The sequence below is a fragment of the Ictidomys tridecemlineatus genome, unplaced genomic scaffold (genome assembly GCF_052094955.1).
Source record: "Ictidomys tridecemlineatus isolate mIctTri1 unplaced genomic scaffold, mIctTri1.hap1 Scaffold_64, whole genome shotgun sequence".
Lineage (NCBI taxonomy): Eukaryota > Metazoa > Chordata > Mammalia > Rodentia > Sciuridae > Ictidomys > Ictidomys tridecemlineatus.
In genome coordinates this window covers 10,254-82,342 of record NW_027524440.1, presented here as the reverse complement: position 1 = coordinate 82,342, position 72,089 = coordinate 10,254, and the positions used below count along the sequence as shown (strand labels likewise).

The window sequence follows — 72,089 nt, the reverse complement described above, 5'->3', positions numbered from 1 at the left end:
ATATAGGTTAATATACCAGTGGATTAAAAGGCCCTATTCTTATAGCTTTCTGACTCTAATTAGCTTGAATGCTTAAAATGAATTTAAGTTATACACCATGCTGTTTGTTGCAGTAAATGGTATTGTGTATGTGCATCAAATAACTGTATCAGTGTGAAGTAAATGTATGGATACTTAGATCAAGACAGCAGAAGCATGGGTGAGAAATTCTAGACATCAAGAAAGAGCTGAAAGTCCTGTGTTTGTGCCTGGAGCTGGGATTGTTACTCAATGGTAGAACACTTGCTTAGCATGTTTGAGGCACAGGGTTTCTTTTTTTTTTAAGAGAGAGAGAGAGAGAGAGAATTTTAATATTTATTTATTTTTTTAGTTTTCAGCGGACACAACATCTTTGTATGTGGCTGAGGATCGAACCCGGGCCTCACGCATGCCACGCGAGCGTGCTACCACTTGAGCCACATCCCCAGCCCGAGGCACAGGGTTTCATCTAAGCACTGCATATAAACAAAATAAAGACCCATTAATATAAAAAAATGTATATAAATAAAGAAAGTGCTTAAGTACTTTCTCAGAATTAGTCTATGCAGTTTTAAGAAAATAAGAACAAAATGAAATATTTCACCCCTTGTAGAAAAGCTATTACCTTCAATAAAGTGCTGCTTGTAAATTTATTTCTTCTTTGTTATCCTGTGAGAAAATTACAACATGTTAAAAATTCAGTTGTATGTTATCAGCCAAAAGAATGATTGAATATCAGAGTTTTTCTTCCTATGCAAAAATCACCACCCTTACTGTTATTGTAGAAGAAATTAATAAACACAGGAATCTTGGCTATTCTCACAAAGTTTATGTAAACATGTTACTCTAAATTAAATTTATATAATCAATTATGATTTGCTACCAATGCAGATGTCTTGTTACCATTTGGAACACATGAAGTGGTGATGAATTGATCGCCATTTCAGTTTCAAGAGAAACATTTCCCATAAGGGTGTCTGTATTTTGTCAAGAAGATAAAACAAGAACAATAAGGACTTATTGATTCCTGATCCATGCAAAAATAACTGAGAAAGAAGGGTGATATCACTTAGAAAATGTACACAAGTTTATAAACCACTTTTTAAAATCATATTAAAAATACACACAAAGAACTACAGATCCAGTTAAGACAAAATCAGCTACTCCAGGGAATAAAACCACAAGAGATATCACAATATCAATACTTGAGAAATAGTACCACTTGTTATCTGATCATATCACTCACAGACACATTACCCAGGAGAGTCAGAGCCAGTATAAACACTCCCAGAACCATTTAGAGCACACTATTCTTTAAGACCTCAGAAGTAAATGTTAGCTAGAACCTACTGACATACTAAAATTGTTTCTTATCACAAAGGTGAACCAATATATTCTGCTTTACAACTCGCATGGCAGGCCAGAGAACAGGGTAAATTTATTATCTACAGTGCCATAATGCTCACAAAGAGCTCTGTATTATTCATAAAACTGCATATAAATTATAAAAAAACATATTTTTCCAGTTTATAACATTGTTTTATACCTATCAATACATTATGTTGTGGCCAGCAAAGTACATATTATTAGTGACAGCTGTTGACATGATTCAATAAAGCCCCAAGGGGTTTCACTGATAATCCTAAATCACAACTACTTTTTATAATAAAAAGCCACTTGTATCTCTCACAATATTTAGAGGAGGTTTGCAGAAATGTCAGTGGTTCATAAGGAAGAAACTTGGGCAGAAGCCCCAAGAAACCAGTGTAATTTTCTAAGTTTAGTGGAGAGAAGAGGGGGGTCTTGTATATTAAAAAATGAGCCCTCTGTAGAAAATGGAGTCTCTCATTTGAATATTAATAAGTCTAATTTTGGAAAGAGAGTTTCTGTCAGATTTTGCTAATATTTTATTTGGTTTCTTATCTTTCTCTTCCTGTGTCAGATGGTGAAGTGCCTAATTTTAAAACCACATTTTGAGATGAATGTCCTTAAAAAAGTTTAGAGATTTTTCTATTGACTTAGAATTCCTCTGCAGTTTTCAATTTTGCAAGTCATATTTAAAAAGGCAGACTGCATAACCAAATGTTATTCAGATGTCTTCAAATAAATTTAATAATTTCTTTTTTTTATTCCATGTTCAAAGGAATAATTTAATTACAACATAAGTTGAGAGTAGTTGCTTCTTTTCATAAAGCAAAATTTTTTAGACATCAAGAACTTCATGAATACAATTTTGAGCTGAAATATGGGTGGACTCCTCCTGCCCCGGCTGGCCCCAGCGCACCTCTGGCACAACTATCCACCCAGAAAGTCATGGGGGAGCGAGCTGGGCGCCTCAGAGGCCCCGCTGCCATCCTCGCCCCTGGCTCCAGCTCCCGGCCCCTGGCTCCCCGCCCCAGGCTCCTGCACCCACCGCTGCCGACCAGGCTCCCATCCGCGGACTGGCTTGCTCTGCTGGAGCCTGCACCGCCCTGCCCGCTGCAGCTCCTTCCTGTCAGCCCGTGTTGTGAGGCGCCCCTTGTCCTGGCCCCTGGCGCTGAGGAGGGCGGCCACCTGCGGGGCTGGTCTCCCCTCCTCCTCCTCCTAGAGGCTCAGCTGGTGGTTGCCTCTGACACTCCGCTTCACCTTCACACACCCCCAGCACTTCCCGAGTCCTGCCTCCCCTCGCTGCCCTCCGGAGAGCTGGAGCCTAGGCCGTCTCCAACACCGCACCAGTCTGGACGGCAGGCACTTGCTTCTCCAGTGGGGGCCGCCACCCCCGCCCCCCGCCCCCGCCTCCGCCTCGGCGCTCACGTCTGGCCTGCACCAGGGGCTGCAGCCTCCCGCGCCTCGGTCGCCTGGACTACTCTCTCAGAGTTCTCCCGAGGCGCTAGAGCGCCTCCTTTCTCTCCAGGAACTCCGCTTCTCCCCCCGCCGCCCTCCCCACCCCAAACCCCTACTCCCCAGCTCCACGGCGCCTCCAGGATGCAACTCCCCTTTTCCGCACACTCGGGCAGTGGTGCTTGCACCCAGAAACAGCCCTCTTGGGGGCGCTCGGCTCCGCGTGGACACTCACAGCCCGGGGTGGGGACTCAGAGCACCCGCCTACCTCCCACCTACCCTCACAGCCCCTGGGGAAGGCGCAGGGACTGGCTCCTGGCATAGGTCCCTCAGGTGCCGGCTGCCCAGGGCGCTGACCTTCGACACCAAGGCTATAGCTGAGGCTGCAGCCGCCAAGCTCCCATGTTATAACTCCTCCTGTTAGCAACTCCTCCTGCTCCACCCCTCCCCCTCCTCCTCCTCATCTCAGCTTTTGCCTAGAGAGATGGACCTAACCAGCTCTGGAGCAGAGGAGGGGGCTCAGGAGCAAGGCCATCCCTCCCTCCCCCTCCCCAACAGTGACCTCTGCCAAGTCCTGTCACTGGGGAAAGGACAGGGCAGAGGAGGGGACAAAGGTGGACTGAAAAAAAGAAAAAAAAAGAAATATGGGTGGAGGGCATAGGAGGTGGAGAGGTGGGGCAATTCTCCCTGGGCCATGGAAGTTTTTCAGTATCTCTCCACCAAATTAAAAGTAATAAAAATTAAAAAAAAAACTTATAAGGAGAAAAAGAACTTCTGAAGCCATCAACATTTTTCTTTTTCTTTAGTCAGAACTGAACGACTCTAAGACAGAAATGCACTGGTATTTTGGTAGGGTGGTGAACAGATTAGTCTGGACAGAGGATAAAGATGTGCCAATGTGATTAGAAAAAGACAGATGGAAAATAAGATGGGTTTTGGCTGCTGTGCATCTCTGAAGGCTAGGCTAAGATGTCTGGACATAGGGAGTATAAGAAAATTGAGATAAATAGCTGATGGCAGTGATAAGGAATTAAAAATCCCAAGTGGGAAGCTTGAAGAATCTGTAGTTGTTGAAGGTGTGGGCTAGCTTTGGAAATGTCAAAAACAATATTAATGGAAGAATCAAAAAATCAATAACTGGATGTTACTATTTGCAGATTGCTAGTAGGCTCTGAGATGGCAAATTTAATACTGCTATAAGAGTGAGAAAATAGAATCAGCAAGTGTAGCCTGGTTGTTTTAAAATAGCCTTCCAGCCCCTTGTGTTCCAGAGATGTTCCTGGGACATACAGGCACCCAGGCACACACCATGAAAGATTTGTGTGAGTGTGTGGAGGGGTAAAATTAGGTTTGAGAAACACAAAGTTAAGCAAGTTTATTACAGGACTCCCCAACCTCCTAATGTCATAATAACAAACGTGATTTAGGAGGAGAGATGTGGTATGCAGTATTCTTTGAGCTCATGAGAAAATTATGTATTTTGTGGAAGACTTGTTAATATTTCCCTGGAATGCAAGTATTCATCAAAGGACAATATGGGGAAACTGTTCTGGGAAATAACATGAAAGGAAAAAAATAGTTAACACACTAATGGGGATGGCAGCGTGTTTACCTGATGGGGTGTCACTGAGGCTTGAAGGAAGAGATAACAAGTATTTACATAAGTGAACAGTCACAGCAAGTTAGGGTTAAAAGCATCATTCTTTCACCCTGAACCTATGTTCAGGACACCATGGCCAGGAAGAGCTTATTCCACAGGGATTCAAAGGTATCCTCTCCCCTCCCATGCCTAGTCATGTGATACGATGTCTGGTTGGAGGACACTTTGATGTGTTAAAATTTGTCTCCAGTTTGCTCTGATTTCTGGACTAAATTTAGAATGCTTGATAGCTATGGCCTAGGTATCAAAAGTTAGATGACTTAAAGACTAATTTTTTCTTCACAAGAAGTATTGAAAAGACATAGACTGTATGGGGTTCTCCAGCTTGACCTTGGTTGACCACTTGAAGATTATCTAAATGTAGTGATATAAATTCTGATTGATTGCTCAAAGCCAGGTCATGCTGTGACAATATAAACCTCTAGATTTAGAAAGATATTTGTCTTACCTATGCCACCTCCAAGATTTCTTTTAATCTGAAATTTTCCAGATAACTAAATGTGGACCCTCTTCCTTGTGAATCCATGGGAGCAAGTTTTAGTACCAGACTGCCTGGAAATTCAGAAAGTCCTAGACGTCTTAGACTCTCTGCCCTTGACTCACTATGTTGCTCTCATTTAGCAGAAGCCTGTGAACTCCTTGCCAGAAAAGTGATAAAATATATTATTCCAGAGCTGTGTACTCAGAAGGAAAGGGAGTGATTACCCCATGATATAATAGAGTGTTCTGTTGAGGGCACTTTACTTCAGAGGGATGAAGAGAAGTGAGAACATAAATAATGGTCAAAGAATGACTAAGGACATGTGGGGATTGATTGCCAGGAAATACTAGGTCTACTAAGAAGTGCTGCTGTTCTGACTGCCCACATGTTGCCTCACTGTTAAAAATGTTTACCAGAGGTTAGACATTAGGACGTTACCTAACTTTAGCAAGGAGGGAGCTAGAAACTGGAAGCTGGAAATACTGAATGATGAATAGACTGGAAAGTGCTGAGAGGCTTCTACACACAATCTTTGAAAACCTTATTTGAGTTGTATAAGTCATTAAACAAATGCTTTGCTAGGAGAAGCTTCTTCTCTTCATTCTCTTCTTGAGTTTCTCAACATAAAATTAACTATCTTAAAATCCACAGTTCCACAGCCTTTAGTGTATCCACAATGTCACCTTTATCTACTTACAAATAGTTCTCATCACCCTGAAATGGGGAATTCTAATATTAAAGCTTATATTATATCGAGACAATTGAAGATTCACATTTTTGACCAACATGGAGAAGCAGTTCAATGAAGGATGGATAGCCTTTTCAACAAATGGGGCTGGGATGGTCAGATGTTTGTAGGCCTTAAAATGATCCTCCAATGAAATGTTACACACTACACACAAAAAATTAACTCGAAATGCATGGTGGACTTAGATTTAAAATATAAAATTACAAAATGTTGAAGAAAAAAATAGAGAAGAAATTCTTAAAGATCTAGAGCTAGACAGATTTTTTGAGCCTTGACATAAAGAAAATAATGATCCATAAAAGGGAAAGTTGATAAATTGAACCTTATCAAAATTTAAAATATTTTCTATTTTAAAGCCTATCTGAAGACAACGAAAAGTAAGTTGCAGACTGGGAAAGAAGTGGAAAACCTTCCCATAAATCACTAGTTTCTGAAGAAAAGAATTCTGAAAAAAAGTTGCAAAAGATTTCATGCTGTATCATTCATTCATACAAAAATTTTCAACCAGCAAAATGATTGAAATAGATAACAGATTCGTGTGTAGACAGGAGGAAAATTGGTGTGATTAGGAAAGAGCAACAGAAATTGTTTTTACTTTCACAGTATTCATGTCAATATTCTAGTTTGAAACTACTACACTTTTCCAAATTGTAAACCTTTGGGGGAAATTAAGTAAACAATACATATGATCTTTACTTAGTCTTAAGAGCAAAATACCTGAAAATTAAATTACATTTGTCAAAGTTAATAAACAGTATGATTGCTTTCTTGTCCTGTCTGCCTTCTAGCATTGGTCATTTAGAAAGTCAGTTGCACAAATTGAGCATTTCCTATATAAAAGACTTGGTATTAGCATTTGGTACCCTGTCAAGGTCCTGAGGAATTTGTATTTCAGGAGTAGCAGCAACTTTGTTGCCTGATTAAGAATTCACTTAAGGACTTAATAGCTCTATGATCATAAGCAAGTTATTTCCTTTAGCCTCAGATTCCTCAAATGGTAAATTTATAATAATAATGCCATTTGCTCCATATGGCTATAAGATTAACTAAATAAGATCAACTGAATAAGATCCATAGATCAGAATTTAGCATTGAGCCTGACAGTTAGAAGCACCATCAATGGGAACTAAATGAAAGAGTATTAAGTATTATGGGATTGATCTAAGTCAGTGGTAGATGGAAAGATCTATTCTCCAGAGACATTTCCTTAAGATAGATGGCTTCTTTGAGGAATTGAGAAATAGAATTTGAGGAGTTGTCTGCAGTTTGAAAGCATGGTTTCCCATGTGAAGGAGTTGTAGTGTATCTTGTAGGCAGGGATGAATCTTTGAATATTTTCAAGCAGGGGAGCCAATTAACTGATCAGAAGAGTTGCTGTTGTGATGATTCATATAGTGTTTCTCAGGCCAAGCCCATCAGAACATCTTGAGGAATTGTACTTTGGGGTATCATTCTTAGTAAGCTTTCCAGGTTTTGGAGATTTTATTTTTTGATGCCAGGGATTAAACCCATGGCGCCAAACTACTGAGCCATTTCTCACATCACTTTTTTGTTTTGAGACAGGGTCTGGCTAAGTTGTTTAGGGCCTGATAAAACTGGCTTTGAACTTATGATCCTCCTGCCTTGACCTTCTGAGCAGCTGGCATTATAGTTGTGCTACACTGCACTGGGCCCAAGTGGTTCTTTTTTGTACATTTGTATTTTTAAATTGTTATTCTAAAAGTGGTAGAATTCTTTTTTGTTGTTTGGTACTGGGAATTGAACCTACGGCTGCTTTAATTGAACCTAGGGCTGCTACCCCTCCACTGCACCACCCCCCCCCCTTTTTGAGGAAGGGTCTCACTAAATTGCAGAGGGCCTTGCTAAATTGCTGAGATTAGCCTCAAACTTGTGATCTTTCTGCTTCAGCCTCTCAAGTCTATGAGATTATAGGTGTGCACCACTGCACTTGGCTTACAGTAGTGGAACTCTTTATTTTTGTTGTACACATAAATTTACTAAAAGGTCTAGAAGTTCCTGTTGGGTCAGGTAATGACACCAAATGGGCCTATCCTAGATAAAGTTGCTAGATAATCTCTTGACTGTGGAGAACAGCCTGATACACAGGTGAGCATGTTTCCAAATGTTGAGGCTGTTTAGGTTTTCAGAATCCAGATCAATGGCAGTTCCTGATCCCTGGAACTGACCATCCTCTGTGAGATATAGCCTGCCCTGGGCTGAGGTGATGCCACCAGGTCTATAGCCTGTATTTCAGCACTCCATTCTCAAAACCTCATGAAAACTCAATGTTCCAGGCTTTAGTACTCAGCTGCTGGTGATCCTTTTGCTAATATGTAACCTTATGATAGGCCACTCCCTTCAATAATCTATATTAAGTCCGCCATTCAGTTTTCTCATATTTGTGCACTTTTCATGGTGGGCCAGAGTTCTGGGGCCATACTTTTGCAGACCCCAGGCACCTTCTACAGTGATCCTCCATAAAGTCTAACTATAGACTGGAATTCTTAATGAAAGAGCAACTGAGAAATAAAGATGAGGAGATGTTTTGAGAAAGATTTAGAAGGTAAATTAACAAGAGTTGCCAATCGATAGGGTGAGGAACAGTGGATTGTAGAAACGAGATGGGATGTTGACAAAGTGTTTACTTTGGACAGTTGGTCTCCATAGTGAGAGAAGGCAGGATGAGTAGCAGACTAGGAAGTAATGAAATCACATGCCCTTTGGCACAAGTTGAATTTGAGGACTTCGAGATGGAGGAAAAACTCATCTGGATTTGAAGTGAAAGATGAGAACTGAAAAACCATCAAGTGTATATGAATAATTAAGGCATCAACAGAAGAATGTGGGGTGAGTAGATTGGAGATCTGAGGGTACCATCCTGAGGCACTAAAATTTAAGAAAAGAAAAGATTCTGTGAATGAAATCCAAAACACATATTTGAAGTGGTTGGGAGGAGAAGATCCAGTTAATTGGGTGGCCATAGAAGTCAGAAAATGGAGTTCAAAAGGGGAATCATCAAATGATTTACTGGATCATATGACTGAGAAGTAGAAAGGACCTTTAGTCCTTGAACTATTTTTATTTTTATATGTGTGTGCTTTCTTAAATTTGAGTTGCAAAATTTTAATGGGCTTTTCTAAAGATAAGGAATATTTTATTTTTCAAAAAATCTTACAGCAATAAACAGTCCTACGAGAATTCCTATTGCCCAGCACCTTTATCAACACTGAATAATATTTATATGAGTCCAATACTTTTAGTGTTAAGTACCAGAAACAAAGTATGAGTGGCTTTGACAGCTAAAACCAACATTGAGACTGTAACAAAACTCTAAAATGCTGCAGATGACTCTTCTGGGCATGACCACACTTCATGGTTAAAATGGTGTCATCAGGAATTTCTCTTTATCTCCTTTTGCCCTCTTATACTGGCTGGCTCTTAAGAACAACGAGTTGACAATAAAGAAATAAAATGGAGAAAATTCTAAAAACAATTCAAATTATCACTATTTGCAGATGATATGGTCCTATACCTAGAAAATGCAAAAAGCTGTACCAAAAGACTGCTAGAGCTAATATACAAATATGGCAAAGTAGCAGTTTACAAAAAAACATACAAAAATTAAGATTTTTCCTATATGCTAACAATGAATCTGCTGAGAAAGAAATCAGGAAAACAATCCCATTAACAATAGCCTCAAATAAAATAAAATACCCAGGAATAAAACTAACCGGGGAGGTAAAAGACCTCTACAAAGAAAACTAGAAGAAATTGAAGAAGACCTCAGAAGACAGAAGACCTCTCATGTTCATGGATAGGCAGAATTAATATAGTTATAATGAACATACTTACCAAAAGCAATACACAGATTCAATGCAATCCCCGTCAAAATACCAATGACATTCTTCACAGAATTAGAAAAAAAAAAAAAAACAGTCCTAAAGTTCATTCAGAAGAATAAAGAACCCAGAATAGCCAAAGCAATACTTAGTCAAAAAAACAATGCTAGAGGTATCATAATACCTGACTTCTATACTACAGAGCTATAGTAACAAAAAAACTGCATGGTACTGGCTTAAAAACAGACACATAGACCAATGGTACAGAATAGAAGACATGGAGACAAACCTACATATCTACAGTTATCTGATTCTTGACAAAGATCCCAAAAATATTCATTGGAGAAAAGACAGCCTTTTAATAAATGTTGATGGGAAAAACCCGTTAACTATTTGAAGAAAAATAAAACTAGACCCTTCCCTCTCACCCTGCACAAAAATAAATTCAAAATAGATTGAAGGCCTAGGAATTCCATGAGAAGCTATGCAACTACTAGAAGAAAATGTGGGGTCAACACTCCGGCATAGAGGCACTGGCAATGATTTTCTCTATAGGACACCATAGGCTCCTCAAATAATGTGAAAATTTAATAAATGGGACGGCATCAAGTTAAAAAGCTTCTGTACAGCAAGGAAACCATGAAGAATGTGAATAGAGAATCTACAGAGCAGGAGAAAATCTTTGCTAGCTAAACTTCTGACATATAAAGAACTCAATAAACTTTGTAACCTCACCTCAACCCCCAATAAACCAATTAATAAAAGGGCAAATGAAACAGTATGTATCAAAAGAAGAAATACAAATGCCCAACAAATATATTTTTAAAAATGTTCAACGTCATTAGAAATTAGAGAAATGCAAATCAAAACTACATTGAAATTTTATCTCATACCAGTCATAATGGCAGTCATCAAGAATACAAACAATATTAAATGCTAGAAAGGATGTGCAGAAAAATACTTCTACACTGTTGGTGAGATTATATACTAGTAGAACCACTGGGTATATCAGTATGGAGGTTCCTCAAAAGACTAGGTATGTAACCACCATATGATTCACTATATATCCTAAAGAATTAAAGTCATTTTATTGTAGTGATACATGCATAACTATGTTTATAACCAGATTATGGAACCAGCCTAGATGTCCATCAGTGGATGAATGGATAAAGAAAATGTACACATACACAATGGAGTTTCACTCAGCCATAAAGAAAAATAAAATTATGTCATTTGCATAAAACAGGTAGTACTTGAGACTACTATGTTAAGAAAATAATCCAAATACGGAACATCAAGGGTTGTATATTTTCTTTCATTCACAGAAAGAACAATCACAGAAAGAACAGCAACTGTGATAATAAGGACAGTCAACATGTGAGACTGCTGGATCCATTTTTAATTCTTTATGAAGTATACTAACATTCTTCTAAGGAAAGACATGCTCCTTTTTTCCTCTTCTTTTTCTTTTTTCAAGAGGCAGGGAAGGTACTAGGCATGCAAGCCTGGTAGTTCAGCTTCTCTGGAGGCTGAGGCAGGAGGGTTACTGGAGCCCAGGGGTGTTCGGCCACTCAGGGCAACCCCGACGCCTCTCTAAAAAAACAGCGGTGTGTTGGATGAGCAGCAGAGGCGAGGGACATTTCTCCCTTTCTCCTCCCACTCTCCCGCCCTTCACACCTAGGGTGGGAAAAGAGGGTGGGGGCGGGGCGCCCGGGCAGGGCTGTGGAGCAGCACTGTTGCCAAACATCCAACAGGGGCCTGCACGTGGCCGCGGGTGCAGGGGCGAGGGGGTGTGTGCGGGGCGGGAGGCCGGGGGCGGCATCTAGGGGACCAGCCCGGGCTGGACAGCCTGGACGCTTGCAGCCAGCGGCTGATTGTTCCTCCGCGAGGGCAGAGGGCTTTCCCGGTGCGGAGGAGCGGGGTGAGTTCCACCCTGCCGGCGCGCGCCCTGCCCATGGCTCTGCCGCAGCGAGGCGCGCGGGGCCCTGCGAGCCCCAAGAAGCCGTCCAGCCCCGGGTCTACAACTTTTGTGTCCCATCCCAGAGGAAGTTGCCTGCCGGCGCCTGTGGCCACCCGGGACCTCGCGGTACCTGTGCCCAGAGTTCTAGGCGCGCTCCAGACAAGATGGCGCGGCCGGTCTGGGGAGCGCTCGGGGCCCCACGACGCTCGCCTTGCCTCCTCCTCCTGTGGCTGCTGCTTCTGCTTCAGCTGAAGCCGGCGTTGGCTGAAGCCGGCCCGCGGGCGCCCTGTGCGACTTCCTGCACTTGCGTTGGGGGACTCGCTGGACTGCAGCGGGCGCGGACTGGCGACACCCTCTGGGGACCTACCCGCCAGGACACAGAGCCTGTGAGTGCCGCCCTTTCCGCTCTCCCTGAGTCCCGTGGCGCTGTCACTAGGGCATGGCACGGGGCCACCAGGGTTCTTACCTGGGAAGAGGTGCAGATTGGTTGTGTTTGGAGTTGTGTGGGCTGCAGGATTTTGCTTGGGGTGGCAGAGAAGAGGTCGTGCATGGGGGGCAGAGAGAGGGAGAGTGCGTGTCAGGGTCTGGAGGTGAGCGAGCATGCATTGCAAAGGTTTGGACTTAAGCAAGTGTGGGTCGTGGGGATCTGGAGGTGAGTGGGCCTGCCATGGGGTTTGGAGGAGGACGATTATGGGTCGTGAATTTCTCAAGGGGGGTGTGGGTATCTTTTGAGAGTCTGGAAGTGAGTGACTCCCTTTGGGGTTTGCGGGGAGGGGGGGAGATCAGGGTCGTGAAGGTTTGAAAGTGAGCATGTACCTCTTGTGGGTTTGGAGGCGAGCCAGCATGGGTCGTGGAGGTTTGGAGGTTAGCGAGTCGGACTGATGGGGTTTGGTGGAAAGCGGTCGTGGACAGTGAAGATTTGGAGGTGAGTGAGAAAGCATGGGTCTTGGAGGTCTGAAAGTGAGCAATAGGTGGTGTGAGTCTCTTAGGTTTGTGAAGGTGAGCAAGTGCGCCTCATGGGCCCATGGACATGAGCAGATTGTGGATCGTGAGGGTGAGCATGTGTACCTTACAGGGGTCTGCAGGCCCATGAGTGTGGGTCCTCTGGGTGTGGAAGTGAGAAGTTGTAGGGGGCTTGGAGGTGAGGCAGTTGTGGGGTTAGTGAGTGAAAAGTGGAGGTGAGCATATTTGTGTTATGGCTGAGGATGGAGGGCAGGAGAAGTCTGGAGCAGAGTGCAGAATTCTGTGGGGAGGTCTGTGGATGTTTTTTCCTCTCCCACCTCTTTGGTGTTGGTACTCCTTAGTATTGTAGTGGGGATGAATGAAGGGGACTCCAGTGTTCCGCGTGCATTATTTATTAATGAGTGTATGTGTGTAGCAGCCTCCTGATCTGAAGGACCATAGTGACTTGAGATGGTTGTGGTGGTGGTGGGGTGTCAAGGGATCCCTTCCAGAAGGTACTCAGGGGAAAGGGAGCTTTTTAAGAGTTCTTAGAAATCTGGGAGTACCCAGAATTTGACCTTTTCTGCTTGATTGGCATGTTAGGGAACTGTGTTCCAGATCCTTCCTGAGTGCTCCTTGGGGCCCCAGTTGTGCTTCATGATCCAGTGGGGTGGGGGTAGGGGTGGGGGTGGGGCCCACCCTCCAGTTTCTCCTCCATAAATGGTGAAAATTAGTTTTGGAGTCATGCTGCTTCAGGAGAATGTGCCAGGGACTTGACTGATTTTAGCAGTTTGTTTCTCCCAAAACAGCACATTTCTGTGCTGTCAGGATTTTAACTTGTCTGGAGTTGGTGGGACACTTCTTAGAGAAGATTTGGCAGGGGGAAAAAAAGACTTTCAATTTCTCTATATAGGGTGGAATAGAATAACCATTTTTTTTAACTTATAAAAACTTCATCCACAAGCCAAGTCCTGTCCATTTATCAGGAGTAGCATCTCTGTCGAACTCTGAGTACCTTCCAGAAAAGGCCTTGCTCGAATAGTCCACTTCTCATTTGAATAGATGTCATCTTTCCCAGAACATAGGGGAGGCGCAGCTGTAACCTCAGGCATGACATTCACTGTTTAAAAAGGAGAAAACTGGTGATACAAGTTTTAACCAACACACCTGTGGTTCCATCACAGAACACACAGACTGAGCCTGGCTACTGTGAGGGAAAGAAGAGAAGTTGTTTTTGTTGTTGTTTTTTTTTTTTGTTGTTGTTTTTAAGGTGTAGAACTTGCATCTGTCACGATGGGGGCACATCTTTAACTTGGCCTACAGGACACACTGCTCCACAAGCAAGTGCCATACAGTTCAGAAGCTGGTGAGGACCCCTTAGCTGTGGTTAGGTGCTATCTTTCTGGGAGGAGTTCACTGACCCAGGGAAAAATCAGTGCTCCTAGGATACTGGGAGGCAGAACCCAGTACTGCCCTGAAGTAGTATTTTAGTCAGTTGAGGCAGCCTGGAGAGTTGTGGTTTTTCCTTTAGTGAGTATGTTCACCTGTTGGAAGTGTGACTACATGCCATGTGTCAGAGGCACTGTGAGGAAGGCTCTTTAGCTCCCAAACAGTAACTTCCGGGAGAGAACAAAGTGTCCTCTTGTTTGCACTTTCCTGTAGTCACAAGATCCACTTTGCTTTATCCTTTTGGGGAGCAGAACACACTGTTTTTTGTTTGTTTGTTTTTTTAAAGGCTTTTCTGTTGCCTAGAGGTGACATTTCATACAGTTTAAATAAATACCTTGAAAATTGCACACTTTTATACTCACACGTTTGATGATCAATAAATACCAAACTGGGTATTTCGAGCTTCAGGAGACTTGATTACATTCCTTATGGTGTCAACTGAGTAGATCTCAAGATTTGAGCAGCGTGTTATTTTTAGTTAACATGGGGTGACACAGCATACAGTATCCTTTGAAAAATATCTGTGCAGTTTTATTTCTGATTAAAAAGGAGTCACCTAGATGTGTTTTCCCTCTAAGTTTTAGATGTCTCAAATGATTAGTCTTACTCTGAAGTTTCTGTGAGAATATTTATACAGTTTATATTCCTGGCAGTGATTCTGCAAGGCAGGAGTGTATCTGATACAATAACATTTCTTGTATTTTCATGGCATTTACACCCTCTAAGTCCATCATGTCTGGAAAATGCTTTGAACTAGTTTATAAGCCCATGAACCAGATTTTACTGCAGCGAGTTCAAACAATTTCAGGCTGTGGGTTTGAGATAGCAGGAGACCTGGGGCTTTATGGGACTTTCCTCCCCCCCAAACAGTGCATCTAATTTGGGAGTTGCTTCTAAACCTAGCATAAAGGAAGTCAGACTTTTTAATAGTGAATGTGAATGTACTGTGAATAGAAAGAATAGAGCTGGTTGAGGGGAACATAGTTTCCTTCATAGGGCCTGAAGAAAATTTATTCAGTGCAGTCACTTATAGTAGCGGAGCCACAACTGAGTCTCCCAATCCCATTACATAGGTGAGATTGGCATGGTTCAACCGGCACATTCATAAATAGCACCAGGCACTGCCAAGCCTTATTCCAGCTTCCCAGAACCTTAGAAGAAGCTGAACTTCTTAGGACTCAGATGTTTGATTTCTTTGAAATTATTTTGGGGAGCATGGCTTCAGGAGATCTTTAAATACATTCTACCTTAGACTCTTACATGTGGCGGAAATTTAAGCACCATATTTAGTCACAGAATGTTGTTGGCTTAAACGTTATGAAAACTGAATTATGGCCTATTGGAATTGTGAGTGGGGAGGCAGGGAGGTCCTGGAGGCAGAACAAACCTCCATTCTTGTTCTTTATTGAGGGAAGAGGACCTGAGTTCAGAAGCAAGAGCATCACTCTAGTATGCTGATTTCAATTTTTTTGGAGAAGCTAAAGAGAAAAAAGGAATTTTTTTCCACTTCCCATCCTGTTTATGCAAATTAGAACTTAAACTGAGATATATTTTCTTCTTGCATTCCTTCCTTCCTTCCTTCCTTCCTTCCTTTCTGTCCTTCCTTCCTTCCTTCCTTCCCCTCCCCCTTTCTTTCTCTAAGTACACAGCTTGTCTAGATGGTCCTTAGGTATTCACTTCTGTCTTTTTCTCTCCTTGCCTTCATATCACATAATCAAGCTCAACAGACCTTGAACATCTGATTTTGAGGGTTTTTTTTTAATAGGGAGTGATTTATGTGTTTGTTTTGTGGGGCTGGGGCTGGAACCCACAGCCTCTCACATGTGAATAAGCACAGGCTCATCCACGGAGCTGCACCCCCAGCTCTCAGGACTATTTTAAGCCCCAGACATGGCAGAGAAAATCCTGGAAGGTGCAAAAGCCCTCAAAGTTTAGGACAACTTGAGCTCAGAATCTATTTTTTTTTCTTTTCTCCAGCAAGTGTAGAAGGTGGGCCTTCCTCTCCTCTCAACAGTGGTGATCTCTGGCTAGTTTCCGTAGCACTATTTTTTTTGAGTCAGCAGAGGTCTCTGGTAAATAACACCTGGACTGGTGTGAGTGTCTGGCACACCAGCTCCCATTGCTTGCAAAACCGTATACACAGCCAGAAGAGCATGCTGCTTCCAGGAAGTGGATTGTTGATGGAACTGAGTGATGGATGCAGAGGCTTGCTGCCCCATGGGGCGGGTGCTACTCCTTGTTTGGAGGAGAGGAGACACAGAAAGCTAACCCAAATAAGTGTTCTGTAGCCATCAAGGGCTTCCTCATGCAAAATGCCTCTGACTGGCTTCTCAGATTGAGTGCCTGTGTATAGGACATGAGTAGTTTGGCTCCATTGAAGGGCTGTGCTTTGCCTAGGAGGAAAATTAGGCACTCTGATGTGGAGACATTTGGATTTCTTCACATCTCCATTGGAAACAGCACTTAGAAATGACTAAGTCATACTCTGTTCTGCACTGTCCTAAAGACTAGCCAACTTGATATCTTATTGAGTTGTGGGTCTCCGGTAGTACTTGGTTTAATATGAAATCTTTTTTATTGTTTTTGTTGTTTTTTTGATACTAAGGATTAAACTCAAGGGCACATAACCACTGAGCCCCATCCCCAGCTCTTTTTTATATTTTATTTAGAGACAGGGTCTCACTGAGTTGCTTAGGGCCTCACTTGGTTGCTGAGGCTGGCTTTGAACTTTTGATCCTTTTGCCTCAGCTTCCTGAGCTACTGGGATTATAGGCATGCGTCACTGCACCTAGTGAGTGTGAAATCTTGTAAGTTTCTTAACTGGGGGGAGGGCTGAAAGCTGTTGACCTAAAAGGAAAAAACTTAATTTTCTAAAGCTATGAGGGCAGGAACGTGGTAAAATGGAAAAATAGCATGTGGCTGAGTTTCAGAAGACCTTGGGGTTTCTCTGCTGCTGATTGCCAGTGGGATCTTGGGCTGGTCCCTTAACTTCCTATATGTTAAGGGCAGTTTGACTTTCATCTCTACCTGCAGTGCCCGGAAACTTGGGTTGTGTGATGGCAGTGTTTGCAGTGCTGCTGAGCTCTGTGTTTACTGCAGGGTACTTAAGTGTAAGGGAAGGACACCCATGGTTGTTGTGCTTTGTGTGGAAAAGCACACAAAAGCATGTTCAGGTTTATGATTCTGTCCTGATTGAAACAAAGAGGGAATAACATCACAGGATGGTAAGACTTGGTAAATTTGTTGGTGTTTAGTATACTTAATTAAAAAGTACTCTTTTGGGGGCAATAATGGAGATCAATACCAGGGTTACTTTACCACTGAGCTACATCTTCAATCTTTTCTTCTTCTTTTTTTTAATTTTAAGACAGGCTTTCACTAAATTGCCCAAACTGGCCTTGTATTTGTGAACCTCCTCAGGCTCTCAAGTTGCTGGGATTACAGGCCACTGCACCCACTTTTAAAAATGTTCTGCATCTCAGTGGCTTGGAGGCTGAGAGAGGAGGGCTGTGAGTTCAAAGCCAGCCTTAGCATCTTATCAAAGCCCTAAGCAACTCAGTGAAATCCTGTCTCTAAATAAAATATAAAAAGAACTCAGTAGTTAAGCACCCCTGGGTTAAATCTCTAGCACAAAATCAAATAAAATAAAATGATGTTCGCATGTTTGATGCCTCTGAGTGGAATCTTTAGATTGAAACCTCAGGCATCAAAGAGCAAGAGGGTGTGTGGTAGGAGCCTCAGTGAGGGACCCTTGCATAGACCTTTAGGTGTTGTTGAGGAAAAGCAAATATCCCACAAAGAAAGCACAGGTTGAACATTCTTAATCTGAAATCCAAAATAGTTCAGAATCTGAAATTTTTGAGTCCTGGCATGACACCATGAGTGGAAAATTCCATACTGTGAAACTTTGTTTTCCTTCACACAGATGTATTTTAAAATGGTATATAAAATTACCTCCAGGTCATGTGAATCATAGGTGAATTCATGTATAAACTTGGGTCTCATCGCCATGCATACATTCTAAAATTTGAAAAAATCTGTAATCTGAAACATTTTTGGCCCGAAGCATTTTGGATAAAGGGTGCTCAACCTTGCTTCCTTTTCCCTTTAGGCTCAAAGTAAATGTTGACTAATTCCAAGCAAGGGGCATGGCAGCTTTCAGAGGAGACCTCTCAATTGTACCTTTCAGGGTGGAAACTCAGCAGCCTAGTATGTAGAGCCCAGTGGTTTCCTTCTGCAATTTTGATTCCCATTCTCCTCCTTTTATTGATCCAGTTCAGACAGAATTTTCCAGTCTCTCTAGATGTGTCTGGGTTGCTTCTTTGTCCAGTGCCAATTTTGAAAAATTTGTTTCCTGTAGTAATTAGACTCCTACAAGATTTACTTACCATACAGGATTTAGAAGTTTTATTTTCTATGCCTTAAATATCTACATTTCCTCCACATGAAATTTGTTTCTGCGTTCAGTGGAAATTCTTGAGCTTTTCTCTTTTTTCATTTTTTTTTTGGATACTGGGGATTGAACCCAGCATTGCTCTTCCACCAGCCACATCCCCAGCCCCTTTATATTTGGAGACAGGGTCTCCCTAAGGGCCTTGCTGAATTGCTGAGGCTGGCTCTGAACTTCTGATCCTCCTACCTCAGCCCCAGGAGTGTTCACTCATTCGTTATCATGTAAATTTTCCTAAGTTGAAACTCACTTTTGACTTTTTCTGTTTTTTCCCCCCTTTAGAACATGTCCTTATAATTTGGAGCTTTGTTTGGGGGTACAGCTAAAAAGCAGTGAAATTGGAGCCACAGTTAGTGGTTTGGAACTTCTTGACAAAAAGTTGAACAGGACTTAGACTACTTAAGGATCAAAGGAAACAGTCCAAAAAAATTACGTTTTCAAAAAAGCTTTTTTTTATATGGTGCTGAGGCGAACCCAGTGCCTCACACATACTAGGCAAGAGCCCCAGCCCCAGGTCCCCTTTGCCCACGTTTTGATCAGGACATTTGTTCTCTGTTGCTGTCAGTTCTGGGGATTCTATATATAGTTATGCAGGTCCCCACCCCACCCCCCCAAAAAAATACCAATCCATGGAGCCTCAAGTTCCTTGTACAAAGGAATGCAATTACTTTGAGGGGAGGTTGAGGGAAGGGTCTTTTCATTAGAAGGAGGCCCCCCTGTCAGCAGAGTTGGGCCCTTGTAAATCTAGTTTTGAATTTAGGGCCTGGGAGACTTGTGAAAAGAAAAAAACACCACCACCAACAACAAAAGGAGCCGAGGGAGCCCCCAAACTTCAGGGAAAGAGGTCCTCGTTCCTGCCTTGTTGGAACCAATGTTCAAGGGTTGGTTTAAAGGAGATGCCACTTGGTAAGCGACGGCTGGCTTCCTGGCTCTGATTGGCTGGACAGGTGCCCCTCTTTTCTCAACCTGGCAGAAGTGTGTGCCTAGAACCCTCAGGACAGCACTGCTACCTTGCAGATTCTTTTTTAAGGTGGGGAGAGGAGGGTGGGTACCAGAGATTGAACTCAGGGGCACTCGACCACTGAGCCCCATCCCCAGCCCTATGTTGTATTTAATTAGAGACAGAGTCTCACTGAGTTCCTCAGGGCCTCACTAAGTTGCTGAGGCTGGCTTTGACCCTGCGATCCTCCTGCCTCAGCCTTCAGAGCCACTGGGATGAGAGGCAGCACTGCGCCTGGCAACCAAGGAGATTCTCATGCATCTCCTGACCCAGTTTGAATCTGTGAGGCAGAGCCATGTTCACAACAGGCCCATGGCCCTGCCCCGCTTAGCATTAGTTACCTTTGTCCTGATTAATGGCTGCTGGTCCCTTGGTTAGATTTGGGGTTTGTCAGAGGCCTTGAGGGTTAAAGATGAAAATACATCATAGTGGACAGTGCCTTCCTAGGTGGGCAGGACACCCTCGGAGCACTTTCCTTAGTGTCTGCTATCCCTTTAGCATGGTTTTGAGTTGGGTTGCCCATATTCCAGAAATGACAGGTTTCGGCTGCATCATTTAGATGAGAAAACTGAGGAACAACACAATTAGAGCTGCAGGGGATTTGACTCCAGTGAGACCCAGCAGTGAGCTCCTCTCTCCCTTTGCAGAGTGCCAGGATTTTATTTTTTAAAATTTGTTCTAATTAGTTATACATGACAGTACAATGCATTTTGAAACATCCAACATAAATGGAGTATAACTTCTTCTGGTTGTACATGATGTGGAATCACATCAGTCATGTAATTATGTATGCACACAGGGTAATAATGTCCCATTCTTGTACTATCCTTCCTACCCCCCAAACACCCTCCCTTCCCTTTGCTCCCCTCTGCCTAATCCAAAGTACCTCTATTCTTCCCTACTCACCTGCCATTTTGAATTAGTACCTGCATATCAGAAAGAACATTCAGCCTTTGGTTTTTTTTGGAATTGGTGTGTTGCATTCACTTAGGATGATAGTCTCCATTTCCCCCCATTTACTAGCAAATGCCATCATTCCATTCTTCTTTAAGGCTGAGTAATATTCCATTGTGTATATATAACACATTATCTTTATCCATTCATCTTTTGAAGGGCATCTAGGTTGGTCCCATAGCTGGGCTTTTGTGAATTGAGCTGCTATAAACATAGATGTGACTGTGTCATTGTAGTATGCTGATTTTAAGTCCTTTGGGTATTATGCTGAGGAGTGGGGTAACTGGGTCAAATGCAGTCCCACCAGCAAAGTATGAGGATTACCATGATTTTATCTGTGTGTGTGTGTGTGTGTGTGTGTATGTTGTGTGTGTGTTTAATCTCCTGTATGTCTCCATGCCTGGCACATGAGAGGTGTCAGTAGTGATTTGTGAAAGTGCGTAGTGATTTGTGAAGTTGGATTAAACTGACCAGAGAGGGCTGAGGATGTGGCTCAGTGGTGGAGCACTTTCCTAGCATCCATGAGACCCTGGGTTTAGTCCCCAATACTGGACACAGCCATATGACTAAACCTGGGCTCATGCCTACAAGCCTTTTATCTCATGGCAGTGGACTGGTTCTTGAAGATTGCAGAAGGTTATTGGTTTGGAGCTGCCCAATTTTACTGCTACATCCTTTATGGTGGGTATATAGGTAGATGCAGGTCATGCCATGATTGTGTACTTAGAGATCAACCCTGTGTTCTTGTCCCATACTTTTGAAAATAGCTTGTCCCATATGAGAAAATCCAGCATACTCTCTGAAGCCAGCAACTGATCATGGATGGGAAGAACAACAGGAAAACTCATTTTGAGTGTCACTAGAGGATCATGTTATGAAAGAGCAAACAACTAGTAAAATAGGAAAGAGAATTCTTACACTTTTTTTATATTTGATTTAGACACAGGGTCTCACTGAGTTGTTTAGGGCCTCAATAAGTTTCTGAGGCTGGCTTTGCACTCAAGGTCCTCCTGCCTCAGCCTCCTGAGCCACTGGGATTACAGGCCTCCGCCAGTATGCCTGGCTCTTGTAGTTACTCTGCAAAAAGAAATGCCCGAGTCACCTCCACTTGTGTGTTTCAGGCAACACAACAGGATCCTCCACAGCCAGCTAAAGGCCTACCTTTCCTTGGAAGTGTTGGATCTGATTTCGAATAATATCATGGAATTCTGGAGCGGCTGCTTTCCCCCTGGACTGTACATAAGAGAGCTGTAAGTACTTCTGTGGCTGGGGCTGTCCCTCTGCTTCTAGGTCAGCTGGAGGCCTCCATTTCCCAGGTCTGTACACAGTCTGCAAATTTCTCTTCTGCTTTGGTCAGGTTTTTCACTACTGTGTGACTAAAAAAAAAACCCAACCAGAAAATTGTAGAGGAGGAAAAGTTTATTTGGGGGCTGACAGTTTCAGACGTCTCCATCCATAGATAGCAGTCTCCATTCCTCAGGGCTCGAGGGGAGGCAGGACATCATGGAGGAAGAATGTGGTGAAGGGAAGCGGCTCACATGGTGATCAGGAAGCAGAGAGAGACTCCACTCTCCAGAGACAAATAGAGACCCCAAAGCCATGCCCCCATGCCCCCTCCTTCAGCCACACCCACTAGCCTCCAGCCACCACCCAGTTAATCCCATCAGGAATTCATTCACTGGTTGGGTTAAGGCTCTCACAACCCAGTCATTTCTCCTGGACCTTCTTGCACCATCTCACACGTGAGCTTTTGGGGGATACCTCACATCCAAACCATAACAATTTTTCAGCCCTGGGGATGGTGCAAGGCAGGAGGGATTGGCCTCTGATGCCCACTGATGGAACATTTCCAGTCCCATAGTATCCGTCTGTGTTACACCCAAGGTGGACACCTTGGGCAGGGAGAAGTGGACTCGCCTGTCCAGGAAGCTCACCCCTCAGACAGAAGAGTTCAAGACTCTGAGGTCTGCCCTGACCATAGAGCCTGCTTTTACTCCAATTTACTGGGCTGCTTCCCAGCAGAGCTCGGAGAGAAGGCTCAGGGGAGCTTAGAGGCCCACACTGCAGAGAGAGTGCTTTGCAGACTCTCCAGGCTCTTTCTTCCTAGCGTCACACAGTGATCAGACAGCTCACAGGATCTGTCTGGGAAGGTGGCTCCTGGTTCTGTGTGTTCTCAGGACTGTGCTGATGTGTCTCTTACCTGTGTTCAGGCCCCATCTTACCTGCAGTGTGGATGGTAGACAGGTGTAAAAATGATAAAACCTGCAGCACCCCTGGCCTGTGGGTAGGAAAGTGTTGCTCTGGGGAAGAATCTGAAGAGACATTTCCAAATCTGAGTGAGTTTGCATTCCCTTTGTCATCACTGTTTTGGAGTCATTTTGGAGCTCATTTGCAAGTCCTGTTTAGAGGTGGTCATGACCCATCTCTTCAGGGAAGATGAACCTTGGCCCCTAGATTTTCCAAGTCATTCTCCTGTTCCTAAATCGGGAACAGGAGGCCTTGGCCTTTGTTAAGCCTCAAGTGGAGCCTGTCCTGAGGTGTCCAGCTGCTGCCCGACATTCCCTTGCTCAGAACCAAGAAATCACATCACCACCGCTAAATGGAATTGCACTGACTTTCTGTCCCTGCAAGAAAGCAGGAGGGATTTTCTCTTTTGGCAGTTTGTGGCTGCTCTATCTTCATCCCAGAGGCTGTTCTCTAATCTGGAATGTCAAGAACAAACAGTCCAGCCCCATTTTTAGAGAATCCTCATGTGCCCTGTGCTGGGGCTCTACCTGGTAAAGAATCCAGAGGAGCCTTGTTCCTTCCCCCCAGGGTAGAAGAATCCCTGGGCTTTCTCCTTTTCACTTAGGTGCTGTTTTTTGTTTGTTTGTTTGTTTGTTTTGTTTTGTTTTGTTTAAAAAAAAAAACACCAAAATTTTGTCTAGGAAAAGCAGTAAGAAGGGTGTTGAGGGTTAACTTCTCATAGGAATACTGATTTATTTTATTCCCTTTATGTTTTTTCCTTTTCTTTTCCACTGCTTGCTATGTTTTGCACACAGTGTGACACACATATCTGTGTTGTACACTGCAGTCCATCCGCTCAGTACGGTCAAAGAAGATGGCCCTGAAAAAGTAGTGCTTGTCTTTTTTTGGCAGAGGCATGGGTACCAGGGATTGAACCAGGAGTACTTAACCACTGAGCCCCATCCCCAGCCCTATTTTTTATTTTATTTAGAGACAGGGTCTCACTGAGTTGCTTAGGACCTTGCTTTTGGTGAGGCTGGCTTTGAACTCTCGTTCTTCCTGCTTCAGCCTCCCAAGCTACTGTTATTACAGGCATGGTATGGCTTTCTTTTTAAAGAACTTGCCTTAGGTCTCTTTAACTAGAGGGGTTTCTTTCAGGTATTTAAAATCATTTTAAGGAATTGGCTTATACACACTTATTATGTAAGTCCAAAAATGAGACCTACTTCAGGATTAAAGACTGATTCCCCAAATTGTGGAATGGAATCTGACCTGGCCTCTGAGCTGACTTTGTGCTTTGTGTAGGGCTTTTCTCATCAGCCTAGGGTGGCGGGCCAGGTGTGGCCCGAGGTTGGCAGGTTTGCAGCAGGGCTGGGGGTGAAGGTGTCTTATGGTCATTCCCGCCTTCTTGGGCCACTAGCCACAGGTGCTGTGTGCTTGTTGGCTGAGTGGAGGTTGACCTTGGACAGTCTTGCCACCTGCAGTGGCAGGGCAGGCTCTGAAGCCTCGTGATAACAGACGTCTCCTCGGGAAACCTGTCCTCTGGGTGTGTCTTAGCGTGTTTTCCCAGCTCGGATCTAGCTGGGTCTGGTGTCTGTAACAGAACGAGGAAGGCCTCCTATGGCTGTGATATTTTCTCTCCTCACTCATTCCAGCAACCTGGCCAGCAATCACATTGGTACCCTGGAGTTGGGAGCATTTGATGACCTGTCATGGTCGCTGCTTTTTCTTCGCCTGAGCAAAAACAGGATCACCCAGCTTCCTATAAAAGCATTCAAGTTACCCAGGCTGACACAACTGTGAGTACAGAAACCAGCACTTTAATTAAGGTTGTAGCCCAATTTTATGGGGGCCAAACTTCCCCAAGGACCTAGCACCAAATGCAACCCCTACTCCCCCAGTAAAGTTCTGCATGAACCGTAATTAATGCCCCTATGGCAACATCTAGTAAAAGCAGATTGGAGCTGGGTCTGGTGCCAGTGGCCCACCTCATCTTGCAGGGGTGAGGTCCACTGAATATGGGTCCATGCTGGTGTCCTCGTCGATGACATGAGGAATCCTGCTGGTTAGCTAATGTGGCTAGTGCTTAGGCTGCATGCATTCTGTTTATTTATCTCAGAGATTTTAGTGTTGTTTTTTAAGGTACCTGTAAAATATGTACCTCAGGCTTGATGGTGTCCTTGACATTTCTTGAATTTAGCAGGAAGTTAGCATGGCTAGAGGCGGTAAGCAGAAGATGGCAATTTTTATCTCCTAAATCTTAGAAGGTGGATGATTTATGATTGTCTCTTGCTTTTTTTTTTCTTTTTGGTACTGGGGATTGAACTCAGGGGCACTCAACCACTGAGCCACCTCCCCAGCCGTATTTTGTATTTTATTTAGAGACAGAATCTCATTGAGTAGCTTAGGGCCTCTCTGAGTTGGTGAGGCTGGCTCTGAACTCACAATCCTCCCGCACCACTGGGATTATAGCCCTGTGCCAACACGCCTGGCTCTTGATTGATTGATTGATTGATTTTCGGCTTCCTTTTATTATTAGAAGAGTAAATATCAGGAAAATAAACCAGTAGTGGAAATTTGGTTTAAATTGATGAGAATAGTTGTTGAGGCTCAGCAGGTGTGGATCCTGGGCTGTCTGCGGAGAAGGTCTCCATAATGCTGAGGAGGTTGGTTCACGAGATGCTGCAGAAATACTTCAGGGAAACCAGGGCTTTCCCATTAGCTCTGTGTGTCCTTCCCTGCCCCTCCAGGCCACCCAGAGTCCTTTCGGTCCCCCAAGGCTCTCTAGTACTAGAGCCAGCAAATGAATGTGTGTGCTTCATGAGGTATCCCCCACTGCTCTTGCTCACTCTGCCCCATACATGGAGATCCCGACAGATGCCCTGACTGCAAATGTTCTTGCATTCAATACCTGCTGGCTCACTGGCTGGGAAACTCGGCATGGGTGTGTGTGTGTGTGTGTATGGAATGTGCACAGGGAGGCTCTGAGCCTGTGGGCTTCTTCTCTTCAGGGACCTCAATCGGAATCAGATTCAGTTGATCCAGGGCCTCACATTCTAGGGCCTGGACAGCTTGGAGGTGCTGAAGCTCCAGAGAAACAACATCAGCAAGCTGACTGATGGTGCTTTCTGGGGGTTGTCCAATATGCATGTGCTGTAAGTATGGGTGGGCCCTGGCAGGGCTCCAGCCCAAGGGTGAGGCCATGGCCTCTGCAACCTGCCTCTGTGGGGAGTGGAGAAGCCTGTGTGTGTCCATTCAGCTGAGCACTAGGTGGAGAGCAGGCCACCTTTACTTTTTCTTTTTTTTTTTTCTTTTGGTACCAGGGATTGTACTCGACCCCTGAGCCCCATCCCCAATAAATTTTGTATTTTATTTAGAGACAGGGTCTCACTGAGTAGCTGAGCGCCTCACTTTTGCTGAGGCTGGCTTTGAACTCATGATCCTCCTGCCTCAGCCTCCTGAGCTGCCTCGATGACAGTCCTGCTCCACCGCGCCCAGAAGGCCACCTGTCCTTTGAGCCTTGCTGTGGTTCCAACTCAGTGTTTCTGCAGACTCAACCAAATCTGTTGGTGTTTCCATAGCCGAGTAGGAACATCTCTTGGAGGAGGTTTTGTGAATCAGGTCAGGTGTTGCAGGAAGGAGCCCCATTCCTGGGCCTCCTCTCACCCCCCACTTTCTCGCTGTGGAACAGATCCTTCCCCACATCCTCTCCACTCCCACACTCCACAGGAAGCTCCTTCCCTCCCCATTTTGGGTTTGACAGTCTTCCTTGATGTGCAGGTGGACCCAAAATATATAGTTCATCACAGGAGATTTATTTTTGTCTTGTGAGCTCATCAAGGCACTTGGTGCAGATGTGCAGCTTTTTTTTTTAAGAGAGTGAGAGAGAGAGGGGGACAGAGAGAGAGAGAGAGAGAGAATTTTAATATTTATTTATTTTTTCTTAGTTCTCGGCGAACACAACATCTTTGTTTGTATGTGGTGCTGAGGATCGAACCCGGGCCGCACGCACACTAGGCGAGCGCGCTACTGCTTGAGCCACATCCCCAGCCCAAGATATGCAGCTTTTATCAAGAGAACATTATCTTTAGCCAGATGTGTCCAATATCAGAGTCAAGGCCTGCCAGAAACAAAGGCAACATTTTTAAAAAAAGCACAGGAATGCAATCTGCTGTCGTTCAACATTTAAATTTGTTTATTTTTCATCAGAGGTAATGCCTCTGCGTGAATGAATCAGATAGTAAAGGAAAGCAGCTACTACCCACCCATTGTCCATCCCCTCCCTCCGCCTCCCTCCCCATCCCTGTTCTTCTCTCAGGAGACAGTTGGGTCTCAGCAGTTCCTCTTGGTTTTCCTGTTTGCGGTTGGTTACTTCCAAGTTGACACACCTGCACCAATATCTTTACCCACTTCTTTCCTTCACTACTTGTCTTTATAACTGAAACCAAGCCCAGAAGCTTAGGTCCAGGCCCCACGGAGTACTGTGTAGAAGCATCTCTGCTTTGCATGACCAGGATGCCAGTGGCTTCTCCTCCTTTGCCACTTCAGCTGGGCTGGAGCTCCATGGTGCATATTCCAGAACACTCTTCCTTCCTCAAGCCTGTCATTTAGAATCTGAAGTTCTAAGTTGATGATGGTCTGAGGATGAAGAGAATTTTCAGAAGAAAACAGTGTGAGGCTCTACCATTTCATTTTTATGTGGAACAAATTTATACAAATTAGGGCCGGTCATGGTGGTGTGTGCCTGTACTCCCAGTGGCTCAGGAGGCTGAGGCAGGAGGATTGCAAGTTTGAGGCCAGCCTCAGCAACTTATCAAGGTCCTGTCCAGCGAGACCCTGTCTCTAAATCAAATATAAAAAAGGGTGGGGGTGTAGCTCAGTGGTTAAGCACCCCTGACTTTAATCCCTGGTACCAAAAAAAAAAGAGCGAAATGTGCATCGGTAACTTCCATGAGAGAAACCAGGTGTCTGGGCAGAGTTGTCATTGGTGAGGATTCTGAGAAATGAGGGAATGGCACACGGATACTCTTCATTCAATGGGGTCATATCCCCGAGAAGCCCACTGTGAGCTGAGGATGTCATAAGTTGAAAATACACTTAATTCCTAGTCCCCAGGGCATCCTAGCTTACAGCACAACACATGGTAGAGTGTCAGCTGTTGTCTCTGGTGAGCACAGGGCTGACGGGGAGCCGTCTCTCTGCCACTCCCAGCATTGACAAAGGATTGTACCAGGTAGGAAAGATCTAGATTCGGAATTCCATGTGGAGTTTCTGCAGAAAGTGTGCTAGTCTCACACCTTCATAGAGTGCGGACATCACAAGTTGGAATATTGTAAGTCAGGGACCTACTGTACATACTTAATGAGTTTGTTGGGAGCCAGATCCTCACACTGCCCATAACCCCGAGGTACATTCTCTATTTCCTCTCCATACAGCGCCGTGAGGTGGATTCTTCTGGATATTTCCATTTCACAGGTGTTCAGACTCATTAAGCCATCAAAATGGCAAAATCAAGATTTAAACCTTGTAGTCATGGAGCCAGGAGTAGTGGCACACACTACCTCAGCTGCTCAGGAGGCTGAGGCAGGAGGATCATGAGTTCAAAGCCAGCCTCAGCAACTTAGCAAGGCCCTAAGCAACTCAGTGAGACCCTGTCTCTAAATAAAAAATATAAATAGGGCTGGGGCTGGGGCTCAGTGGTTAAGCACTCCTGGGTTCAATTCCTGGTACCAGAAAAACAAAAATCATACAGTCATTGGACCCCAGAGCTAATGCCATGTCTCCTGGCACAGTAGATTTTATCAGTTGGATGAGGATAAGGGCTGCCTCCCTTTTCCCCTTCTCTCTCTGTTCCTCTCCTGGCTTTGCCCTTGCTGAGAGCTCCTCTGCCCTCTCATCTGTCTGGTTCACTTTGACTCAGCTAAAACTGACTTATAGCTAATGTCCCCTGCCCTTCCGAACTTTCTGAGTATGTCTTGGCCTTCAGACCCTCCACTGGGGTCTGCCCATCTTCTCTCCATCATGTGAGTGCACACTAGGGGGTCTCCATACTTCCCATTTGCTCTTACATCCTCAGTGTGACCACCCTGTCTGATCGGAGCGCTGACCAGGCACACTCCGGGTATTGGGTAAAGGTCGGACCCCTTGACCCTGGCGCTGTCATTGCAGACACCTCGAGCACAACAGCCTGGTGGAAGTGAATATCGGCTCCCTCTTCACCCTCGTGGCCCTGCACCAGCTGCACCTCAGCCACAATTCCATCTTGCACATCCACCGAGGCAGGTGGAACTTCTGTCAGAAGCTGTGTGAGTTGTAAGTGCCCTCGGCTTTGGTGTGTGGAGGTAGATCCTCCAGAGCCCAGAGAGCAGTGGACTAGAAAGGGGTGCAGGCCTCGAGGGCAAAGGCAGCTCAGAGGCAGGCCTGCCAGTGGCCTTGTTCTGGCAGAAAGAAGGATAGATATCCAGGCCAGCCAGGCCCAAAGCAGAACTGTCAGGGCTTTGAGCTCCAGGCCCTTCCTACATCCTAATTTTGGATTAATAGAGGTGTAGCCTGTCGGTCCTCATGAGGAGCCTCTGTCCCCAGGGATTTCTTGGGTATGGAAAAGCTCCTGAAGTCAAGGGCTCTGTCTGGGAAGGGCAACCTAAAGAACCCTTCTCACTGTAGCTTCTTGGAGAGTGATGGTACCTTAGGCCTCTGAGCCATGGTGTGGCACACCTGTAATGCCAGTGACCTGGGTGGCCAAGGCAGGAGTATCACAAGTTTAAGGCCAGCCTCGGTAAACTAGTGGGACCTATCTCAAAAAAAAAAAAAAGAAGCTGGACATGTAAGCTCAGTGGTAGAGCACCCCTGGGTTCAAGCCCCGACACCAGAGACAGACAGAAACAGTGTGTTTGAACCAAACTGGGAGCATGAACAGAGCAATGGAGACCCATTGACTGTGGAAAAATTTTTGTGTCTTCAGTGCTTGTATCTTGGTCAGCTTCCCCAGGGACCTGGCTCTTCTCTTTACCTGTCGTGCCTGGTGAAGGAGGTGAATGTGAATGGAGGCTCACAGCACCACACCCCCCACCCCCACCCCGCATCCCTTTGGAAGATCCCCAGGCGAGACACCCAGGCTGGGCCTGAGGGCATCTGAGCTCACTGTTGCCCAAGCTGAGAGCCACAGTGGTGACCTCTGGAGAGGAAACCTAGGTCCCCTCTCTATCCTGCATGCACAGCAGGAGCTGTGTAGCCAAGGATTGGAGAATGTGGCCATGTTCGTGTGTCTGCCCCCCGTTTCTAGATCTCTGCTTGTGTTGGGGGAACAGGTCCTTGCTAGGTGGAAATTTTCAGTTTTACAATGCTCTAGTTTAGTCCGGTTGGGTTTCTTTATTTTTCAGGAGAGTTTGGGAAGGTTTTCTCCTTTCCCACTTGTCGTAGGCTTGGCCTATAAAAATTGTCACTTAATGTGAGCAAGCGTTACGGGTGGCAGGCACACTCGCGGGGGCCTTGGAATTTCATGCTGCGCTCACTGCTGGAGTCCTTACCCGGTCCCTCCCATTGTGTGTCCCTCGCATCTTGGGCCCACACGCATCCCTCTGGTGACCTGGCATATTGGTCTCTGTGGGTCTGTGGTGAGAGTGTGTGCCATGCAGCAGCCTGCCTCTCCCTCCTGCTCACTGCCCTTGAACTTGGGGTATTAGATTCACCCTCCTGGTGCTTTAGGGTACTGCTTCGTCTCTCTTGTGGTATTGCATGACAAGCTCTTTGCTCAGGTAGGGACCGCATGAGGGAACTCCAGGGACGCATGGTTCTCCTAGGCTTGGAGTTCTGTTGTGCTAGGCTGGGAGCCCTGAGGAAGCAGGGCAGGTGTTGAGTCCCACAGTCCTGAACCTGTCTATTTCCTAGGGTGAGGAGCCACCATCCTGCGACTCTGCAGATGGTGTGTGACCTCCTGGGAGAAGCTGTGCTCTGGAGCCTTGATGGGGCTTTGAGTTCCCTGCTCCCCTTTCTGGCTGTGGACCGCTGTCTGCTGTGCCGTTTAGAGGGGCCGGGGGTCACTGATGCGTGCCTTGACCAGTTCTAGAAGCTTGCTCTGTTCTCAGGTCACCTCAGATCCAGGCTGAGGGTTGCTTTCCCACCCCTCACCTAAGCCAAATTCCTTAACTGCAGGTGAGGATATAATTTTGGTCTCCTGCCAGGTCCTGTGACTGACAGACACCATGACTTATTTCTCCAGCAGGGAAAGAAAGCTGCCTGCTGTCCCATTTAAAAACCCATTAATCTTCACTGATACTATTTTTCTTCTTCCTAACCCAGCTCAAACTTCCCATTTTTCAACCAGAGGTGACCCATATGCCAAGTGACCAGCGCCAAGGTTGTGTCAGAAATGCAAGTGTGTCTGGGAGGAGGATTGGAGTCTCACATGCAGACTAAATGGATGATTTGGGGCGTGTCCTGTCCTGCTCACAGGGAGGGTAGGTGACACTCAGGCCAGAGCCTCCAGCCTGAGGCTGAGGCCCTGCAGTGGTTGTCCCAGGCAGGGATGCATGGCGCCCTCTGCTGTCCAGTATGTGGAGTGGCAGCATCTGACCCACAAGGGACCTATGGTGTCAGCCCTCTGCCAAGAAAGATCTGAATCAGGACCAGCCTGGACACCAGCAGGGAGGTTTTGTATTGTGTGACCTTGTGCCATCCCCACAGTTTAACCACACCAGGACCTGCATGGCCATTCCCGTTGTTAGACCAGGTGGATGACCTAGCTGCATGTCCACTATGAGATACTTCCTGCCCAGGGAGATCCCATGGGCTGTTGTAAGCAACTCCGTGAGGCCTGATAATGACCTTGGCCCCTCCACCTCCACAGGATCCTGTCCTTCAACAACCTCACGCAGTTGGATGAGAAGAGCCTGGCCAAGCTGGGCAGTTTGAGCATCCTGCACCTCAGCCACAACTCCATCAGCCACATCGCTGAAGGCGCCTTCAAGGGACTCAAGAACCTGTGCATCTTGTACGGCATTCACTGTGGGGGTGACCGAGCGACAGCATCCTGGGCAATAGAGCAGAAGAGGGCAGAGCCGGCGCCCCAAAGGCCTCTCTGAGAGTTCTATGAACTCCACTCCCAATGGCTTTGGGTGGGAATTGGACTCCAAGCTGATGTGTTATGTGTGCATAGCTGATGTTGAATGTCTCCTTCCCCTGGGATGGTGCCTGAGGGAATGACAACCCTATAGTGTGGTGTCAGCAAGCAGAAGCTGCACATTGTGCCTGTCAGGACACTGGGTCCTGCTGTTGAAGTGAGCGTCCCCAGGTGGGCAGCCACTGCCACACTGTCCCTGCAATCATTTTTTTTTCTTTGTGTACCAGTGATGGAACTCAGGGGCACTCAACCACTGAGCCATGTCCCCAGCCCTATTTTGTATTTTATTTAGAGACAGGTCACCTAGGGGAAAGGAATACTCCAGCAGCACCAGGAAGAGCTAGATTGAAGAACTATCAATGGCTGGGCTTGAGGGACTACCTGAGCTCAAAACCTGGAACAAGGAAGGGAAACGTCCACCCGGTGGTCACAGAAGGCTCTGCTGCTCTTAGTGGGAAAATACCTTCATTTAGGCCTGGCCAGTGGAGAGCTAGGAAGGACCTCAGGAGTAGCTCACCTCCCCATTCAGAGGCAGATCCATAAAGACCAGCCTCTCAAGCTCTCCAAAGGCAGACCCAGGCCACCTCGTAGGATCTCCGCATGGCTCCTCTGTGCTGGAATGCTCCACACTGCCCAGGGGAGCCCCGCAGACTGGGGCCAGCCCATCCAGATGGGGCAATGCAGTGTGGTGGCCACATCTTCCAGCACAGCCATGCCACAGAGTTCCCAGTGACAATGGGATAAAACCCAGCAGAGGAGGGGATCCAAGCAGCATGGTTCCCTCCTTAAGTGGTCACTCAACACCAAGCACAGGTCAACCTAGAGCTGCACACCAAGATCCGCTTTTCTCTTTTCCATTTAATGCATAAACCTTCGCACACCATGACAACAGACAAGACAAAACAGTATTGTGAACCCCAGGTGGCTGCCACACACCCACTTGTGTTTTCATTACCTTCTCTGTTTTTCCTCACTGAGAGACTACCCAGCCTGTCTCTTGTGATGCTATTGCCTGCCTCACCCCCAACCCCCTTCAGGGGCCCTTGGAGACAGAGGGCCAGGTAGGATAAGTGTGTGTCCAATGGATTTTATTTGTTCGTATTAGTTATGTAGGACAGTAGAGTGTACTTTGACATATCATACATATGTCAGATCATCATGGAGTCTAACTTCCCATTCTTGTGGTTGGACATGACGTGTAGTTTCCCTGGTCATGTGTTCATATATGAACACAGGAAAGTTCTGTCCCATTCATTCCACTGTCTTTCCCATTCCCGTCCTTTCCCTTCCCCTCATTTCCCTTTTTCTAATGCAATGGATTTCTAATATTCCCCAGCCGCCCTTGTTTTGGGCTAGCATTCACAAATCAGAGTGAATATTTGACCTTTGTTTTTTGGGATGAACTCATTTCACTTAACAAAATAGTCTCTGCTTCTATCCTTTTACCTGCAAATGCCATAATTTCATTCTTTAAGGCTGAGTAATATCCCATTGTGTATGTACACTGTATTTTCTTTATCCATTCATCTGTCGAAGGGCACCTAGGTTGGTTCCATAGCTTAGCTATTGTGAATGGGGCTGCTATAAACATTGATGTGACCGTGTCACTGTAGTATGCTGATTTTAAGTCTTTTGAATATAGACCAAGGAGTGGGATACCTGGATCAAATGATGGTTCCATTCCAAGTTTTCTGAGGACTCTCCAGACTGCTTTTCAGAGTGGTTGCACAAATTTGCAGTCCCATCAGGAATGTATGAGTGTGCCTTTCCCCCACATCCTCACCAACACTTATTGTTAGTTGTATTCTTAACGATCACTGTTCTGATTGCAGTGAGATGGAGTCTGCAGGAGGCCTTTGTAGGCCTTAAAGTGCATGCACCTTCAGCCTGTCATTGCTCCTGAATTCTAATAGAGGAAAAAGTGTTTCCTCTCAGAAGGGGCAGGACTGTGTGTGTCCGCCCTGGGATCTCAGTGCAGGTCAGCTTCTCCTGCCTCTCACTAGACAGGCTGACTGTACATTCTTTCTCCCCCCTTTTCCCCCACCCTGTCTCTTCCTGGATGTTTGGAATCTGCAGGACTCTGTTTGGAACAAGATCAAGTCCGTGGCTAAGAGAGCGTTCTCAGGGCTAGAAGGCCTGGAGCACCTGTGAGTATCTTGCCAGACCTTGCCTGACCCCCAGGCCTGCCAAGGGTGACCACCGCAAAGTCAGCTAGGATTGAATGGCATCTTTGTAAACTGAGAAACAGGCTCTTTAGATGCAGCAGCTGCCTCAATGCTGGTGCTTATCTTGCCTGTGCCAGAGCAGTCACAGAACACATGGCCAGTTGGTGTGATTCCCATGAATGCAGCTGGTGTGTGGACAATACCTTCCTCCCTCCGCTGCCCTGTGTCGCTGCTGCCCCCACTCCTCCCTGGGCCCTGGTCTCCTTGCCACCCCCACTAGGCCAGCCAGCAGAGTGACACATACGGCACCCCACTGGGAGCTTCTCTGGCTGGCCCTGGGAGTAAGGGGACCAGCCAGCCCTGAGAACTTCACATCCATCTGGGGTAGCTCCTTCGAGTGGGTGGGCTTGAGTCTGTTTCCTCTTTGCACCAAGTTCAACCCCTGCACCAAGTTCAACCCCGGTTCTGCTAGGAGAGCCTGTGGCAGTTGACTTGCTGAGCAGGCCTGCACCCGCCTCTGTGCTGCCCCTCAGACAGGTTGGGTCCCCGTGTCACCGCACATGCTGTGTCAACACGTGTGAGAGCCACTTCCTGTGGAGTTATCACCTCTGGGTCACCTGAAACCAAGGCTGTCACGGAAAAACTCCGCGTCTCCTGGCTCAGACACGGGGCTGGCTGGAAGGGCACCTGGGGTTTCTTGGCACAAGTCCTTGTGTTGTGTTTCAGGGACCTGGGAGAGAATGCCATCAGGTCTGTGCAGCTGGACACCTTTATCACGATGAGGAATCTTAAGGAACCGTAAGTACTGAGGCTTCCTGGGGCCCTTATGAATATGAGGAAGAACTTCCAGAGTAACAAACCCTTGTAATTGCTTTACGCTCACATTTTTAATAGCTATGATAGTTTATGGGTAGATGCAAGTTAAACTGTTTAAAAAAATACTATGGGGAAGCTGGCTTGGTGGTGCACGCCTATCATCCCAGCAGCTTAGGAGGCTGAGGCAAGAGGACTGCAAGTTCAAAGCCAGCCTCAGCAACTTATTGAGGCTCTAAGCAACTCAGTGAGACCCTGTCTCTAAATAAAAAATTAAAAGAGCTGGGGATGTGGCTCAGTGCTTAAGTGCTCTGGGTTCAATTTCAATCCCCAGTTACCCCCGTCCCCAAAAAAGAAGTGGTGCTTACTTGGGATCAATAGGTAGAAAATACCTTTTTTTTTCCTTTGGCGGGGCGGTACTGAGAATGGAACTCAGGAGTGCAACACCACTGAGCCACACCACCAGCCCTTTTTGAGACATTTTCAGAAGCTAGGGCAACCCCCGCCCCAAGCAGACATAACAAGTTCTGGCCTCAAACTTGAGATCCTCCTGTCTGAGCCTCCAGAGTTGCTGGTATCCCAGGTGTGCACCACACACCCAGCGACAATCTTTTTCTTAAAGGGTGATGTTGTGAATATTTTGGACCCTGGGCCACAGGGTCTGTGTAGAAACTCTTTGGCAAGGTTGTTAAAGCATAAAGCAGCCATAAATAGTACATAAGGGAACAGGTGTGGCTGTGTGCCATTGAATTTGTACTGCACAGCAGCAGCAGCCTGCAGGCTGTGGTGTGCTAACAGCTGTTTTATATAATGTCAAGTATATTCTTTTCTAAAAAGAGGGAGATCACCCCTTTAGTTACCCCAGGGACACGTTCTTTTCACTTGGGTTTTCTTAAAGGGAAAAGCCCACATGGAGAAGGGCTTATTGAAGGAGCCGGGTGGGTTTGAGCAGCAGGGGCACTGATGGATGCTCAGAGGTGGGGTGCCATGTGACTGACTGTGGCTAGAGGAGCTCCCCACTATCATGGCCCAGGCAGAGCGATGGCCTCGCCTCCTTTCCCATTGCCACATGCCACTGATTCTGTGGCCAGTAAGTTCCATCTGTAATGTCAGTCCCCTGCAGGTCTCACTGAGTGAGCATTCTGAGACATGCCTACGAGATGTCAGATGCCAGAGGGTGGTCATCTTTGTGCCCTGACCTAATCCCATTCCTGAGGCCACTCCAGGTGGACCCTTGATTGGGGCAGGGAGGGTAGGAATGGGGAAAAGGCCCAATCCCCGTGGCTAAGAGCCCAAGAGGGCAGGCAGCATTCCTCTGAGAAGAGGGGGTACTTGATCACTTGTCCCATGAAGAGCTTGTGCTGGGAACTTAAGGGTGCTCTTGCCAAGGAGGATCAGGAACCTCCAAATGGGAGCTCATGGCAGGCTCACTGGGGCCATGTGGCTTTGTGGAGAGCCACACAGGGAGAGAGCCTTCTGGGCTTCTTCCCTACTTTCAACCATGGCTACTCTTCTCTTGTCCATGTGAGTGAGACAGATTCTGAGGAACAGATTTCCCCAATTCCTCTTCTTGACAAATGATTCTGCACTGGATATAGGGCCAGATACTGAAAAAGCAAGTAGAGGGGAATGTTGGTTTATAAAAGATCCCTGGGCTCAGAAGGCTGAGGCAGGAGGATCGTGAGTTCAAAGCCAGCCTCAGCAACTTAGTGAGGCCATAAGCAACTCAGCGAGATCCTGGTCTAAATAAAAAATAAAAAGGGCTGGGGATGCGGCTCAGTGGTTAAGCGCCCCTGAGTTTAATCCTCAATGCCAGAAAAAAAAGTCCAGATCTACTGGGATGGGTGAGCATGATCTGTGCAGTTCGTAACAACTTTTCTCTCCGTGAAACTTCCAAATGAGTCAGGAGTCCGAAATAACTGATTAAATGGGAAAAGGGTATCTGGGGAGAAAGAAGGGAGAAAGGAGAAAGATTCTTCTTTTAGGTTCTTAGGAGACTGTTGTCTAGTGGGGAGAACTAAACCCTTTAGAAGTTTGGGCAACCTGTCCCCACCCCCACCTCACAAAAAAAAAAAAAAAACAACAAAACCCCACTCTGTCTGGCTCTGGCACTGAGCCTTGGTCCCCACCTGGGTTCCCATCAGTCGCTGCATGGACCCAGCTAGGGCTGGCCTGGGCCCAGTCCTCTGGAGGGCCCAGAGAGTTAATTCCCATTTTTTCTTCCCAATGGCACAAGACAGGTTGTGGTGTGCATTTTGTGGCCCTCTGGGTAAATTTCCACAAGGGATGATTAGAAACACACTTCTAGTTGGAGTCATGAAAATGCACCCTCTTAGCCAGTGAAGTATTGGGGTGGCTAGAAAAGGGAGCAGGAGAGGGGGTTGTGTCTGTTGGCAGCTGCGGAGGTTGAGCTTTGCCCGAGTGCTGAAGATGGGCAGGAGTCAGCAGAGGCTGGGCAGCTCACAGTCTCCTCTTTCTAGTCAGCCTGGCCTTTGTCTCTAACTTATGGGGTGATGTGGCCAGGCTGTCCTGGGCCCTGGCCCAGGCTCTGCCTGCAGGCTTTCCAACGCAGTGCCTTTGGGAACTGCAGAAGTGCCCCTGGAGGTTGAGCCTAAGGAGATTCTGATAGTGGGAGTTCCCGCTTGCTCTTCACCAGGAAGGTGAGGTCCTGGCTCAGCAAGCCAGTCACAGGAGCTGTGCCTGAGACACTCTCCTCCCTGCACAGGAGTGAGGCGGGCTATTTCTGTTCATCAGCTGCCCTCCCACCCCTAGAGTAACTCCTTAGCAGGACGCAGAAAGTCAGCTGCCTGATAAATACAATCCAAAGCTGCAGGCCTACTTTATAGTCTGCCCTGGGCCTGGCCTCCCTATTATAATGGCTTTAAGATAAATCATTTCAGTTTTCAGAGAAGTACCTTCTGACCTTACCTCTGGGAATGATGAGGAAACGGGTTGTTTACTCTTCCTTGCTGATTGCTAGTTTGACACTTTCTTTGCTCATTGGAAGTCCTTGGGAGGCTGGGACAGAAGGATTGTGAGTTCAAAGCCAGCCTCATCAACTTAGTGAGGCCCTAAGAAACTCAGTGAGACCCTGTCTGCTGTCTGTAAATAAAATACAAACTAGGGCTTGGGGATGTTTCTAAGTGGTCAAGAGTCCCTGAGTTCAATCCCCAGTAACAAACTAACAAACAAACAAAACCACATTCAGAGTGAAAGAGAACAGAAAGCCGGTCCCCATGGTTGCTTTTTTGGTCTGAGGGATGCAGCAGCTGGAAAAACAGTCTGGACTATTGGCCAGAACCACGTGTGTGGATTTCCTAGGCTTACTGTGCCCATTTCTGTCACTGAGTGTCAGGGACATGATAGGGAAGCCACCTGTCTTTGTGTCTGCCCTTCTCATAGGTTGGCCACTGCTCTTCAGCTCAAGCCTGGGCTCTCCCAGGACCAGGGCACCTAGACTCTCCGGGTGACTTATCTTGGTGTGTGACTCCTCAGGAAGGAATGTCCGCTCCGATGGCCATTCTGATTTCTGTTTGAAAAGTTTATCCTCAGTTGCTGAGAAATGAAAAAGAAAATATTCTCTGTTTTGTTTGGAGGCTCACAAAACCCAAGGTGAACATTCTCCTGCTCCCTGGGCAGAGGCAGTTAACTAATGAGCACTATTTATGGAGTAGGGCTGCATTCTCCCAACCTCCTGAGTGATGCTCCTGTAGAGAGAGGGGCAGGCAGGCGGGACATGTGGCTGGGAGGCTGACATTCAGAAGTAAGAAAACATGCAGCTTTTTCAGATGTTGTGGTGCTTGCCTGCAATTCCAGCGGCTCAGGAGGCTGAGGCAGGAGAATCACGAGTTCAAAGCCAGCCTCAGCAACTTAGCGAGGCACTGAGCAACTCACCGAAACCCTGTGTTTAAATAAAAAAATTAAAAAGAGCTGGGGATGTGCTTGGTGGTTAAGTGCCTCTGGGTTCAATCCCTGAACCCCGCTTGGCCAGTAAAAAAGAAGCATCCATAAAAGAAAAAAGAAGACATATTAGAACTTGTTGCAGAGTTGAGATCAAAGTCCCAGGGCTGGGGACTGAGTTTGGAATTTATCAGGACAGTGCTCTTGCCACTGTAAGGTGTATCCAAGGTCAGGAAAAGGTGAGAAGGTGTCCCCAAGTTAACAGAAGCAGAGTATGAGAACAAGGGCCAAGTGCAGCCTCTGGACCAGGGGGTCTCAGTTCCCCCCTGGAGCTCAGTAGGAGGGCAGAGTTGGGCTCCACCCTGACGGACTCCCGTCAAAAGCTGCACTTGGTGCGAATCTCCAGGTAGGATCTAGGCGCTGTTCCTCCAGCAGAGAGGAACAAACTGTGGGGAAGACATCTCCCAGTCAGCTCGCGGGTGTTGGTGTCACACGCTGTGGGTGGCGATAAATGTTCTCAGCTGTTAAAGCTGCACTCTTCCCACTCAGTCCCACACTCAGTGTCTTTTTCTTTCTTTCAGCCACATCAGCAGTGACAGCTTCCTGTGTGACTGCCAGCTCAAGTGGCTGCCTCCATGGCTTGAAAGCACAACACTGCAGGCCTTTGTGACAGCCATTGTGCCCAACTAGAGTCACTGAAGGGCCAGAGCATTTTCTCAGTACCACCAAAGAGATTTGTGTGTGGTAAGACCTCGTCGAAGATTTTTTTTTTTCCATGAAGGGAAAAGAAGCCAGGTGGGCCTTCTGCTTGTGGGAGTCATTGCTGTGATCTCAGGAAACCCCATCCCACAGCTTCAGATTGGCCCCTGGATGCAGTTTACCTCCCGCTGAAACCACACATGACATTTACCACAAGGTGCTTCCTGTGACGCTTGGAGGATGTGCTTTTAATTAGAGGGCAGCATGCAGGGCTCACTGACACTCAGAATAATCAGTCACAGGAAGATATTTCTGGTGTTTCAGGAGAGATCTGGTGCCCTGGTGTCGCTGGGAATTGATGCACCATATGATGGTTCACCGCAGGAAGGATAGGTCTGGGAAGAACATTCACTCTAGTAAAAACAGTCCCTCCAGGTTCACCTGCACTCTGGCAGTTTCGCCAAACCCCTGAAATCTACAGGGGTAGCTAGAGATGCCTCCTTCCTACTGGTTGTTAGAATGTCATCTTTTTTTGACCAGGAGTACTCAGGATCCAAGTGTGGTTGCAAAGAGTACAGAAAATGCTTAACAGCTGCACACACACACACACACACACACACACACACACACACACACACAGGCTAGCCCAGACAGGAATGACACAGCCTCTCGGCCACAAACATGAGGGCAAAGATTGAGATGGATTTTGAGTTGTTCCTGGCATTTGCTTGGAGCAGGAGAGAGGACAGGATTCCACGCCCGTCAGGCCCTACTGGGCAGTTGCACATCTCTCCTGCTGCCAGATCCTGGCTGGGACAGTCCTAACCGGAAACCCACCTAGCAGTACAGGGTTTCTGCTGGGCCATGTCTGTGACCTACTTTTAGCTCTGACAGTAGCCATTTCCCTGCTGGGAATAAAAGAGGAATGTCCTCTGTCCACAAGTTCACTCTTCACCCCACTGAGACAAACCCTTGCTTAGTGTGGCCTCCTGGCCACCCTCCTGCCTGGTTCAGACCAGGGAGAAGTAAGCATGGAGAACACGGTAGCAGAGCTCCAGACTGTGCTGGTCCTTCTTAGGGGTCTTCTGCGGGGGGTCCCAGGCTGTGCCCGGTTCCGGTTCCCTAGGCACGGAATGGCTGTGCCGTCCGTGGTTCATCACCCATTGCTCAGGGAGCCCTAGACCATTAATCTCGTTCCACAGCGCCCTGGAACAAGACTGTCTGCCACTTCCTCCTGCTCCTGCCACAGGGTAGCCTTTCCCTCGGACCATCCAGGGAGGACTTCCAGGGAGGATTTCTGCAGCAGCCTCTTACCTCAGGCACTGGCAGACTGTGGATTAGAGTGGTTGATTTCACCTCTCTCAGGCCCACCCCTTCGATTCAGTTCAGGCTTCCTCCCACCCCCACTTCAAAAAAACCCCAGCCATCTGGTGTTAATGGGAATCATGAAAACACTTATCAGGAGATCAAAGTTTCCAGCTCTGTACGCTCTCCCACGCCTTAAAAAAACAAAAACAAAAAATTGAAAGCATGACCAGCTCACACCCTGGCAGGTAGAGCCAGGTAGGAGCCAGCACTGGCAAACAAGGGGACACACCTGAAACCCCCGACCCACCACTACTGGGGGACAGTACAAGATGGGCAGTTCCTTTGGAAGGCAGCCTTAGAAGTTCCTCATTTTAACAGTTACGATCAGTTCCTCTCCTGGGACAAATTTACATTTCACGGAAACCTTTCCACATGTGTGTTCACAGCAGCACTATTTATGATAGCCAAAAAATGGGCACCCAAGTGCTCACCAGTCGATGGATGAATAGAGGAAGGTGGCACAGCCAGACATTGCAGGATTATCAGGCCATAAAATGCCACCTGTCCCATCCCTCCCAAAGCCTGGATGAACTTTGAAAATGATAAGCTAAGGGAAAGTGGTCACTGACAAAGAACCGCAGATTCCATGACCCAGTCACAGGGAAGTCCCAGGACAGGGAGATCTGTAGTAGGAAGTGCCCTAGGAGGTGCTCCAGCCTGGGGAGAGATGAAGGGAGAAGGGGAGTAGCTACAAAGTGCTTCTCCATGAGATGACAAAGATATCTTAAAATTGACTGTGGTCATGACAACACTTACTCGTGAATGCACCATAGGCCATTCAGTTGTGAACTTCAAATGGGCAAGCGGAAGTATATGTGAATTGTTGCTCAGTAAATCTGTGTGTGTGTGTGTATGTGTGTGTGTGTGTGTAGGTGTGTGTTTATTATAAATATAATTTTTACATGTCATAAAAATGTGTCTCTTTAAAACGTGAACTTTGTATTTAGAGTCTTCAAAATTTGTGTCATCTCTGATTTATAACATTTTTATCATTTCTGAAAGAAACTACAACCCCACGCCTTAGCAGGCATTTCCTCTTCTCCTTGCCACCAGCCATGGCGGTCACTAGTCCATGGGTGTGTGTGACCTGCCTGCTCTGGACAGTTAACATGAGTGCTGGTGGACAGCATGTGGCCTGAGGAACTCTCCTTTTCTCACTTTGCTGGGTCTTCTCCCCCAGTGGGGGGATTGGATCTGGGGCCTGAGCTACCCACACGCCTGAGAATAGTTTTGTTTTGTTTTTAATATTTTTTCAAGTATAATTGGGCACAACACCTTTATTTTATTTGTTTATTTTTAATGTGGTGCTGAGGATCAAACCCAGCGCCTCACACATGCTAGGTGAGCACTCTACCACTGAGCCCCAACCCCTGAGCATAGTTTTAAAGCATCAGTTCCTTTTCTGTGACTCAGTGACATCCTGCTGTATGGATATAGGTTTTGTTTCATCCATGCATCAGATGGCGGATATTTGATGGTGCTTACTTTGGGGGTTTTATGATTAACGTTGGTGTGAACATTCATGCACTAGTTATGTGAATTCTCTTGAGATTGCACCTGGGAATGGAATCTTTGGGTCCTGTGGTAGCTCTAGGTGTGACCAAAGAACTGTCAAACTGTTTTTACAAAGTGGCTTCAGGATTTTACACACCTGCTGGCAATGTATGGGATTCTGGTTTCTCCTCATGCTCTCGGACACTTGCTATCTTTTTTATTTTAGATTTCGCTAGTGGGAACAGAGTAGAATCTCATGGTAGTCTTAACATTTCCAAAATGAATCATGATGTTGAACAATTTTCTAGATGCTTATTGGATCATGCAGTGCTTCTTTGGAAAAATAGCTACTCAAGTCATTTATTCATTTTTCTATTTTGTTATGAGTTATCAATTCTGAATATTAGCACATTCAGAATTCTATATTTGTTATGAGTTGTCAGTTCTGAATATTAGAATATTCAGAATATTAGACCTCATCGGGTCTATGATTTGTAAATAACATTTCCTAGTCTGTGAATTGTGGTGGTGGTTTTTCAGTTTCTAGACAGTTATGCAAATTTTTTTTTAGAAATAGTTTTAGAGCCAGGTGCAGTGGCACATGCCTATAATTCCAGCAGCTTGGGAGGCTTAGTCAGGAGGATTGTGAGTTCAAAGCCACCCTCAGCAATTTCGAGGCACTAAACAAACAAACAAGAAAAGAATTCCATTTACAATAATTTTTTGGGGGGGGGCACGTACCATGGATTGAACCCTGGGGTGTTTAACCACTGAGCCACATCCCCAGCCCTATTTTGTATTTTATTTAGAGACAGGGTCTCACTGACTTGCTTAGTGCCTTGCCATTGCTGAGACTGGCTTTAATCCTGCTTCAGCCCCCCAAGCTGCTGGGATTACAGGTGCGGTCCATTGAGCCCAGCTAATTGTGATATTAACTGTGGATTTTTCAAAGATGATCTTTATGAGGTTGAATAAGTTCCTTTCTTATCCCTAATTTTTTGAATATTTTTATTATAAAAAGCTATTGGATTCTGTCTTGTGTGTATTCTATGTGTGTGTGTGTTTCTGAGATGATTGTTTTATTTTATTGATAATGGTCTAGTACAATGATTTTTGAATGGTAAACCTTGCTTTCCTGGGATCAACCTACCTTGATTATAGTATGTGATTCTTTTTAGGTGCTGTACATTTCAGTTTGCTGGGATTTTTGCTGAAGTTTTTGCATATATACTTATAAAAGACATTGTTCTCTAGGTTGTTGTTGGCGTGTGTGTGTGTGATGTTTTTCTTAGGTGTTTGTGGTTAAGAGTAATAGTTGTATAAAATTAGTTGGAAAATATTCTCTTAACATCTACTTGTCCAAAAAAAGAAAGAGGAAAAATATGCTTTGGAAGTTTAGGATTGGTTCTCTCTCTAAATGTTTGGAAGAATTCACTTGAGTCTGAGCTTTTCTTTATAGGAATTTTTTAATTCTACATTTAAAAATTCTTAAATTCTAAAGTGTCTCCTTAGTGTTGAGCCAGAATTTGTTTCTTCTTGAGTCAGTTTTAGGAGATTGTCATTTCAGCCAGGTGGTCTGGTTAGCTGGGTACAGTTGTTAGAGTGTTCCCTGTTTTCCTTTGGCTGGAAGAAGGTCAGTAGTGGGGTGCCCTTTTTTTGTGCCTTCTGTCTTTCCTTCCTGCCTACTAGTCAAGCTAAAGTTTTTTTTCAATTTTTTTGATATTTTCAAATAACCAATTTTTGCTTTGCAGTGATTTTCTCAATTTCCTGTCCTCGTCCTTTCATTTCTGCTCAAACCATGATTAATTTCTTTTTCCTGCTTGTGGTGGGTGTAGTTTATTCTTCTTTTTCTGGGTTAAAAACTGGATTATTAATCCTAAAATTCTTTAATACAGGCATTTCCAACAATAAGTCCACGATCACCATTTTAGGCGTAGCTTTGGAGACTTGAAAACTAAACACATCGTTTTCATTCAACTCAGAGCATCTTCCAGTGTCCCTGTGACTTCTTCTCTGCTGTGCAGAAGTGCACTGCTTAATTTCCACAAGTTGCTTTTCAAATACTCTCTTGACTGTGGATTTAAAAGTCATTCCATTGTCATCAAAAAAGATACATTGTGTAATTTCCATCTTTTTATACTTATTGGACCTATGTTTTGACCTAAAATATTGTCTTATCTTAGAGATTGTTCCATGTACATTTTAAAAGAATATTTCTGCTGTGGTACAGTGGAGAGTTCTATGGGTGTATATTAGAACTAGTTGGCTTATACTGTTGTTCAAGTCTTCTTTCTCCTTGTCCATCTGCCTAGTTTTTCTGCCTAGCTTTTCATTGGAAATAAGAGTGTTATTGTTACATTGTCTGTTCTTCTCTTCAGTTCTGACAGGTTGTGCTCTACATTTTGTAAAGCTCTGTTACGTGCATATATTTATAATTTTTATGTCTTCCTGATGGATTGACCCATTTGCATGATAAAATATTTTGTCTCATATTGGGTTACTGTTTAATTGTCTTGGGATCTAAACTGCATCTTGTAGGTAGTGTATACTGGGTCATAGTTTTTTTTTTTATCCATTATTGTTCTCCTTGCCTTTTGATCAGAGTGTTTAATTCATTTACTGTTTTGTTTTGTTGGAGGAGGGGTAACCAGGGATTGAACTCAGGAGCACTCAACCACTGAGCCACATCCCCAGCCCTAATTTGTATTTTATTTAGAGACAGGGTCTCACTGAGTTGCTTAGGGCCTCACTTTTGCTGAGGCTGGCTTTGAACTCACGATCCACCTGCCTCAGCCTCCTGAGCCACTGGGATTACAGGCATGCACCACCAAACAGGTAATTCTTGAAGGTTGGGTCTGGTAGCAGTAAATTCTCTCAGTTTGGATATTTTTTAAAATATGGGAATGTTTTAATTTCATCTTTATTTTTGAAAGATAATTTTGCTACACCTGAGATTTCCAGACATTTTAAATACTTTGAATATTTCTCCCTCTTGACCCTCCTGGTTTTGGATAAGAAATCAGCTACAAATATTTTTGAGGATCCCCTGTATGTGATAAGTTGTTTTTCCTTGTGCTGTTTTGAAAATGCTTTGTCTTTGGCCTTTAACACTTGAATATGATAAACCTAGGCCTTTTGAATGAATTTTTTATATAAATAGTTGAAGTGTCCTATATAAGGAGGAGAAAAAAATTTTTAAAAATCCATTTATCTTCTCCTGTGAAATGCCAGATCAATTTCACCTATCAATGAGGGTAATTTTATTTTTAATATAAGACTTATAACACCCACTAGACCTTTATCTTTATTAATTGGTAGATATTTAGTTCTTAAATGTAAAATAGAGAAATGTCAGCTTTCATTTTGTTTTTATTTAATCATAATAATGGCTATCTTACTGCTTCTATGTTCTTCCTAGCTTCAGTGAGGAGGCTCTTATTCTCTTTGGAATGCTGAATAATGGGGAATTCTAATTGAATCATTTTCTGCAATCCTAATTTAATCCCTTTCTCAGAAAACTTATTATTAGTAGTAGTAGTATTAGGGATTGAAATCAGGGGTGCTTATCTACTAAGGCTCATCTCCATTCTTCTTTTATTTATTTATTTTTTAAAATTTTGAGACAGGGTCTCCTGAAGTGGCTCAGGGCCTTATTAAGTTACTGAGGCTGGCTTTGAACTTGCAACCCTCCTGTCTCAGCCTCCTGAGTCATTGAGATTACAGGCATGCAGTCTAGGAAGAGCTTTCAAATATTTGTCTCAGAAAGTTGCTTTCACTTTTATTTTTCTTTGTGTTTAAGTTATGGGTTCAGACATACCTATGAATATAAGGAAGTGGTGAAGTTCTACCTTGATGTTCCATTAGAGCAGAAAAAAATATGTGCACATCTGAATTACATGTAGAGAACAGTGGTAAATTCTGTTAGAAACTACATTTCTCCCTTTTTCTAATTCAAGACAGGATTTCCTGTGTTTTTGCTACTAGCTCACACAGAATTAAGCTTGATTTGGATGAATAAGAATGTGGTGTAAATAAATTTTTAATGGCTTAGAGTCTGTACCTATAATATTAGTCTTTCCACTTAAATAGTAATGAACATGTACAATAATTTAGCCGTCTTAAACATTAGCAGGCTGAATGATATTCTAGACTCCTCAAAGAAAATTTGATTTTCAAGCCTGACTGCATCCATTTTTCTTTCTCCCACTGGGGCTTCTATATGGTTGTTGTCAATATGCATCTGTTAAAGGAGTGATGGAGGTAAGGACTGTTACTAGACATCTGCAAGGTAAAACTTATTCGCCAGCTTATTAACTTATTGTCTATCTTTAGTTGTTGCCCGTATCCCTTACACACTTTTTCCTACTATCTATTGTTCATATTTTTCTCTGAATTGTTGTTATTACAATACTCCATCTTTAGCAAGTAGCCAACTTTCCCTTTCATGCAGAATGATAGAAACATGACAGGCTGAATTGTCACTCTTAAAGAGAATTAAATAGATGGTATATTAAACTTGAGAGTCTTATGGGTAGAAACTTACCTGAAATATTTTCCTAGAGAATTTTTTAAAAATAATGTATGTCAATTAAACTTTTTTCCTTAACCCCCCCTCCAAGTATGGCCTTGTACAAAAAGGTTCAACAACTTTGGAATGTGTAACTGAAACCTCTAATTGTTCAGTGCTGGTTAAAGTGAAGGCAGTTGCAAGGGTACTATGGAGAAACTAACAGAAAAGAACAGGAGACACTAATATGACATCCATGACCCCTAGCCAGTCTCTGGATGGGACTCAAGAGCTCTGTAAATCTCTTAAATTCCATGCAAAATGTTGTATTTTGTGTTGATGGACATTTTTCCACCTAATCTTTCTTTGACTTTCAAATTCATAATTGAGAGAGTTTTAAAAAAGAAATTAAAACACCTGAACAAGATAAGAAAGGGTGTTTATAAAAGTGAGGGGGATGTGTTGGGGAATGCTTTAAGACTTCCTGTATTTGTCAGATACCACCTATTACAGACAAGCTGTAGCTTGTCTGGCCAGTTAGTGGGAAAGCATATATACCTACTGCACATGAAGAGTTATAAAAAATAATCACATGTTTACAAAAATAAATGTAAACAAAAATTTTCATAATCCTATATAATCTTATTTTAAACCATCTTAATTAGACATTGCAATAGCTGTGTAATGAATTTCCTAAAATGACTTGTTAAATCTTAATGTGAATTTGTAAATAGGCTCATCAAGCCTTGAAAACCTAATGAGGCTCCTTTGAGGCTAAACCACCTTACTAAAACAAGAATAATATCCATAAATATTATAGATCTGGTGAACTGGCTTTGTAACTTAGCATTGCTATTTGATTTTAAACATGCCATATAATTAATCTAAATCTTATTATTTAAAAATGTAGGTTAAATGTCCCTATAGACAATAAATTTACTTCCTGTTAAAAAGTTTCCCTTTCTTTAAAGTTCAAAATGACTTCTGATATGCCAGTGAATAAAGCTAGGAAATGCTTCCTTTCCAGAGAAACAGACCAGGCAACTTACAAATGTGTGACTTAAATTTAAGAGGCATTAGGTCATATGATGGGAAATGAAGCAGAATAAGAAGAACAAAGAAGATCAAAGAGAGGGTACTCTTTTACATGCAAAGACCAAGAGCAAAGAAATTGCCCTAATATTGTCATATTTTGATTATTGTGGACATCATACAAAAAATGTAAAATACAACAAAGAAAAGTCAAACTTAAGTAATTTAGACATACTCTAACATGAAAATTTTAAGGGTATAAAATATTGATTAATAGTGGTAAATCTGTCAAAGAAATCCAAAAGAGAAGCCTTAATATCCAAAATATACAAAATTTGTACCTCATGACTAATAAATTTCTCTTAAAACTAGAAATATAAAGCACACACTTATTCTAGAATATCAATGATTTTATTTTCATAGGGCTTAAAATTTAATTTTAAGGTGTTTAGAAATACATTAATTTATTTGAGTAGAAAAACATATCTCAGATCTAATAATTATTTTGCAAAACACAGTACTAGTTATCCATAGACTTCATGTGTATTAAGCAACATTTGAGGCTTACTCCATATCTAGGTCTTCCAGACCTGTGCTATATTAATGTCAACACCATGTGTTTTAAAGAGATTTAAAAAAATACTTGCTTCAACCCTCCTGAAATCATCTTGATCATTGCAGGTTGATTCACAGAAGTTATGAATTTATAATCTAACTTTTATTCTTCATCTTCAACATTACTATCTATGTGTTTTTTTTTCTTCTTTTTACTATCAATCTTCCTATTTACCTGGATTTTCTTATCTCTCACATTGAAGACATATGGATCCCGTTAATTTTGAATTTATTTAATGTGTTTGTAAGAGGGAAAAAAAGTAGTTCAAAAAGAAAAAAGTCAACTTGCTAAATATTTATTGAACATTAATAGCAGATAATGTGCTAGATACTGGTAAGAGTAATGCGAAAGAAAAAAATACTGCATTCAAAATATTTGCTTCATTAATATTCAGGAAATGAGAAAGAAAGAGGGAAAGAAAAGAAGGAAAAGAAAAAGAAGAGTCTTACTTCTGCAATTCAGCTCCCAAACTGCTAGGCACATAATAAGCATTTAATAAGTGAACATTCACTAAATTGATTATAAAACATAGTATTTAGCTTTTTTAAGCTCTTATACATAAAAACCTAAGTACAACAGCTAAGCATGAAACTTTATGATCTCTTCAACTCCCTGGGCTTTAATATGAAGGGAGCCACTTAATTTCTAATTGTAGTTAAGAAAAGAGAGAGATTCTTTCTAAAATGCCATGAAGGTGCACTCTACAAGCTCAGGATTTAATTCTCTAGAAACATCATCCAGTTTTCTACCACACAGAGACACTGGGCCAGATTAAATGAATTTTACCAATCTGTGCTCAGGGACAGAGCATGAAGCAGAGTGGAGCAAGGTTGGAAACATGGGGGAGACTGGAGACAGGAGGTGGGATGGGTGGGGGGTTGGAAGGGGTTTCACCAAGACAGCTAGGCCCATGGGGGCTGAGGTAGGGGAGGTTGGCCACTAAATTTAAACTTTTATGTTTCCATTTAACTCCAGTTTAGAAGTTATCCTTCTAAACCAAAGCAAAATGATTCTTTGAATATATTAACACAAAACGGAAATTTTGACTGCTGCTTTTTTTCATAAGGCCTCCCAAAATGTTCCCTTTCTTGTTATCTTGGAAGCCATGCAAATCTTCAGGATGCCACCTGGTGTTCTTTGAACACATGATATATTAAATTACCACTTAGAGACTGCTCTGTGTATTCTCTTGATTCACTTTATCTTTTTTTATTAACAATTTTTTAATTTATATATGACAGCGGAATGCATTACAATTCTTATCGCACATATGGAGCACAGTTTTTCATTTCTTTGTATACAAAGCATATTCACACCAATTTGTGTCTTCATACATGTACTTTGCATAATAACATCCATCACATTCCACCATTGTTTCTAACCTCATATTGCCTCCCTTCCCCTCCTACCCCTCTGCCCTATCTATAATTCGTCTATTCCTCCCATGCTTCCTCTTCCTATCCCACTATGATCAGCGTCCTTATATCAGAGAAAACATTCAACATTTGGTTTCTTGGGATCGGCTAACTTCACTTAGCACAGTCTTCTCTAACTCCATCCATTTACCTGAAAATGCCATGATTTTATTCTCTTTTATTGCTAAGTAATATTCCATTGTGTACTTATGCCACATTTTTAATCCATTCATCTACTGAAGGGTATTTAATTTGGTTCCACAGTTTAGCTATTGTGAATTGTGCTGCTGTAACATTGATGTGGCTGTGTCCCTTTAGTATGCTGTTTTTAAGTCCTTTGAGAATAGACTGAGGAGAGGGATAGCTGGGTCAAATTGTGGTTCCATTCCCAATTTTCCAAGAAATCTCCATATTACTTTCCCTATTGGCTGCACCAGTTTTCAGTCCCACCAGCAGTGTATGAGTGTATCATTTTTCCCACATCCTCGCCAACACTTATTGTTGTTTGTCTTCATAATAGCTGCCATTCTGATTGGAGTGAGATGAAATCTAAGATTCACGTTATCTTTATGAAAGCATTATTATTATCCCTATTGCAGCAATGAGGAAACAAAGTCCCAGTGTGTTTGTTTCTCTGTTCCAAGTTTGGTTACCGGACTCTCTTGCTCCAAATTTTGTGCCCTTAAATAATTTACAGCCTCTCTCTGCACAAGAGTTCCAGGATTGAGACCTGGAAAAGGGAGGGCCAGAGGAAGGCTTGGAGAACCCTTAGATGCTCTTAGAAAGACCTCAGTCCTCTCTTCCTTTTATTTCACTCAGCACTGCTCTCTGCATTCTGGCTGCCCACAACATTGTTCGTTCTCTCTCTCTCTCTCTCTCTCTCTCTCTCTCTCTCTCTCTCTCTCTCTCAATTATTAATTATTTAATTAAATCTTAATTAGGTATATATGATAGCAGAACACATTTTGATTCATTGTATATAATTGCATCACAACTTTTCATTTCTCTAATTGTACACAATATAGCATTGCACCTTATATGCACTCATACATGCACTTAGGGTAGTGATGTCCATCTCATTCTAACATCTTTCCTTCCCCCATACCCCCAACCTACCCCACCTTCCCCTGTGCCCAAATTTTCTCCATTTTTTCCCATGCTCTCCCCCCCATTATGCATCAGCATCCATTTATCAGAGAGAACATTCAGCCTTTAGTTTTTTGGGATTGGCTTACTTTGCTTAGCATGATATTCTCTACCTGCAAATGCCATAATTTTATTTTTTAATGCTGAGTAATATTCCATTGTATATATATACCACAGTTTCTTTATCCATTCATCTATTGAAGGGAATCTAGGTTAGTTCTATATTTCAGCTATTGTGAATTGAGCTGCTGTAAACATTAATGTGGCCACATTACCATAGTATGCCGTTTGTAAGTCCTTTGGGTATAAACCAAGAAATGGTGAAATGGTGGTTCCATTCCAAGTTTTCTAAGGAATCTCCAAACTGCTTTCCAGTTTGGTTGCACCAATGTGCAGTCCCACCAGCAATGTATGAGTGTGTCTTTTCCTCCACATCCTCACCAACACTGTTGTTTGTATTCTTGATAACTGCCATTCTGACTGGCATGAGATGAAATCTTAGAGTAGTTTTGATTTGCATTTCTCTAGTTGCTAAAGATGTTGAACTTTTTTTATATATTTATTGATTGATTATGTATCATCTTATCTTCTGAGAAGTGTCAGTTCAGCTGTTTAGCCCATTTATTGATTGGGTTGTTTGTTTTTTGAGTTCTGATCCTGAAGATTAGTGCTCTATCAAACTTGCATGTGGCAAAAATTTGCTCCCAAAAGGTAAGCTCCCTCTTCACCTCGTTGATTGTTTATTTTACTGAGAAGAAGGTTTTTATTTTGAGGCTATTTTCTCATAATTATGCTATTTTTACTTCTTTGATCTTCAGCCTGTGGGGCCAGAGAAGAGGCAAGACCAGTCATTGCTTCTCTGCTGCTTACAGATTTTGCTCTATCACTTTACCTGCCACACCCCCATCCCACACAAAAAAAAATCTCCCTAGAATCGTGGCTTCCAGAATACCATGTTTTCAGCCGGATCATCATGCACATGTTCTTAAAGCCATGCTTGACAATCCCCTGGTCTTTCCCCTTTCCCACTTAGGCACTTTCTCTAAATCCTTACCTTCCTGGTGATATCAATATAAACATCAGTGATTCTTCCCCAAATCTGGCCCCTTCTTTCCTTCACCTGCTCTTCATTATTGGTTTTGAATTCCACCTTGCCTGACCCACTCATTCCCTCTATCATATCCTGGACCCTCTCATTATCATTATCTTCCATTGCTAATGTCAATTTTAGCTATCTCACCCTCTGTCAGCCTTTGTCCTTGATCATTCTTTCTGACACCCAACTTTTGGGTGTGCCAAGTTTCCATCCTGATAATTTTCGATTGTGTTAAATTTCCATTGCTCCTGACCCACCACCTTGTTCCTTGTTTTTTTCTTTACTCAGCTTTTGTCCATGGCCCACTATGGTAGTCAGTCTCTTGAAGATACCTTCAACTCACTCATCCCTCTTTTCCTTTGTCTTAGTTTCCTTTTAACAATCCAATTCTTCATTCTGTGGTGAAACTAGCAAAGGCTGGAGAACCTGTGGCTCCACTGGCTGGCGTCACTGAACTCATGACCTCCCAACTGCAGGTGCACACTAGCGCTGCTCGGTGAAGTTGCTGCCAGTGGCTGAACAATCCACATATTCACTTTCCTCAGGAATGATTTCATGTTTTCACTTCTCTCCTCAGATCCCCAAATCGTCTCTTCATCTTCTTCTCTACTGATGACGCTGCTTCCTGTTTTATGGGGAAATAGGTTCAGAGACTCTTCCTTCACAAGCACCCTCCCAGTACCATGGGTGGGCTTGGCTCATCTGTGCCCAAGTGGGTGCAGCCCACACTCCCACCCAAAGCAAGCCCCTCACTGGGTTCTAGATGCTTAGTCTCAGCCACTGTGCAAGCTGCTTATTCCCTGTGTCCACCTCTATTCTCTCTGCTAGATCATTCCCATCAGCATAAAACTCTGATGGGATGCCTTTCTACAAAAGGAAGCCTCCTCCCTGGCCCCAGCTGTCAATGCTCTGATTTTCATTGTTCTTACAGCCAGGCTCCTCACTGCCGTTAGTTTCTGTTCACTATCCCCCTCCACTTGTAATCTTTTCCCAATAGAATTTTATTTCCACCACCTGTTGAAACCCCCTTTATCAATGTCAACCAGAAGGCTTTTAATGTCTCCCATTGTCACTACAATGACTTAACTTCTGCCTTCTGAAATTCCAGCATCAAGGCTCATCAAGGCTCATCAAGGCTCAGTCCCCACCTAACAGCAGCATTTGGGAACCTATCAATTGTGTATTCGGATGTGTTCCTCACAGTCCTTATCTGTAATTATGAAATTCAAGCTGCTCAGAAAACTGAAATGGTTTTCATAACTCATGACAGCAAAACCAGATCTGAACACTGTAGATTCTTTATTTAACCTACTCAGTGGTGATGCTGATACATAACGACATAGAAAACTACTGTAATTGGTAGCAAAGTCAAGCCTCAGACCCTCCTTGGAGGTGTTACATAATATAGAGTTTATGCAGCTGAGCACACCCAGCCCCAAGGAATCTAGAAAAATAGTTATGGACCTGGAGTAGAAATCTAAGATTACATTCAGGAAGATAAATTTATTTGTAACTAGGCATGTTTTGATCAAATATTAGCTTTACAAAACAATGTTATTTTATGGGAATGAAAATAAACATTGCTGTTATGTTTATTTATATCAAATAACATCTTTAAGATAGTATATATCTTAATTTTGCATGAAACATGTAATTTCTAGTTATTGTATATAATTTAGGTAGATAATAATAAATAAACTTGTCAGAATCTTCATAAAACACCTGCTTCAAACAGTAATACTTGGAGAATTATTATTTATTACTAAAGGGGGAAATCTCTATAGAACTATAATTGTATTTTTGCATAAAAACAAAGTAATTTTGTTAAGCATATGGTATTATTCAATAAAATATTTTGTTGTCATTTAAGTTTACAGTATAAAATACAAAATCATAAATGAGAACTTCAGTTTCCCTATTCAGTAGGCATATTAATCTAGCTACTTTACATAGTGCTACAAATATTAGCCCTTTTAAATTGTCAAATTGTCTATATAATAGGCAATACTATAATCTACATTACAGACAATGAAAGCAAGACAAGAAAGGGTAAATAACTTGTCCAATGTTATTCATGTAGAAAATAGATTTGGTTCAAAATAATATGTATGTCCATTGTCCTAATTCAAAGCTAATGGGGCCACAGTAACCCACAAATACTGTTATTTTAAAATAATTTGACTTAAAATAATTTCAGATGTAAATTACAATTTGCATGTCAGATCTATCAACTGTGAAATCAAAACTAAAATTGTGTAATTTTTTTGTGTTACTTCTCAGTGAATATAACTGGTCCTGGTAGACTTTCAAATCATTACAATACTTCTCAGTTAAAAGACATACAGAAATGATGCAGATACCAATGCCATGACAATAAATTGGGACTAAAGAAACTTCTTCCATCAATTGACAAATGTACAGTTATGTTTTAACCATACTACTATTAAGTAAAACTAATTTTCTTTAATTATTTAAAGTTACATGGATAGTAATTAAGATATTTTAAAAATTATTTTAAAAGGGGTACATTTTTATATCTCAGCAATAATCTTTTATTTTTGGGGGAACCTAATTGGAATACAAGACAGATATGAAATAAATATTCATGTGTGTGCTTTCATGTATTTTTCTCCTCAATTTTTTACATTGAAAAATTTCTAACCATAGAAAATTTAAGAGTAGTGATGATTAATATTCACATACATTCCACTCATATTCATTAGAATTTTGCAATATTTGTTTGCTGAGCCATTTAAAAACAAGTTGTAGATATTATCACTTATCAATTCCTTAAGTCTTTGGAATGCATTTCCTAAGAATGAGGATGCATTCTTGTATAGTTATAATATAATGATTATATCAAAACATTTAACAATGATGCCATAAAGTTTTTTATATTAATAATAATTTTATAACATCTTTTATAAGATCTTTTATAACATCTTTTATATTAATAATAATTTTATAACATCTTTATAAAAGATCTTTTATGGGCTTTTGTTTGTATATTTATTTATTACTTTTTAAGCTAGTGTCCAATAAAGACTATGTGTAGAATTTAATTGTCAGGTCTCTTTAGTCTTCTGAAATCTAGAACAGTCCTCTGGCATTGTTTTCCTTCGAGACATTGGGATTTTGAAGACTATCTACATGCTAGTTATTTTGAAAAATGTTCCCATATCTATATTTCTCAAATTATTTCTTGATTAAACATTTTTGGAAACAATTCTATAGTTTCATTGTATATTTCATCATGGTATCATATCAAGAGGTATATAATGTCACCTTGCTCAATAATTGGTGACACTCAGTTTGATTGATTGGTTAAAGTGGTTTCTACTTTAGTTAAGAAATCAGAGTTACAACTCATTGGTAGGGCACTTTCATAGCATTCACAAGGTCCTGAGATTGATTCCAAGTACAACAAATGTTAAAGAGATTTTGCATCACTATGACCAAAAGACCTGACAAGAACAACTTAGAGGAGGAAAAACATATTGTGTCTCATGGTTTCATAGGTTCAGTTCATTTTTAGCTGACTCCAAAGTTCTTGGCCCTAGGTAAAGTAGAACATCAAGGTGGAAGTGGATGGTGGAGAAAGAAAGCTCAGGACATGAGAGAAGGAAGGAAGTTTTTCAAACAGGAAATGATGAGCAAGAGAATCTTGGAACATTGGGAAGAAAGAATAAAAAGGAGAAATATGAGTATATACAAGGGATTTTATATAGTGGTTTTTGAAACAAAAATTACAATGCTACTGAACACTCAAAACAGTAATATTTAAAAGTAAGAAAGGTAAAGGAATTGAAGCAGAAGAAAGGTGTCCACACTTCACTCAAAGTGGTAAATGTTGATACTTAAACAACAGTCTCCTGACTTTAAGGAAACACATGTATATATTAATAGAAAGAACAGTCAACTAGGAAATTATGCAAAGAGGTTGACTTGAAAGCACTATAATTATTGCAGATGATTGGAGGAGAGGGTAGTGTTTTCAAATAAATGGTTCTGGGACAACTGTATACACACACTCAAAAGAAATTAAAGCTGTTATTTTTAATTTTTGAATCTTAGTGTAGCAGGTTAAAATACTTATCCCATGGTTTATATTTTGCTTGACAATCATGTGTTTTATAAATCAGCAAATAATTACATGGACTTTCTATTTCTTTTAAAATATCAGAAAATCTATTAATTCTCACATGGCAACAGTTGGTAGGTGCAGAACATAGTGCCTCCTCTTTTAAGTGAGTGTTGGAGTTTTCAGATTTCCCACACTCACTTAGAAATTTGTCAGTGAATTACCACAGGTTGTTTCAGAGAGATTCTATAACTCTGTTATCTTTGGGGAAAATATTACTTGATCTGTCCATCAATTTGCATAACAGAATACATGAATGAAAAAATTGTAAATTCTCTTTACTCACCAGAACTAATTAATGGTAAATATTTCTTCAGCTTGAAGATGGAGCCCAAGACTAAAGGATTAAAACAGCAACAACAGCAGCATTAGAAACTTCTGGCAGCCATGTTTTCTCAGGATTCCTTTGAGTCTATCCACAGCCCTACCCCATCTGTAACACAAAAAGACAACGAAGATGATGCAATGGAGTTACTGGGTAATGTTAAAAATTAATCATTTATCTCATTCTTTTTTTCTCTTGTATGGTAAAGTATGCAGTGGGTAAGTGGTTTTTAAACAAAGTTTTGAATCATTTTTGTCTTAGGAAAAAGAGATCATTTAAACATATTCTTTAGATTAGACTTTCATGAAGTTAAATGTAAGAACCAAATTGAAATCAGCTAAGCATGTGAAATATTTATTAGACAGTATTTTGTGCTTTGTGTATGCAGCACTTTGCCTTCCAATACTTAATCAAGCTTTGTTGTGTGTGCAACTGTGACAACAATTTAAGTCTGTCTGCTTTATTCTCTGATTATAATTCCCTTGATCACACCTATTATCCTTAATATATATCCAAAGTACACATTTCAGTCCTCTTCTCAAGATGTCCCTCTGTGGGCTGGGGATGTGGCTCAAGTGGTAGAGCGCTCGCCTGGCATGCGTGCTGCCGGGGTTTGATCCTCAGCACCACATACCAACAAAGATGTTGTGTCCGCTGAGAACTAAAAAATAAATATTAAAAAAGATGTCCCTCTGTTATTTTAAGGATACTTTAGAAAAAATAGAATAAATTTGAAAGAGGCAGTTAGTAAATTAGTGTTTTATTTGTTTCATAAATGACAGGAACATTTGCAAAGATTTTTAAGTCTCTTCAGGGTCATTACTTTCATGAAAACTATTAATCTTGTATATATAGAATATATTTTTATATGTCTTAGTGAAGCATGCGTATGTTTTGCTCCTGTATAAATTTCTCTTATTTTTTCGTTTACTGTGACACAAGGGATTGAACCCAGGGTCTTGTGCATGCTAGGCAAATGCTGTACCACTGAAATACACCCCTAACTCCCCCACACATAGGTAGTTTTTAAATTGAGCTTCACTTTGGAAAATCATTTTTTCAAAAGAAGAAAATGAAATTTTATTTTAGAGAGTTAGCCATCTGTAACACTATGTGTTTTTAATTCAGTGATATCAGTTTGTCCATATAAATATTTAAAACTATTTCTGAAATTTTGTGACAAGATACTACTATATTTAACTGGAAAGAGAAAAAATGAGGTAATACTTTGAAAGCTTCACATAAGTTTTACATATAAAATATGGAGTCCCAGGGGGAAAATAAATGTTCTAAAAATATTATTTTCTAAATCACATTTCTTTATTTAAAGTGTCAATGGTAGTAAAGTACTTTCATTATAATAAATGATGCATGTATCCATATGTAGACTTCAGAGGTGTTATTACATAGTCAATAATGGCAGGTTCTAAATGGTTCCTGGTATAATAACTGCATTTTTTTTACCATTAGGGAGACTGTATAGTGGCATTTTTACTACATGCAATTAATAATCTTTCTTTTTATTTTTTGCATTTTTAAAAGCAATTAAGTCTTTCTCCTCACCTCTAAATCATTAGTGTGGTAAGTGTGCCAGATGTAGTCACAGTATCTGCATTTAACTTCCATTCAACATTCAATAAACATTTACTGAGCACGTATGTGCTAGGCTGGGCTTGGTCCCGGGGATATAAAAATAAAATAATAATTGTCTGTTTGCAGGAACTTTGCACTCAAAGCACTCAAAATAAAAATATAAATACATCACTCTGGTAGTGTTTTCTACCTGCAATAATTGGGCTAAGCCCCCACTTGCATATAAAGTTGACATTTAATGCAGAATTGAGGGACAGTGATCAGAGAATGTCTTAGACATGCTGATTCCCCTGGTTAGACCTGAAGGACAAGTAGGAATACGATTAGTGGGTGTAGTGTTGTCATTACTCCTGTAGGTTTGTTCACAGAGATATGGGCTCTTCTGTGACTGGTCCTCTGTGTTGGTCAGTAACAGTGAAGGGGATGAGACCAAGGGATTCTTGACGGAGACACAGATTTCTTCTCAGAGCTGGTATCCCCTACATCTCAGCTGCTTTGTTATGACATTTCTTGTTTTCCAACTAGAGGATTGAGTTTTGGAGAATATCTAATGATAAGCAATTCATAATTGTCCTTTATTAATTCTTTTTTTTTTCATTTAGACATTTTTGTCTGTGTACTGAGCAAGTTTAATATTTAAGTTTGCACTTTCTCTTTGTAATCCCACACATCTCGGCACAGGTTACTGGTGGAAGAATAATTTTCATTTCTAAGTTATAAAGTTTCCCTGTGATAACATGGAATGTTCTAAGTCCACTGAACTATTCTCCAAATAGTACCATGTACAATTTCTTAGTTTTGAAACTGTTTGTAGAGTAACATGCAAAATACAAATGTTAAGTTCTTGAAAATTTATGTGATATCAAATTTTAGGACATAGGACTATTGTAAGATGCAATAGAGACATTTGGTATTTCAAATATCTTTTTGAATTTATGATACATTGTAGAATGAATATGCTAAAACTTATGTGTTTTTAAAGGTTTAACTTGTTATGTATATCAGGATATAACTGGCTAAAATTTTATTTATCATGCATGGGAAGCACTCTGTATACCTTATGAGTTAATGAAAAATTCAAAGGTATAATTATTACCTAATATTAATATAAACAATGATTATTCCTCAATAAAATTGGTTGATATAAAGGGAAACATTTTTTAGTTGATCTAGTAGATATTAGCAAAACTGGTGATTCTTGTTTCACCCATGAAAATATCTAGCATTTTTAATATATTATTGATTAATAGTTAATTACTCAGTTGTTTAATTGTATATATGTGGATTTCTTTTTTAACTGTTTTAGGTATATGAAAATATTATATATGGCATCTATAATTTTTAAAATAGAATAGTGTTCTCTGTAAGATTGTTTTAAATACTGTCTATGGATCCATAGTACAAAAGTAGATTAATATAATATTAATGCTACCTATCAGGTAATAAAATAGCCAAACTTGTAGAATTTTAATACACAACAGTTGTAAACACCTTGTAAATTGATTCTGTAATTATGAGACATTGAATAATATATCTGCCATGTAACCTCAAACCATGTAGTTCTCAACCACAAATGCAAACTATTCTTAAATATTTATGTTGGCAATTAATGGCCACAATGAGTAAAATATTTTACTAAGAATTTTTCTTGAAAATTGTTAAAATCTAGACATGCATGGTAGTGCATGCCCGTAATTCCAGTGATTCAGGGAGCTGAGGTAGGACAATCACAAGTTCAAAGACATCCTCAGCAACTTAGAAAGACCCTAAGCAACTTAGTAAGACCTTATCTCAAAATATAAGGATAAAAAATAGAAAGGACTGGGGATGTGGCTCAGTGGTTAAGTGCATCTAGGTTCAATGCCTGGTACCAAATTTTTTAAAAAAGATATATTGAAATCAGCTTTTTTGAAAATATGGTGACAAGGTGTCATGATAGAAAAAAACGTAATTTATAAAAATTATATTTATTCCATTATTCTCAAAGAAAATTTTGAGGGGCTTAGTTAGTTTAAAACATTTTTCAGTTTGTAAATATGAGCCAATTTTTATTACATTGCATGAATTTATCATCTTATTCTAGTTGAAACTCAAATAGCTATTATGTGTTTGAATTTTTCCCATGTGATTTATTCTGATTTTTATTCATTTTTTAAATCCTCAGAATTAGATTTGATAGATATACCTAGCATTCTACAGATTTTAGTATGAAATATTACTTGTAAAAAATTTTAGGCTTTCCTAGAATTGATGCTGAGGCATATATCTAAACGTCACATTCCAGAGATGCTTAAAAATAAAAACATTAGTCATGTTTTATGATTTCCATCCTTAGCTCATAGTTATATAAAATTAAAATTATATTGCCAACCCAAATAAAGTTATTACAAACAGATATCACTTGTTTTAAAGTGAGTAATCATGAACAGTTTATAATTATACTGATTATTTTACTTAATGCAGTCATTGAATTTCTGTAACCAAAATATCATGCCAAATTTTGTAAAATATAAACTTAATGTGTTAGAGGGACTCATTACCTTAAGGCATTCTTTTGGAAAATTGGTTTACATCCTGATCAACCTTTTAGAAAAAGAATATTCACTGTTGTTTTTTTTTTAAATCAAAGACCCTTTAAAACAAAAAGCTCCCCATATTTGCAAATTAAGAACACACATTTCACCTAGTGAAAAATGAATGTTTTTTCTCAATGATGTCAAAATACAAAAAGGGAGGGGACCTAAATGTTTTCTTAAAAATTATCTAACTATCTATCTATCTATCTATCTATCTATCTATCTATCTATCTATCTATCTATCTATCTAACTGTCTGTCTATCTATTATTTAAGGTATATAGAACACTCTGAAATACAGAGTACTATACAAATGCACTTTTGTCAATTGTTTTTCTTTTGAGTGTTGATGAATGGAGCTATCGGGATGACAAAAAGAGTTGTCACTTTAAAATGAGGATTAAAAGATTCTTGACAAAAATCTGAAGATTTTGAAAAAGTAAATCTGTATATCCTTCAATATTGTCCATAAGATTGCTTAAAATACTATATCTAATGTTATTCAATACAATACAAAAATGATTTAATATAGAATTAGTACATATTGGGGAATAACATACCCCAACGTGTGTTGTTTTAAGATATAACAAATTTTTAAGAACCACTGAAGTTAGTGCTCTAAATCTCTGATACTGATAAAATAACTTCCCATTACCTCAATTTGAGTAGGTCTCACCTTGAAATATATGATATTCTAAAAAATATCCAGTAATTATTGTGACTGTTGATGACCATAATTAACCATATTATTGAAAATCTACACATGCATTTTTTTCTACTTTTCACTAAATCAATCTGCATATTTGAAAAAATAGGACTTTATGGAGATGTATTAAAATATCTTTCACATGCTAAATAGTGTTTTCTCCTGGTAAGCCCATGTTTTACAGTAACAGTCCGGTGAAACGTTCCTCAATATAGAGTTTTCACTTATGTTTCTAAATCCTAATTTTAGCTGGTTTTGGTGCCATCTCTGCCTTCACAAATGCCAAGTGAGTGCAGGTTGAAGTGTGGCCTTTGGGGAGCTGAAGATGGCCCTGTTCTTGCCTTGCCATAATCCAATGATGACATTTGAGAAAATCCATTCAAACACATTCATTCAGCAAGTATCATGCACCTGCTCCATAAATTGCACTAGTTCATACTAACATATAATACTAGTAATACTGTATCTTACATTTTCTAATAATCACGACCTCTTTGGGGTTTGAGAAGAGGGTGAAGAGTTCGAATGTTTCTCCCATTGAGACCCAAATAAGTTGTAGTTTTCTGACAGCTCTCAATTGTTCTATTCATTCACTCACTCATTGATCCATTCATAGACTTATTAATTTCTTAAATGTGTAACTCTCACCTGCAGAGTGACTATTATTATGTATATGGGAGTTCAAATTTGAACAAACATGAAAGTTTTGACTCCAGAAAGGTGATTTTTAAGATTTGGTTTCCTTACAAATCATCTGGGGAGCTCATTTAAGTACATTGTCCAGTGCTCCCTGCCCACATTTTTTTTGGTTCATTAGATTTGGATACAGCCCATCAATCTACATTTTTTTCTACAGGAATGTCCTCCTCCCTTTCTGTAGATTCCATTTCAGGGGATCTGTAGAGCATTCAGGAACCTAACTTAGTATTTATATTCAGTGAAAATTTTTGTTAGATATAATGTACTGGAAGTGAGGAGGATATTAGAAGTCTATTTTTTTAAACAAAAGATCATGAAATAGAGGTTTCTGAGTTAACCAAGCTCTTCCAAAGCTTTCCTGGAAACAATGAAGTCTTGCTAACAAACTTTCACTAATGCAGTTTATATCACCTTTTTATCCCCCTTGCTGATATATTTTTACAAGATCATTTGCTTGTAGTAGAGAAGTTATAAAAGTTATAAATGATTCTAGCATAAACCTGAGAAAATTTTTTCTCCCTGATTCGATTTTATCATCAAATCATACTAAAACCTTACCATGTTTACTGTGCTTTTCTTACATGTGACTCAGCCGCCCTCCTCATAGCCTTGTAGATAGATTTCTGCTTGGCATTGTTTTCATGTTCCATCCTATTCGTTCTTTAATTCTGTTTCTTGTCAACAGAGGATCAGAATATTTGCAAATATAACCAAGGTTTGGAGGTAGAGATTGCCCTTTAAATAAATATAATAGCTCATCATATTACATGATTTACTTTTATGGAGTTTAATAAGAAATGCTGTGCTTTTTTCCCTGTAAGTTTGTTTCCCAATGGTAAAAGTAGATTAATGTTCAGAATTAAATCAATAATTTACAAATAAAACCTAAACCAATAAACAAACTCTTGCCAATGTTCCTTCATCTCAACTGTATACCAGGTGAATATTTCTTTATTTTCGAGAAAGCTGTTTGTAATATATTTGTAGTTAGTAGAGTTGCTTATTTTAATATATGTTTATCACTTTGAATAACTTACATATTGACTCATAGCAATGATAATGTGCTTTATCATGTTTATGCTACTTTTCATTGAGTATTTTGGCAAAGCTGGGGGGCCACATTGTGATGTGGTCTTTGTGGCCTGTGGTCAAAGCACTGGGCTAAAATTCTAAGACCCAAGTCCAGCCTTCATCCTTTCTCTGCTAGTTTTAACATCTGAGCTACAAGTAATTAGTTTTAATACACTAGTAACAAATTATGACTCTCATACTCCAAAAGAAAAAGGTTATACTGATAACATTCCCTGAAATGTTATTAATTTTGGAAGTTGAATATTCCCTGAAAGTGGTATTACTTTTTTTTGTCATGGCTAACAGAAATATTAAAAAAAATGATGCTAGATTTTATGCAAAATATGCTTTCTTTCAAATAAATTGATATTCCCTAACCCACCTACATTTCAGGTAGATACAAGCAGAAGAATAAAATAGTTCCTTTAACTTTGTGCAACTGCCTACTGACAGTAAAAATTTATGTTTCTTAGGATATTGTAAAAGAGTTGGAGAGAAAACAAGTGAAGCTATAAATGTATTTGCCTGCCAAAATATGTAATAAGTAAGTACAAAGTACTCTATCTCATTTTTTAACATGGATATTTAAACAAAGGTAGACATTTATGTGATTTGGTTTTGGTGTAGAGCAAATTACTCTACTGACTTTAATTTTCTTGCTTATAAATGTATAATTTCTAGGAGAAAAGAAAAATGTTTTGTGCCTATCCATGTGTCGATATGAAAAAAGTAGAATTTGGGGAAGGAATAAGAGGAGGAGATAAAAAAAAAACTAGAAATTTGTACTCTATGTTTATATACTTCTGTGTAAATAAAGTCATAAATATTGAAAATATTGAAAATATTTAAGCTTTAAAATTATATTGGTATTATTAGATATTGATATATGCTTTCCAATTATATTGATATTATAATATATATATATATATATTGATATTGGCTTTCCAATTATATTGATACATATGCACATATTTGAAGTAGCACAATTTTGATGGTTCTACATTAATACACTGTATAAGCAAATCTCAACCAAATTAAAAAGCAGTGTTAAATATTGTTAGGGTTTTGTTTCTTTTGAAATAAACTTGCCCTTTTTACATATTTAATAAAAAGGTGATGTTGTATTTCAAGATGATTTGTTTAGCTACATTAATGATTTTCTTATAATTTAGACAAATCTGAATTTTAATGTAAGAGACATTTGAAATGGTGCAAAGTCATAGTTTTATTATATTTTTTCTTGGTTGAAAATGGGCAAAGGAAGTGTAATTAAGTCAGCAATTATTTGCAAATTAACATTAAGTCAATAGTTATTAAAGATATTACATGGATCTTACTGAATTGTTCAAAGTGATTGTATAAATTATAGGCATTTGTTTAAATTTTTATATATGACAATATAATTGACAACTTACTCATCATCTCTGAATGGAAATGTTAAAATTATTGAAGTTGAATACTTGAATATGTATTCACAAAAGAGTGGCCACAAAACTTGCCAGTTATTTTCATCATCTGAGAAACAGTAGCTTTTGTGATAAAACGAATTCAAATCTTTTAATATATATTTTATTAACACATTTTTAAAATTCCAAATGTCTAAACTGGTCCTATGTGTGAATTTCTTTTGGAGTGAAAATATGATTTTGTTTTCAAATGTCTTATATTCTATTATTCTAGAGAGAAATATCCTTAGCAATAGTGAATGTATGTTTTTTTTTTATCGCTCTAAGTCATTTAAATAGAATAGTATTAAGGAGTACAAAAGGAAAGAGATGGCAATGTTTTAGTGGAGATAAATTAATTCTCACAATTTTAATGTGTTTTTCAATTTTTTTGGTTTCTTGGGACAAAAAAAAAATTAACTCCTTGTGTTAATATAGGATGAGTTTGCTTGTATTAGAATGAAAACTTATGGAAATATAACATAAAATTTCTTTAAAATTCATCTTTTCAGGAATTTCTAGGAGTTTACTGGTTTAACAGTTTTTCTTCTCATAAGTGCTGTCATGTTTACTTTTTAATTACTAACATTTAGAAAGGACTGTGTGTTTTAAAACTTTAGAGTAATATTAATACAGTAAAACAAAATTAATATTAATTATCTTACAAAATTAATTTTGTAGAAACACTAAATAGCAGAGTGTTAAAATTAATAACAGCATGAGCTTTATTTGTAGATTTATAACTGTTGTTTCATATTTCATTAGTGCTTCTAATCTATTACTTGAGGATAGTAACTTTCTTTCTGCAGATATGAGACATCAGAAAAATGGGAGTAATAAAAATACTTAATGAATTTTGTGAAGATTAGGTAAAGTAATCCATAGATAATTCCTTAGTTATTAGATAATGAATTAGAGTCAGAAAAAAAATATGTTACTAATATTTATATAATTGTATTCTAATTTCTCCCTTTATCTGACTAGTGCATGAAGAAGTATACTACTTTTAATAAATAAAATAAGACCATAGGAATTCAGGGGTTTAAATATTTAGTCTTTTATCATATATGTCTCACCTAGACATACTCCTTGTATTTAGAACTTATTTCAACAAATGATTTTTCTTCTTCATGTTTGTCTTCTAAGTTCTTTGTTTTTCAATTATTTTTTTTACTTATATATGACAGTAGAATGCATTACAATTCTTATTACACACATAGAGCACAATTTTTTGTATCTCTGCTTGTATACGATGTATATTCACACCATTTTGTGTCTTCATACATGTACTTTAGATAATGATGTCCATCACATTCCACCTCATTGCTAATCCCCTGTCCCCTCCCTTCCACTGCCATCCCTTTGCCCTATCTATAGTTTATCTATTCCTCCCATTCTCCCTCTCCCTACTCCACTATGAATCAGCCTCTTTATATCAGAGAAAACATTTGGCATTTTGGGGGGGAAAGGGGGTTGGCTAACTTCACGTAGCATTATCTTCTCCAAATCCATCCATTTAGCTGAAAATGCCATGACTTTATTATTTTTATTGCTGAGTAATATTCCCTTGTGTATAAATGCCACATTTTATTATCCATTTATCTATCAAAGGGCATCTAAGTTGGTTCCATACTTTAGCTATTGTGAATTGTGCTGCTATAAACATTGATGTGGCTGTGTCCCTATGGTATGTTGTTTTAAGTCCTTTGGGTATAGACCGAGGAGAGGGATTAGCTGGGTCAAATGGTGGTTCCAATCCCAATTTTCCAAGAAATCTCCATAGTGCTTTCCATATTGACTTCGCAAGCACTGTACTAACTGATCTATATCCCAAGCCCCCTTCTTCTTTTCTTTTAATGATCACAGACAGTTTTCTTTAAAGGCAATATCATATGAGCCTACATTTTCCTCAAAGTGTTAGAACAATTCCTGTCCTTTTTTCCTATTTAGAGACAGTACTTTATTATAAATGAACACTATCTTGTTCAAATGTTTCTAATAATTTAACCAAACAAATTATATTCAGCAATATGAAATTTTCAAACTTTTAAAAAATTATTAAAAGCTAAATCCAAGTGTAGTGGCGCATGCTTGTAATACCAGTGGCTCCGGAGGCTGAGGCAGGAGGATCTTGAGTTCAAAGCCAGCCTCAGCAACAGCAAGGAGCTAAGCAATTCAGTGAGACCCAGTCTCTAAATATAATGCAAAATAGCACTGGGGATGTGGTTCAGTGGTGGAGTGCCCCTGAGTTCAATCACCAGTAACCCACCTCCTAGCCCCCACCATAAAAAAGCTAAAAGCATGTATATGCTTTGCTTTTATATCATTTGTTTTTGTTACTAGATTACTGGCTTCTCTAATTAATAGTCATGGATACTCTGAGGTACTGTGGCATTGGGAAGATGGTCTCTGGTTTGTAGAATCATAGAGACTTTCTAGGCTCCATGAATCCCAACTTATAATGGGAATAAGAGCTGCAATATTGCAAGATTAGCTCAGAGAAGTAATGTTTTCCAAAGATGTACAGGCTGTGTACTGCCTTTGATTTTATAATGTATTCTTTCATCCTCTGACAGTGCAGAGAATCTATACCCTCTAATATAATCAAAATTATCAAGAGATGAAGAAGGCAGAACTTTTCTTTTTTCAAGTTTCAATCTGATGTTCTTATCTTCTCTTTATGGACTTTTGACATTTATGATCTGAAACTTTCTTTAATAGCATTGTTAGTATTTTGGTGGCTGAGTTGAGGACACATTTTATTAAAAGTAATTTAAGATAGGAAACATCTCTGTTTGCCTAATACAAAAGGGCCAAATAAGCTCTAAGCAACTCAGTTTTGATAAGGAAAATTGAGAATGTGGGAGGCGTTATTCTCCACATAAAAATTTTTAACTGAGAGAAAGAAAATCCTAAGAGCATACATTTAAAAAAGAGAGAGAAAATAAAATAAAAATCCCATAAGTAATTTCCTTTTCCAATGAAGTTTAGATTATTTGCTAATTGAACGATTGCTTTTTCAGTCAAGAAGCAAATATGATTGTTTCTTTAGAAATGCTGTCTTTCTTAAAACACTCTTGCTTACCATAAAGAATAATGCCATTATAATGTATATATTTATGAATTTTTTATTGACTTCCTAACATACATTATTGCTTTCTCTAGTAACCAGGATTTTGTAATATCTCAGTTTAAAAAATGAAGGAAACAAAACAAAGCAAGAAAAGTTATATGTGACTATTATTAATCTTTAAATAGCATTAATATCTTAACATTCTTAGTACCCTTTGCATTCCAGTGTTCAGATGCTTATGCGATCAGGTTGGTTTCATTGTTTGTTTTCTCTCTCTCTCTCTCTCTCTCTCTCTCTCTCTCTCTCTCTCTCTCTCTCTCTCTCTTCTCTCTCTCTCTCTCTCTCTCTATTTTGAAGCTGTATATGTGTCTACATTGCCCAGGTTCATCTCAAATTTCTAGTCTCAAGCAACCTTCTCAACTCAGCCACCTACAGGCAAACATCATGCTATTTGGCTGATTTCATTGTTTATTACCTTCTTGACCAGCAAAAACTTTTAGAAATTTGAACAAAAAACTTATATTTTTTTGCCAAACTGTTGGCATAATTAAGTCACTATAAGCTAATTTGAAGGCCTTTTTAATATAAAAATTTCTGGAGCCAAATTTACTTTAAAATACTGTTTAGTTTTGATTATTAAAAGATAGGTATTCATGTTAAAGAGCATAAAAATACAGAGGTAAAAAATGAACAAATAAATATTACCATGTAATAATTATTCTTTATGTTTTAGTGATGTTTTTAGATTTTAATATAGTATGAATATAAAAAACATTAATATTTCTAATACACTATTCACTATACTAGTTGCTTTCTGTACCATACTTAGCAATCACAAAAATGCCACTGAGCAGGCAATCTTTTTATCTTTATGCCACAGACATGGAAAAAGGTTTTGAGGAACAAAATTTACCTATGTTACATAGTTATTATTCAAGAATCAGTTAGCTAAACCTGAACAATTAAATACTAACTATTCAACAGTGCACATTAAATACACATATATGATAAGCAAAGTTTTTATGATAAACAAACTCATGATAAACTTTTAGAAGTTAACATCTGCACCTAGTCAATAGAATGGCTGACTTGTTCCTTCCCATTAAACAATTTTAAAATTAGACAAAATATATGAAATTAACTTTTCAGGCACTTGATGAAAGACTCAGCAGAAGACTTCATCCTCCAGAGGAAGGATATGAGTGATCTGAGCCCTTCATTTCACCCTCGCTTTCTTCATGACATGACATCCAGAGCCAGCTTGTATGGAGGTGGAAGTGCAGTGTGGGGAAGAGTGGGGCTCTCACAGAGCTGAGGGCATGGGCCTGCAGTCTGAGGCCTCTGAAGGGGCTGGGATTTGTGGAACAGTGCCAGGAGGAAAAGGCTGAGAAGATGCTGTTGACAGATGTCATAGGAATGTTCCCCTTGGAACTTTGGCTGAAAACTGATCTGCATTTGCAGCAATTTTTGTAAACTTAAAGGAAAGGTGTTATGTGTTTGGTGAGTGAATTAGAGAAACTGAGGCCAGACTGAGCTAGGACTCCTCTGAATTCCACTCCTGAGAGAATGAATAAATCTCCAGGAATTTCTTGGGCATTCAGAGGAGACCTAGGAAAAGCCAAATATTGATGGCTGTTCCTAAGACTGAGGCAAAAATTTAAATAGAGCCAGTTAAATAGTACAGAAATTATACCTACAAAGTTGAAGTAGATATGCCATTAATTTAATTCCTCACAGAACAAAATTCAGCAACCCTTAGAGAAGACAAGCCTTCATATGAAGACGCAGCCACAATGCTTATCATATAATACAGAAATACTAGTTAGGAAAAGAAGGATAGTGTGACCCAAAATCAAGCTGAAAGAGCTAACAATAAAGACAGACTTTAATATAGAGAGATGTAAGCCCTGGGTTCGATCTCCAGCACCAGTTAAAAATCTCTGAGAAGTAAAATTTGGATAACAAAAGATTTTTAAAGAAAATTTTATACATATTTTATGCATTTAGAGGAAAATATTATCCATATTTTGTACATTCATAATGTAAACATATGGGAAATCTTAGCAGAGAAAATAAAACTAGAAAAAGGACCAAAGGGATGTCTAGAACTACAAAGTACAATATTTGAGCATTTAAATATCACTAGTAACATTGAATAATGTAAAATATAATATAAAAGGAAGGATCAAGAAAATTGAAGATAAGTAAACAATACAACTAAATGAAAGAGCCCAAGATAAAAAGAAAAGGGAAAACAAAATGAGAAGAACTTCAATGGCCAGTGGAACAATATAAAATATTTTATCAGAATTCCAGAAAGAAGGGATAAACAATAAGAGAAAAAACATATTTTAAGAGATATTATCCTCTTTTGTTTCTGGTCTAAATTTGATGAGAACATAACCTGTAATATAGGAAGTTTAGAAAATGCCAGGCTTAGCAAACTACACCTAGGGCTGGGGAGGATATACCTCAGTTGTAGAGTGCTTGCCTCGCATGTACTCCAGCATCACCCCCCCCCAAAAAAAAACCTAGCCATATTATCATCCAATTGCTGAAAGAAAATAATAAGATTTTAACAAGCACAAAAGCATTTGCAGAACAAAGGCAGTATTGATAGTGGAACAGCATATCAAAAATAATTAAGGTCAAAAGAAAAGGGATGACAGCTTTAGGATGCTGAAAGAAAGTAAATGTCTTCCAGATTTCTATAACTAGTAAAAAATGTGCTAAAAATGTGCTTTAAGGCCTGGAGATATGGCCTGAGGCACTGGCACTGGTTTTGATTCCCAGCACCAAAAAATAAAAATAAATAAATAAAATGAAGAAGAAAAAATTCAGTAAACAAAAGCTGAAAGAATAAGTTATCAGTAGACTGTACTCGAAGAATTCCTTGGAGTCCCTCAGGCTAAAGGGAAGTGATACTAGATGGAAAATCAGATCTATATGAAAGAGTCAAGACTATCATAAATGGTAAATACATGAGTAAATATGTATTTTTTTGGTTTGAATTTGGTGAACAACATTACCTGTAATATACGAAGTTTAGAAAACGCCAGGCTTAGCAAACTACACTTAGAGCTGGTGATAATTTGTTAATTATTCAAAAGAATAATTGCTTTAAACAAAATTACATGCAATGTAGTATAGGGTTTATATTATATAAGGAAGCAAAATATATGATGAGTAACTCAAAGGATGAAAATAAATGGAACTATATATAATATTATAATTTCTACATTTCATAAGAAGTGGTGCAATATTAATTATAAACAGACTATAATGTTGGGAATGCATTTCTATAATCTCACGAGCAATCACTAAAATAATTAAAAATAAATTCAAAGAAGAAGCAGAGAGGGATAAGATTACATAAAGAACCAGAACCAATCAAATTCACTTTAATAGATGAGTGAAATGAAGCCTACTAGAGAAAGGAGAAGGGGAGGAAAAATGGAGGATCATGAACTGATCTCAATTTCCATGCACGTATGAGTTTGTCAGAATGAACCCAAATACTATGCAAAACCATAAAGCTTTAAGAAAAAAAAATTATGAAATGTTATCCCTAATACTGTTACTTCATTTATCCTATTATGGAGAAAATTAGCCATTTTAGAACACTATCCTTTGATGGCGGTCATCCAAGATAGTGAAACGTTCTTGTAAAAAGTTACCATCAAAGACGAATAAAAGTAAATGCAGTTATTTTACATTAGAACTTGTATAGCTATATACATGCACAGAGATGCCTAATGTCCTCAACCAGCAGTTTTGTTTCTGTTGCAGTCTCTTTCCATTATGTAATTGGATACTTTTTAAGGGATATTTCTGCTTTGCATGAAAATAAAAAAGATTAAGAGTATTTGTATTCCTTTGTCAAATTTACTAGCCTTGGAATGAGAGAGATGTGTTGGGCATTATAAAATGTTTTGCAATTTCAAGTTAGAGTTGATTGTGAAATAATAGCTTCATACTGAATAAAAAATTTTCTTTTAAGGAAAGAAAAACATTAAATACAAAGAGATTCACCTAAAAAGTTAATAGAGGACATAAAATGATATACTACAATATATTTGACGAAGAATAGCAAAGGAATCCAAAGCAGTTGTGAAGTTAGAAAAGAGAAGGATGATAAGCCTATATTCAAACATATTAATAACTATGTTCATTATAAGTAGATTGCATATAAAAATTAGCAGAGATTGTCTTATGGATAAACAAGTAAGACTCCTATGAAAACTATAAGATTTACAGTTTAAAGACCAGATATGTTGAAAGTTAAATACAGAAAAAGATTTATGTGCAAAACTTAGGCATAAGAAAGATAGTGTAGCAAAATGATAAAAGAGTGTATTCAACAGAAAAGGATAGCAGTTCTAAATGGGTGTGCATTTAAAACAGATTTTCAAAATACATGAACTGACATAACTAAAACAAAAATACAACTGAGTAATTATAGTTGGATATATTAATTGCATTTTTCTGAATAATTGATAGGAAAAGTAGACAAAAATCAGTAGGTTTGTAGGAAACTTGGACAAC

The 72,089-nt window shown here is 40.8% G+C and overlaps 1 long non-coding RNA gene across 1 annotated transcript; it reads left to right on the top strand.

The window, feature by feature from the left end:
* The first annotated feature begins 39,130 nt into the window (after positions 1-39,130).
* Positions 39,131-63,833, top strand: LOC144374336 (uncharacterized). Its single transcript, XR_013433781.1, has 3 exons — positions 39,131-39,287; positions 56,375-56,535; positions 63,500-63,833. It is a non-coding gene; the product is annotated as an uncharacterized LOC144374336 (long non-coding RNA).
* Positions 63,834-72,089: the final 8,256 nt, after the last annotated feature.